Source organism: Enoplosus armatus, chromosome 12 (assembly GCF_043641665.1).
Source record: "Enoplosus armatus isolate fEnoArm2 chromosome 12, fEnoArm2.hap1, whole genome shotgun sequence".
NCBI lineage: Eukaryota > Metazoa > Chordata > Actinopteri > Centrarchiformes > Enoplosidae > Enoplosus > Enoplosus armatus.
The window spans coordinates 283108-338931 of record NC_092191.1 but is presented as its reverse complement, the minus strand read 5'-3'; the positions used below and the strand labels follow the sequence as shown (position 1 = coordinate 338931).

The 55824-nt window shown below is 43.1% G+C and overlaps 3 protein-coding genes across 3 annotated transcripts; 1 reads left to right on the top strand and 2 right to left on the bottom strand.

Annotated features, from left to right (window-relative positions):
* Positions 1–2403: 2403 nt before the first annotated feature.
* Positions 2404–8125, bottom strand: mea1 (male-enhanced antigen 1). The gene is made up of 4 exons (XM_070916340.1): positions 8067–8125; positions 6044–6384; positions 5108–5216; positions 2404–4551 (listed from the first exon to the last, which is right to left on the bottom strand). Exons 2-4 carry the CDS (start codon positions 6371–6373, stop codon positions 4370–4372), a joined length of 621 nt encoding a protein of 206 aa, XP_070772441.1. The 5' UTR covers positions 6374–6384; positions 8067–8125; the 3' UTR covers positions 2404–4369.
* Positions 8126–10890: 2765 nt separating this feature from the next.
* Positions 10891–17030, top strand: lrrc73 (leucine rich repeat containing 73). The gene is made up of 6 exons (XM_070916494.1): positions 10891–11162; positions 11307–11467; positions 13138–13260; positions 13785–13885; positions 14973–15219; positions 16730–17030. The coding sequence occupies exons 1-6, from the start codon at positions 10891–10893 to the stop codon at positions 16798–16800; spliced, it is 975 nt and encodes a 324-aa protein (XP_070772595.1). The 3' UTR covers positions 16801–17030.
* Positions 17031–22431: 5401 nt separating this feature from the next.
* dlk2 (delta-like 2 homolog (Drosophila)) lies at positions 22432–30605 on the bottom strand. Its single transcript, XM_070916608.1, has 5 exons — positions 30485–30605; positions 24410–24467; positions 23833–23963; positions 23381–23525; positions 22432–23164 (listed from the first exon to the last, which is right to left on the bottom strand). The coding sequence occupies exons 1-5, from the start codon at positions 30561–30563 to the stop codon at positions 22432–22434; spliced, it is 1146 nt and encodes a 381-aa protein (XP_070772709.1). The 5' UTR covers positions 30564–30605.
* Between the last annotated feature and the right edge of the window lie 25219 nt (positions 30606–55824).

Sequence of the window (55824 nt, the reverse complement as noted above, 5' to 3'; positions counted from 1 at the left end):
GGTCTCGACAGAAGAGAAGTTTGATTCATGATTTATTTCCTCTTTTGTTTGTTTTATTTTAACCTTTGTCCGTCATGACGTCATCAAGTTTAGACCAATGAGAGAAGTCGTTTGCATGAGGAACCGTTTCCTGTCTGAACGTCGTTTTTATTTTGTCGCTCGTCTGCTGAAGAAACACCTCCAGTCTGAATGTTTCTGTTTGTACGATGGTGCTGATGAAGCCGTTGGGTCAAAGGTCAAACATGACCACTTCAGGAGCAGTGGGAAATTACTCAACCTGTAGAAGAAGCTTCTGAACTGAATATTTCAGTGTGAATCCACAGAACAGATGGATCTAGTTTCTTTATTTTCAACCATCAGCTGAAAGCTCATTCGTTCACTTTCACTAATCAGAAGAGCTGCATCACTTCCTGCGTCTCTGAACGTGAAACCAGAGTCCATGTGGACTGAACAGCTGACGTCTGCTTAGTTTGTTAACTTCACTGATTTCATTCAGTCATCCAACTGTTCGGCTGCTGAACCAAATAAAATTTGATCTCAGTCCCTGAGTTTGTTACAGGACCGAATAACCCCAAACGTCATCAGACAGGATGTCGTAACTCGCCAAAATAAAAGCTGGGAATGTCAGATGTCAAAGACACATGATGAACGTGATTGTTTTTAAGATGGAGCTCAGTTTCCTGGCGTCCTCACGTCTCAGAGCTAAAGATCGAAGGAAAGATTCAATGGTTTTAAAAGCAGACAACACTTTTTAATAATGTTAAAGTTAAATCAGACGCTTTCATGTTACAGGTGAATGTAACTGAAAACTGAATGCTAATTCATTTCTTGACATTTTGTGAACAATTCATGTCACAATAGTTTCATTAATATAATAATATTTAATTAAAGAAATAACTGAAATATCACTGAAGTGCATTTTGTCTTAAAACTTAAATCAAAACACTCCATCGTCATCCTTAAAGTGCAATTATTCTGATGGAAAACACAAAAAATGTTGCTCAAGTGCATTTTGTGGATGACTGTGTTTGATAATTGCTAAATTGCATTTTTTTCTGAAAAAAAGAATCGCTGGATAACAAAAACACGTGATATTTCTGATAGTAATTGTTTAATAACAGATGCAGTGCACTTTTCCTGATTGTTAAAAATTCAGTAATGTTTAATGTCATGAAATCCGTTTCTGTGACATTCAATGTCGCGTGTATTCCAGGACACTGATGAACTGAATGTTTCTGTAACACAAAATGTTCACAAAGTGAAAAGAAAGGAACGTTTGATGACGTTTATTGCACCGATGTTTGTGACATGAAGAAATCACCAAATGTTACAAATGAATGTGGTAACGAGCTGATTAATTATGATTAATATTCCAAATTCATATTCCAATTCCATCTGAGCATTGATCTCCGTCTGTTTGTCTTTGTTTTGTCTGAAATAACGAAGCTTCTCATGAACTTTTTCATTTTCACATGACATTTAACCGTGTAACCTCGCTGCTTTACTAAACTTGTTAGCAATATTGTTTAAAAGCTGAGAACAGCTGCTGCACCGCGGTGCGGCGACGAGCGCAGAAACAATCGTCCTTACAGGAACAAAAAATATGAAAAGAGAAGTATTTCACTTTATTCTTCAGGCACCGCTGAGTGGAGAGATGGGTGTTCTGCCTGCAGTTATTGTTGTATAGTATATCATCATGTATATTGACTCGTGACCACGCCCCCTTCTCCAGACCACGCCCCTCCTTTTTTTTTATTTTTTATTCTTATGTTCTAGTCTGTTGGTTTTCGCTGCACGTGGTCTTCAACTCACCGTTGTGTGATTCGCTGTCAATCGATGACCATTCCAGTGGTGGCTTAGCCCCGCCCACCTCTCTCGCCGCTGGACAAAATGGCTGACACAGCTCTGAGCTAAAAGAGTTCATTATAGATGTTTTCAAGTGAATGTTGGTCGCACAGTTTTTGCTGTCACTTAAAACGGTTTTAATCTGACAGGAGTTGTAGTCACACAGCTGCCTGCGTACTTTATGTACGTGGAGGATCATCCACTAGGGGGCAGATCTGGACTGAATCGTCCCTGACAACATTATAAACAGAATTGAACACGGAGACATGAGGAGGAAACACAGCCGGACCTTTCAGTTTCTTCACAACTTAACTTCTTCTTGTGGTTTGAACAAGAAACTGACTGCTATTAGCTTCAGATCAGTCAGCTGATCAATAACCGTTAATGTCAGTAAGAGAAATGTTGACGTCATTTGGAAACATCTGCTCATCCGGAGAAATTAAAAGTCAGAGTTTATAAAAACGTAGCGTGGCCATGTTTAGTCAAGTTTAGAAACTCACAAGTTAGAAGATATTATTATCAAGATGATGTTTGAGAATCAAACAGAACACAAGTATGTGAACAGTCCTTCCCTCCAGACTCGTTTGTCTCTGGAGATTCTGCTTTTATTTTCATTTCTTCAGTGAGACATTCGAAGAAGACTGAGGCTGCAGATGATGACCTATGATGAAGGTCAGTTTCCTGCAGACCACCAGTCTTCAAACTGATACATCTGATCCCTGAAATCCAATCTGTAAGCAAACTGATCAGCTGAACCAAACTAAATGAAGATTTCTTAGAATTTTAGCATTCAAAGATACATTTCAGAAGATTTGAATAAACCTACTTTGAGGACGTTACAAGAAGCGGTGGTGAAAGGAAGAGGTTTGTCCAGCGGCGACACATCAACACAGGTGAAACGTTTAGTGAAAGAAAAGGAAACGTGGCGATCTGTCCACTCGAGTCCCGACACTAAAACCTGAACGCTGCTTCGCGTCATCATGTACATATGTTGTACTTTAATTAGTTAGAACATTACATAGTATGAAAGTCCAATTTTGTACAGATGTTCATGTATGTACAGAACAAAATAAAAAGAAATAAAAGTGGACATGTTTGACAATCAGTTTGTTTCATACCAACAGATTCACACACTGTACACACACAATCAAAACAAGATTTCATTAAAAGGCTTTAAGGTGGAATGTGACTTTAACCTAAACATTTCACACTGAAAAACGTCAACTTTAACAGTTCATTTCTACAGAAGAGCGTGAATGATTATTCTCAAAGATTTTCTTCATTAACTGATCAGTGATTTTAGTGAAAAATAACCAAAACAAAGACAGTTTCTGTCAGTCGACATTTAAATGATTCCTCAAACAGATCAGGAGGGAGTATGGGATCAAATGGGAACAAAAAGGGTTAGAGTTTGTAAAATAAGCCAGTTTATCTTTGTAAAGGAAATGTTTTATCAACATTGAAGAAACTCCCACACTGTTTGACACTGAAGTTACACAAGAACAGGTTTTTCTATCTTTATATATTTATATGTATTATCAGGCTAACACTTTACTTAAATTGTGTGCTTTGAATCTACAGTCACATGTTAGAACAGTAGTTTAGATATAATTTATAATAACAATCATGTTTACAAAGATTGATGGCTGAAATGTTTCACAAACTCTAAATCTTACCGACACTCAGATAAACAGTTTCTGCTGCTTTTGAGCTCAAATTTAGAATGAAAATGTTTCTGTTCTATTAAGAAAAACAATGTTAAAAACAAACTCTCTGGACTTCCATACACTTTGATTCAAACACATCTGGAAAAGCTTTTTTACACATTGGACGGGTTGAGGAGAATGATGACATTAGCAGGAAAAGGAGCATGCTATGCTAACATTAGTTAGCAACTCATTACAGCAGAAGATGATTCAGTTTGATTAAATATTCATGAGAAGCAGAGAAAAACTGAAGCTACAGTTGATAATGTTAACATCAGCTGTGAACAAATAAAGCTAGCATAGCCAGCTAGCATTTACTGTTCATAATTGTGCCAGTATGGACAGCAGGAGCAAGTTGTGGTAAAATTAAGTAACAAGCTACAACATGTTTAAATTGTATTGTGATGGTTCAAAGCTGCTTCAATGCAGTGTTTACTCTCTCGCGAGCTAACATAAGTTAGCTAACAAGCTAATGTTAGCCAAGTTATGTTTGTTGGCCTGCTAACCAACGAACTCTGAGCCGATAAAGTATCCTAAAATAACCTGCTGTCTGATCCTGACAGACAAAACTGAGGGATTCAATGACTCCACCACATTCAGTTTCAGCAGCTTCAGGTTGAATTTTAGCGTTTAATTTTTTAATGGAACTTAAACTGAAGTTCGCTGACATTCAAAGTCACCTTCATCCCGTTATCTCTACCCTCTGTCAGTGTCCCTGAAGTGGTTGTGGTGCGTTCAGGGTGTACAGAGGTTTTTGAAACTGTGGCCGTGGTGCGTTCAGGGTCAGTAGAGGTTGTTGAAGCTGTGGTCATGTGCGTTCAGGGACCGCTGATGTTACTCTTGCGGGTGAGGCGCAGGGCGCCGGCACTCTGCCGGCTCTGCAGTGTGTTCTGGACCATGTCCTTCCACTGGTCGTCTGAGATCTCTGTGGCCCACGAAGGGACTCCGAGAGACGGCAACGCCACAGCGGCCATCGTCCTCTTCACCAGCTCCACATGGTCTGCAGGGCGACAGAGAAAGTGATGTCAGTGGGTATCAATAAAAATTATTATTATTATTATTATTATGTTTCCTGTTTTGGGGGGAAACAGTATAAAAACTATTTTTTCTGATAATTTATCAAAACAAAGCGTCAATCAATAGAAACTATAAAAATATGAAAACAAAGATTTAAGAAAAGCTTTTCTTCTTTCCGTGTGATTTTAGCAAAAAATGTAGAGTTCAAAATGAACACCAACTCAAAGGTCCATGAGACCTGAAAGCTCAGAAAAAAACTAGTAAGTGGACCTTGAATTATTATTATTTGGCCACACACGTTTGTTTTTACATGATTTTTATAATCACCTGAATCTCTTCGTGAATAAATCGAGATGAAATGAAAAATTCCCTTTTAACCCTTTCATATCCTTGGCCATATTGTGCACGTATTCAACAACATATCACAGAGACATTACAAAAAGTCACCAACGATATTTAATTGAAGGGTTCCTTTAAAAACGTTCTGGTTTCTGGTTTGAAGTGAATCAGGAGAAGCTGAAACAGTACGGGACCCTGACCTGCGTCCATGGGGATGGAGGCTCGGCTCCTCTGGGCCGCCGCCCCCTCGGGGTCCTCCTCATCATCACTGTCTGGAGAAGGAGCTTCAGGGAGGTGGAGACCCATCACCTGCAGGAGAGGGACACAGGTGAGATAAGTGAACCAGGTGAGACAGGTGTTAAAGGTGTAATTAATGTGACTTAATATGTACATGACCTCAATATGAATATTTCACTATTAATGTTAAACATAGAAATGTCTTTAACTTTGTTGTAATTGTGTCTTAATTAATTCATTAATCAGAAAATAACAATAAACTAATGACAGAGGGCAAGTTCATCTTAAATATTATACTACAGAAATATTACTACTACTATTACTTTTTAAAACAAAAAGTACAACGCTGCTCAAGAGTGTATTTATACTGCTTGCCTTGTGATTCTGAGTTGAGTTGCTCTGTTTTTATTTATTTGTTCAACTTTTCTGTTTTTGTGCTGATGACACACCTGACGATCAATAAAGTTTCATCTCCTGACAACAACAGGCTGCAGGTTAGAGACATCCAGCTCCTCCACCTGCAACAACCTGTCTGTCTGACACACACCTGTACACGGCATGCACGCACACACACACCTGTATACACACACACACACTTGTACACGGCATGCACGCACACACACACCTGTATACACACACACACACACCTGTATACACACACACACACCAGTTGAAAGTTTGAGTCAGCTGACCTGTCGTGTCTCAGGTACGGCTTCTCTCATTGGTGGCTGTGTCAGAGCTGCTGTAGTGCTCATCGCGCCCCGTCACCATTTAAATAAATGTTTTGGCGGACTCAACGTGCCCCAGGTGCGCCTGTCTGTCTGCTCAGGTGCGCCTGTCAGTCTGCTCAGGTGCGCCTGTCTGTCTGCTCAGGTGTGAACCGCTGCGTCAGGACTCACCTCTATCCTGTGCTGCACCTGCTGCAGCTGCTCGGTGTGGGAGGCCTCCACCCCCCCCTCCCCTGGCTGCTCGTTGCTGTTCAGACTGTCGGGGTCCTGGTTCAGAGGTTGATAATAATATCCTCCATTGTTCACCTCCTCCTCCTCCTCCTCCTCCTCCTCCTCTCCATCCAGCTCCATCTCTCCCCCCTCCTCCACCTCCTCCCCTCCTTCCCCCCCGCTCCACACCGGCAACAGCGCTCCATCGGCCGGACGCTCGTCCTCCCCCAGCTCGTCCTCAGAGTTCGGTAAGACTCTCTCCGGTCCCATCGTTGAGCTCCACACTTCCATCCACAGACACACTGAGGGGAAGACAGGTGGGGGGAGAGAATTGATTAGTTCATCGTTAGCTGCAGTTCCAGTCTGCACAACAAATATAGAATAACAGAAGAATTCCAAAGCAGGATTGCTTCATATTATATGTTTTTATATATATATATATATATATCTTCATTAACATCAGAGTAGTGAAACATTTACACTCAACATATCCACTAAAGTCTCCCAACCAATCACGGCTTCTTACAACCACTGTGAGCACTGTTTTGCTACAGTTTCCAGGTTGAACGTCATGTTTCCTTGAAACAGTGTGCAGCTGGCTTTGAGGTACATCTTCTCTCATTGGTGGGTGTGTCAGAGGTGTTGACCAATCAGCAGCGACGTGCCATATTCTAAAAGAACGCAGAGAATGTCCTTCTCAGGTGCCGTAACTCAACGCATAACCGTTTCCATTTCAATAAGCGTTTTGCTCCGTTTTGTCGAGGCCGATGCTCTCTGGATTGGATGGCCCCCCTAGTAAAGCTCAGGTCCCCTTTGTAAAACGGGAACACACTTCCGTATGTGTGGACTGAGCTCACTGTTGCCCCTTGTGGCTGTTGAGGGAAAAACAGCAACTACACCTGCAGTTCTCACCGTCAGGTATCAGTGGGTGTGTTCTGCCCTCCGGCCTCAGGGGGCAGTAATGAGTCCACAATGAGCTTGGGGTTACAGGTGAGATTGAAGTTTTATCAGTTAGACAAGAGACTTCAGTGATGAAGAGTGTCCGTCTGGTTCCTCAGCAGCTCACAGCCGCTTCCCTGAGCTGTACAAGGGGGACCGTCCGGGACCATCTCCCTCCCACACTCAGACCTGGACCCCTCCTGGTCCTCTTCTGGTCCTCCATACAGACAACACACACAACAACATCTTGCTTCCTACAAAAGGATCTTAGCAGAGTATATTATAATCAGTTATGTTTCAAGCAAAACTGATCTGGTTTCAGTTTCATGTGAGGACCGTCTGTGTTTCCTGTCTCAGGAAAGTGAATCTCTCTGAGTTTTGGACAAAACCAGACAACAGAAGACGTCACCCTCTGAGAGCCTGACGGATATATCGACATCAGCATCACCGATAATGAAAACAATTATTAGTAGCAGAATGTATGAAAGGTTTTGAAATATTTAGTTCATCATGTTGGACGGTTCTTCTGTTACAGAGAAATAAATGATGATAAATCAACCAGAAACACATGAAAGAGTTCCTCCAACAACTGAAGAGGAAACGAGTTCCATGTGAAAAACAAAACGAACATTTAGAGACAAAAACAGGACGTTTCTAAAACAACCAGTTTGAGTTCTTCTCAGTTACTTTGAGCTACCGGCTAACAGCTACTTAAACTACAGTCTGACGGCTAAACGCACAGAGCTCCATTAGCTTCAGTGTTTCCGGGTGTTGGAGCCAGGCAGGCGGCAGGTTGTCGGTTCTATTCCTCTCTGACGAACCTGACTGTCGGCAGTAGAATGATGATAGAAAACACCTGGAGCGGCTAACAGCTAATGAAGCTAACAGCTGCACTCTGTGTCTCACAGACTCTCGTTTTTTATCCGGTTATTCAAGTCTCTCTTCTTCTCGTCCTTGTTGTTTCATCCCCAGAAGAAGAAGAAGAAGAAGAAGAAAAAGAAGAAGAAGAAGAAACCCTCTGCAGATGAAGTGTTTTCGTTCTTACCTGTCTGTCTGTCTGTTCGGAGCTGTTAGCCGCTGCTGGCTGCAGGTGCTTAGCAGACACTTCCGACTACGTCACGACGCTGCAAAACATATAAAACTGACGCCTGACGCAAAATAATAAAAATATTTTTTTTAAATAAAGAACTTTATTAGCAACAACAAGAACGAACAAAAGGAGTCAGATAGAATCATAACAACAATAAATCAATAAAGTAGAAACCCATAATTATTAAATTTATAAATTACACGTGTAAAAAATAAACCACATGTTACAAAGTTCTGTCTTTAATCAAAAATCTTTGTTAATATTTGATTTTGTCTGTTTTAGTTATTTAGTCTGTCTGTCTGAGTCTGTCTGTCTGTGAGTCTCTGTCTCTCTCAGTCAGTCAGTCTGTCTGTCTGTCTCTCTGTCAGTCTGCCTCTATGTCTGTCTGTGAGTCTGTCTCTCTGTCTGTCTGTCTCTCTCTCAGTCAGTCAGTCAGTCAGTCTGTCTGTCTCTGTCAGTCTGCCTGTCTGTCTCTATGTCTGTCTGACTTTCTCTCAGTCAGTCAGTCTGTCTGTAATGTTCTGCGTTATTCTTTACATATTTATAAATTCAATTAATTTGTTTTGTCAGTTAAATTAGGCTCTTATTTTGAAAACCAGGACCGGACGTTGTATCAGGTGACGGTGTCAGGTTTGTTTATGTTATCAGGATAGACGACAGCTGATCGATCAGCCGCAGCTTCTGATCATTTATCAGTAATAGGTGTCATTAATACACAATAATAATTGCACGTGACAGAAGAGGATCAAACGCGGCCCAGCGGGGTGTGACGTCACAACTGTAAAGATCGTCTACCAATGAGGAGGTGTCACTCTGACCAGGACATTTCTTTTCATTCTAATGAGTCTGATTCAAATATTTTTACATTACAGTACAGTATCACATTCATTTCATTTGAATCTGCTTTTCTTGATCTTTATTATCTCTGCAGAGAAACATTCACCTTTTAATATTTTATCAACATAAATATGTTTGATGTATTTTTTCCTCCTTTTAAATAAATATATTAGAATAACAGTAACTGAGCAAAAGTCCCTACAATCAAACGCGATTTTTGAAGTTTGATTATCTTAATTGCAATATTAAAATCAAACTTTTTTTTTTTCAAATGTATACGTAAAACAAAAAATTTATATGGTTTGACAAAATAATCTTATCTCAAGGTCCACTTACATTCATCCACATATTGCTTCATAATTACAACTTAATAATTCATCAAATATAATCGTTATTTTTAATATAATACAAATAAGATAAATAGCCTGTCAACATCTTGTTAAATAAATAATCAATTTAATCATTTTTTATATGTAACTTTTACTATTTTTTGTATCTATGTATTATTAGTTGATTGTTATATAATATATTTCAATATATAACCTTTTATATTATTATTATTGTTGTTGTTGTTGTTGTTAAATAAAACGTCTGCCCTCTCTGTGGTCCCAGGAAACCGGTCGGAGTGAGACCTCCTCCTCTCGCTGCTCTCTCCGGGTCTCATAGTAACGGTCACCTGCAGAAACACACCGGGACTCACGGAGCTCACACCGACCGACAGACCGACCCCTGCCCCGCTCCGGGACACCGACCCCGCGCTCCGCCGCCCGCCTCTCTGCGGCTGATCAAACCCGATCAATCGATACCGGGATCGATCGACTCTGATGTCCGCCGCGGTGGATCAGAACCGGCGCGTGGCCTGCGGCGGGATCAGAGGCACCGGAGCAGCTAATGATGACATCAGCGTGTGAAAGCCCTGATCCTCCGCGCGTGAGCTGATTGATCATTTATCAGGTTAATTAATCTCCTTATTGCTGCACCAACCAGAGCCTGAGTTCATGATTGATCAGTTGTCTGATCAGCTGATCGGTTCCAGACAGATCAACAGAGACCTGCTCATCAATACTTCCACTTCATTGATTATTGATCCGGTGTGTGTGTGTGTGTGTGTGTGGTTTTTTTTTTTCTTGAACGTATTAATGACTCATCTGAAACGGATCAGTCAGGTAACAATTGACAATTGATCAATAGCCGATCAGCTTCTTTTACACTCTGAACAATGACAACAGGAGCTATTGATCACAAAGAGAAACCTGATCAACAATTGATCTCCTCCAACTTCTTGAGAGTTGATTGATCAGATAAGGGTGTCAATGAGTAGAGAGACAGCAGATAAACAGTGAGAAACCTCTTAGCTTACTCTGTAGATGTTCAGCATGCTAATGTTAGCATGTCACCCCCCCCCCCCCCCCCCCCCTTCCTGGAGTACAGGATGTGGTTAGCTTAGCTTAGCATAAAAACCGGAGGCAGAGGGAAACTGCTAGCCTGGCTCTGGCCAAAGGGAATAAAGTCCACCTCTAAAGCTGATTAACATGTTGTATCTGGTTTCAGGAGGAGTTACTTCTTCATGTCACTGAGATGTTGCCAGGCAACCAGGTAGACTCTGCACAGAGGTGCTGGGCGGATGAATACATGTTTTACAATGTTTTAAACAATGTTTTACTAAAGAAATAGTTCCGGTGCATAATTTTCGTCTTTAAAGGAACGGTTGTTTACAGTAATTCTCAAATGAGAGATTGTGTTGAGACACAGAAGCTAGTGAAACAGAGGCTAAACAGGAAGCGATGTCAGGCTCTCTACACAATGATGTGACATCACCTGGCACAGTCAGTTCAGTACCTGTTTTTCACCAGTAGAGGTCAGACTTTTGGGTTTTGTTTAGATCTTACACAGTTTCCCTCCAGGTGTTCCAGTGCTCCCAGTGCTCCCAGTCCTGTCCATGATGCTGCCGGCCTCCATCCAGATCACTGGGGAGACGCTGTCGGCAGCCGAGGTTCAGGACATCTGTGAGAGTCTGAAGGAGGACAGCGTGCGGCTGCTGTCTGTCCGCGGCTGCCAGCTCTCCGACCGCGACTTTGGACGCATCTGCCGCAGCGTCGCAGAGTCGCGCTCGCTCGCTCAGCTCAACCTAAACCTGGGCGTCGTCTCTAGCATCAGCCGGACGCGGCACCTGGCCGACGCCCTGAAGACCAACCGGTCCCTGCAGACCCTGTTGTAAGTACAGAGAGGTGCTTCTAGCAGATACAAGTGCTGACAGACCAAATAACACACTGACGAATCCTAATGGTTCAGGTGACATCCCTGACCAAAAGGTCACAATGTGATTGGTTTGTAAGGCTCTGTCCCCGCCCCCTCCAGTCTCCATGGCAGCCCGCTGTTGGATGCCGGCCTGGTGACCTTGAACACGGCCCTGTCGACCCACCCGGCGCTGGTCTGTCTGGATCTGGGAGACTGCATGCTAGGAGACGAGGCTCTGGGTCTGATCTGTGGGATGCTGCCACCCGACGGAGCAAAGTCAGGTAACAAACACCTGAAGACTGCCGGGGGGACGACTCCTGGTTTAGATCTGACTGTCACGACATGTTTCTGCTTGATCTCTGCGGTCCACAGTATGTGGTAACAATCTACCAGAGGCCTCAAATGTACAAATGACAACCACATGGAGATCACTGAGTAACACTCGAGCAACCACCATGTAACCTCCATGCAACCACCATGCAACCACCATGCAACCACCCTGCAACCGCCTAGCAACATCCTAGCAACAACTCACCACAGCACAGCAGTCACCTGGTACCAACCACCTGCCCAGTCTACCTTGACAACAACATGAAACACATTAGCAACCCCCGTAAACATCCCAGTAACTCCCACAAACACTCTCACAACTACCCTGAACACTCAAACAACCCCCTGGTGTTGCCCTAGCAACACCAACTGGAACAGCTTGACCACCACATTAAAACCACATGGTAACACCATGGTGACCTGGAACACACTAGTAACCACTGTGGCAAACAAACACATGTAAACTACCTGGTAACATGAAGGTCACCTTCTGGAACACCCTAAACCATCCTAAGCATCCTAGCAACCAGCTAGCAACCAGCCAGACCAAATAAATAAAAACAATATGTAAATAAAAAGATATGCGCACACAGAACAACACAGCAACTACCTGGTGCCACGAACGCCATACTGAACCTCCCAGAGTAACGAGGACCAGACCAGCCTCCCGTCAGGCCTTGCAACACATTACACTACAGGTGTCACCTGGGACTGTTGTCTCTATTGACCAATCACAGGCTTCGACTGGGGAACAGCAGTGTCACTAATGTGTCATGTGATGTTTAGGGAACAGATTGAATGTTAAAACATAAAAACAAGTCCAAATTAGTTTCAGGTGTAACCTCCGAGACAGACTTAATGGACTTACGATCAATTTTGATCTTAAGTATGACGTAAGCAGAAAAACTTTGACGTGGAAATGGTCTCATCTCTAAGCAAAGTCTGGACTTAACGTAAGTGACTTTCCTGCTGGTGATGGAGGGGTACTGCAGTTTGGCTCTTAGATTTGATGCTCCTCATCTGACTCTCTGGTTTCATTTACTCCTCATTAAAAGTCTCTTCAGACGCTCATTGAATAAATGAGTTTATAAAAGAAACATCATATTTGATGAAATGAGAAACTGGAAACCGTGATGAGTCAGAATCAGACTGTAACTGAGCAGCAGGTCTGATGAAACGTCTGCAGTTTAAAGGAAGTTATTCAATGAAGCTCAGAGGACATTTTGTCTCCTGGGACTCGGTTATTTCAGGCTCAAATAACCTGAATTCATCAGCTCGGACGTCCAGCTCGCCTCACACTGAAGGATAAACTTCACTTTCAGAGCAACATAACGAGGAGAGTTTGTTCGTTATGGAAGCAAATAAAGATTTCAATCTTATAAGCAACTGAATGCCTGATTTAACTGAACTTATAACACTGACATATTTTACTATAAGGACCACAACAAGGATTTAACTGCTCATGTTGAAGGTCTCCATAAATGTGGAGAAATCAAACCTAATTTACAAACATATATTATTGTTCCTGAACAGAGAGGTTAGGATTTAATAACAAAAATTAGACATGAAGTGTGTGTGTGTGTGTGTGTGTGTGTGTGTGTGTGGTTGTGGTTGTCTGCAGGTCTGAGGGAGCTCACTCTGAGCGCTAACCCAGGAATCAGCTCCAAAGGCTGGGCTCGACTCGCCATCGCTGTGGCTCACAGCTCCCAGCTCCGAGTGCTGAACTTGGACTACAACCTGCTGGGTAACAGCAATATACAGTCTGCTCCACGAAACATCTAAAGACAGATGCAAGACACAGGAACATTAAAAACTCACATTAATAGCAAATGCATGACAAAAAGCAGCTGCACTCAAGACAAACGTTACATTTTAGACCTGGTTTATGGTGAAGGTTCGGTTCAGAGAGGGGTGGTGCCCGGGCACAAGTATCAATATATCCATATAAAACTGCACTAATGATAAAACATCTTCTTAAAAGAAAATAGAAATAACGTCTTTAAAGGGTGCCAGTAAGGCCCCAGGGGCCTAAAACTAACCTACATTTACAAACATTCATCTCTTAGCCTTTTTAGTTATGCTAGTTTGTGATGCTACATTAACTTCCTGTTTACATTAGTTGACTGCTCCTGATTGGACAGTGCTACAGATGTTTCCCAGCAACAGATTTACAGGTCACTGAAGTCTGTACCAGCTGAGACAGCTGTTAGTTTTAATGGTGCAAAGATCTGCGGGTCCTGGTTGTGAATGTCCTGGTTCTGTTTCTAGGTGATCAGATCGCCGGGATGCTGGCGGTTGCTGTGGCGTCCAGCAGAACCCTGGAGGTGCTGGACCTGGAAGGAACCGGATTGACCAATCAATCAGCACAGGTGGACCAATCACACGGCTCATTCCTCCTCCTCTTCTTCTTCTTCTTCTTCTTCTTGTGTTTGATCATCAGTGTTTCTCTGGTCTCAGTCTTCAGTCATTCAGCAGTTTGTCCAGCAGGGGGAGACATTGGTCTGAACACACACATGTTCCTGTTTCACTAACCAACCTTTACTAAACCTGGTTATTGATGGAAACTGCCGTCATGAAGCTGGTTATTAACTGGTTCTGTTAACTCTAGTTCACTGACGAGTTGTTAATTACAAACATGAATAATTCAGTGAAAGCAGAAAGTCAACGAGATGAACTATAAACAATAAAATCAATGAACTGGAATAGAAGAAGCTGCAGAAACACTAGAAATCATTTCAGAATATTGAACGTAAGGCGATAAATACGTGTGACTGGAGGGGCGGGGCCTCTCTGTCCTGTGGACGGAGTGTTTGTTGTCTTTTGTCTGATGAACAAACTGCAGATAAAAAGTTCAACTAATGTCCAGACCTGAAAGACATGAGTTGGTCCTCACAGAGACAGAAGAACACACAGCCTTTGATGTCTTTCTGATGCTGCCTGAGGCTGAGTGACCTGCAGACCTTCATCTCTCCTCCTCCTCTCCATCTCTGCGTCTCGAAAAGAGCTTTTTAGCCTCTTTTAGCTGCTAGTTTTGGTTTTGCGACAGACTTCCTGTCTGGTTCGGTCTCAGTGTTTCTCATGAAGCCGCTACACACTAAGACACAGTTAGAGAGCAGTGTTTCTGGGGCTGGGCCACACTGATTACTATACAAAAACATAACTTTATAACTTTATTCACTGATTTTGGTGAAACTGGATCATATTTTATGGAGAAAATGTTCTGTTTTCCCTCTAATGTTCTCCAGCTGCTCTGTTTTAAAGAGCAGCTGCTCCCAGTCGAATAATCCTGCTCCCTGTGCAGCTGTGATGTAGTTTTGCACTTCAGTACCATGTTACATCACAACTGGGTGTGGTCACAGGTAGAATGGACGTCCTTCCCACAACTTTAATGTTGGGTTATTTTGTGTAAATAAAATTTTGTCTGATGTTTTGAATGAAGGTGGTCTCTGTATCCAGGTGTTCTTGGACATGGTGGAGAACTACCCGACCAGTCTGCGGGTTCTGGTCCTGGTGGAGAACGACATCAGTCCGGAGCTGCAGCAGCAGATCTGTGACCTGCTGTCTGAAGGAGAGGATGACGACGACAGAGAGGCCCCACCCCTCCAGTCAGGCCCCCCCTCCAGCAGCGCCCTGCTGCCAATCAGAGACAAGTACCAGCCAATCAGAGACAAGTACCAGCCCCCCGCCTGGCTCCCCCACAGCAGTAAGGGCTGAACACTCCGTCCCCCTGTCCCCCCGTTCCATTCTCACCCCCAGACCGTTTACCCCCACTTTACCCTCCATACTGGTCCCCCAAAGACCTCAAGACTGGTTCAGACTGTGCAAAACCAGTACAGAACCAGTACAGAACTAGCAAACGTGGTCTAGTTTATCATACTGGTTGTACTGGAATAGGATATCATGATGGTTCTGCTGGTACAGTTTAGCCTGGTTCTGTTCCAGTTGAGCCAGTATGACCCGGTCTGTCCCAGCTGACCCAGTATTAGCCTGGTTCTGTGGTATTAGGTGTCCTCAGTGACAGTAGGAGGTTTTGTGTATAATATAGGTCTCAGTGTGAATCTGGTTCAACTGGTTTTTATCTAGTAAATAAAGAATATTCTGTATTCTCATTCCTAAAACTAAATATTCAAATTAATATATATACTTACCTATCAAAGATCTGCTCTTCTTCTGTGGTTCCTCTATGACTCCATGTAGCTGTGTGGTCTGACGTCCTGGTTCTGGTCCAGACTAGGTTCTCCTAAAAGGACCGGTCACACCAGCATTTAAAATGGCAACATTTTGTGTTGAGATCAGTTTACTTTAAAGAATCATTTGATGAGCTCAGTCCCCATGGTAGCTGCCTCCATTTTGTTTCACGTCGAACAAAATGGAGGAGGCTATTGTAGCTTGTTAGCTGTGTTTTATTGAAGCTCTCCTGTCAGAGTATAAACTGCTCCACCACAGAGACCTGGTTCACACATGGACGACATGACAGCCCCCCCAAAGTGAGGCCAGAACGTCTCCATGTTTCTGTTGTTCAGGTAGTTCTGATGTTTGTTCAAGTGTTCATGTTTCTGATCAGTTTGGTTTGAATTATTATTATTAGTTATTTGATGCTATAAAAAGGGGTGCGGCGTTATGATTGACAGCTGTGATTGACTGTGAATTAGTCTTTTTGAATGCGGATCATGTGACCGAGCCTTGGCGAGGACTCTTCTACCTGCAGAAAACAGAGGAAACACTGAAGCTTCTGGTTTTAAATGTTCAGCCAAAACCGTTTTAAGATTGATTTCCTTTAAAGGGTTAGTTCAACATTTAGTGAAACGTTAAATATGAAGCTACATCCAGCAGCTGGTTAGCTTAGCTTAGCATAAAGACTGGAAACAGGGGGAGACAGCTAGCCTGGTAACGAGATCCACCTACCAGCTCTTCTAATGCTGATTAACATGTTTTATCTGTTTCATCTGATGAAAACTTATTTTGACTTTTCAAACTATTCTTTTAAACTTGGATTATCTCTCCACTGGTTGATTTTTGCTGAAATGAACTGAGACCAGTGGCTGTCTGGTGGAAGGAAATCAATCTAAAAACGGATCAATTGTTTTGAAAGTGATCAACAGGATGTGAAGTCACAGAATTTATAGTTCATGGTCTTAAAACATGCAGACCTGTTGGTCTGGTCCTTTAAATCTGATGTGAAGCTCTAAATGTGTCGTTCTTTAACCCTACAGACTCCAGCCCCCAGATGGTCTTGCTGACATCAGGTCTAGGTGAGAGCTTATTGACTGAGACTGAGATGTGACCCCTCCCACAAACACACCCACTTCCTGTTAAACTATTTTCACTTTTTTCTTTTTTTGGTTTGAATGTTCCTGGTTTGTTTCTCTGCACTGCACTTCTCTGGGTTGTCAGATCACCTGATGGCTAGCAGCCAATCACATGCTCTGCATGGTTTGATGTAGCACCTGTACAGAGGCTAGAACAGAGAGAGGCAGCACAAAACCTCAACACACCAAGTGACTTACAGACAGGTGTCCAGTGTGTTTCTGATGAATGTACGTTCTGTTTGTTCTGCTGCTCTGATGTCACAATAATAAAAGTGTTTACAGCTTCGTAGAAGCAGCGACTCTGATTCGTCATTTGCTGTCAGTCAGCAAGCTAGCACTGCTAATGATGTTAGCTAAAGACAAAAAGCACCTTTCATATATATATTCACGATATTGTTTTCACGTCAATAATAACACAACGTTGTTTAACAGCCTACATGTGGGAATAAATGTATACATTTTATTTAAGAAAACAAAACGTTATTTTCATTATGGTTCATAGTTAGCAGGGATCTACTCTATCTATCTGTTAATATTTTTATTAGTTCAATCAATGTCATTAATTTACAATGTGACACATTTAATGTGATTGAGAGGCATCATGTTCATGTTCATTCCCGTAAAGTCAGCTACTGTTACTCAGCTAGGCTGGTTAGCCTTTAGCATGATTAGTGTAGCGGGCTACTAAAGTTTCAGCATCATCGGATGAAGCAACTGTCTTGTATACGTGGGTAACAAGTTATGTTATCAACATTCACGTTCATAATGTACTTAGATTTGTATTTAGCTAAGGCTAGCCGTGGCTTACGCAGCTAGCTTTAACTTAACATAACTCTCTACTACAAATGACTGCTTACACAAATATTATTTATTACATTTCTATCATAAATGTAAAATATAAAATAAAAATGTTAAAAGTCTAAACTCAGTGTTGACGATATGTAATATGTAGTTGCAGCATCTTGACTTGCTGCCACTGTGGGTGCTGCTGCAAGATTCAGTACATCAATATGTTCTTCTTCCATTTTTCTTTTTTTTCAGAAGAGTGATACCCAACATGGGGGTCGTGACCCGTGCAGGGACATAAAGGAAATTCAATAAAAATGAAATTCTGCTGCCAAATAATTAAGATTATCTGTGGACTTTCCTCTAATCTCTGTATTTTGCTTATGAAACATGATGATGATGATTTTACCTCCTCAGGATTCAAATGAAACCATCTTTGAAGGGAAAATGACTTTTTGGTTACAGGTAGACATGTAACCTGCGTCACCGGCAGACGTGGATTTGCCCGAAGGATCGCAAGAAGGAGCGGTCAGATAGCATGGCTTTAAAACACTGTCATGTTCTTCCTTTTTGTTTCTGTGCCTGGAGGTAAATCACCAGAGTAAAACAATGATCACATGACAGATAAGAACTGGTGAGCGTGTTGACGTGACACCTGCTGTGCAGAGGAATAATAGATGGATCATATTTTCCATCCATCTCCTCCTCCGTCCTGACGGCGCTACAGGAGCCTGACTGTGGTCTCAGGTTATTCTGGACTTCCTGTAGTGATCCGGTGTCGGGCAGCAGGTCGGGGTTTGGTTTGATGAGCCGACTGGCGACACCAAGGACGAGGACTGAAGCACCGGTTTAATTTCACATCATTTCAACTCCTTTTCTCTCACAATGAGAAGATAAGTACTTCGTACATTTACATTGAGGTACTTGTACTTTACTTGAGTAGTTCCATTTTCTGCTACTTCATTCTTCTACTGCACTACATTTATTTGACCACTTTACTTTTCAGATTCAGATTATTCATACATGTATTATTGTAGGTTAAGATAAAACTTTGTTGATCCCTGACATAAAGCGAGCAGCAGGAGAAGAGAAAGTCATTAACTCTTTGAACTCTGCCATAGAAACGGTCCTCCAGTGCCTACATTGGTATCTGTGCTTATTGTGACCTTCAAACGCTTCATATCCCTGAAATCTGTGCAACCTGAGCTAAAAGCTCGTGTAAGTCAATGGACCATAGTAATTGATAAAAGTATTGAAACTGAAAATACAAAAATCGGACATGTTTTTACTTCACATTGTGCGAAATAAACACAAAAAACATATTGATCCAAAAGATTTCTAAATGTAGAAACATGAACAAAATATATTGAAGTTATCTGAACTATCGACCTGCAGAGAAGCTGGCGCCGCACGTAACGTTGCGTAATGACGTCATCGCGAGCTTACGTGACGACGCTCAAGACAGAAGCGTCAGCTTTCTGCTGCAAAAAAGAATGAATGCTGGAGCTATTATGGTTTTTATTTTAGATCGATTTAAACAGGATCGTGTAAACAGTGAAAACCTGTGAAAAACGTTTTCAAAGTTAAAATGAGCTCCACCTTTAAGTAATGAACACATGAATGCATCAATCATTATAATCCAGTAACATAATGAGACAGCAAACTGTGTTATTCGTTCTTTCATTTACATGTTTTTTACATTTAAACGAAATAAAAACTCTTCTACGCTGGAAAAAACACTTTCCCCCTGCTTCCAGTCTCTGTGCTAAGCTAGGCTAAAGACATCCTGTTCCTAGATGACCAAGAATATTTGATGTTTGAATTTGTCTTCTTCATCATCATCATCAACATCATCCCCTCCTCCTCTTGACTATTTTAGCTCTGATTTTGTCTTGTTGTTGAAAAATCTGTCATTTGTTAATTTCATTGAATTGAATGTTGTTTTAACGTAAAAACAGTGACGTTTACAGATGTTGAGTCTGAGCTGTCCTTTATGTGTAAAATGTAAACTGGTTGATGTCAGTGTCTCTGAACGTGCTCCTCATGTCAGACATTTTATATCTCACGTCTGCTGTCTGCATAGAAAAACAGCAGCTTTCAGAGCTCATCATTCACAACTTTATTTCACTCGGTTTGTTATAAAAGCCTCACACACACACTCCGCTGATAATTTACACCAATAAATTAGGTTTTAAAGCTGCAGAGACACGTCAGATGACCTGAAGGGACAAACATATCTAGTTTGGACAAACAGCATTTGTTTCAGAGAGAAGACAGGAGGTCACAGCAAGAGTGCCATGTCACCTCGAGGATTCTTACTTTCACCTTTTTGTCTTTGTGTCTTTCTGGCAGAGGTCGTCTCAGTCACATGGATTTAAAACAAGTCCACAGCTGAAGTTTCTCAGTAAGAAGTCCTTTAATTGTTGGATTCATCCAGAAGACAAACGGCTGAGCGGTGAGCTATGTTTTTAAGGTGGAAAAAAAGCCTTAATTCACCCAGAATTCATTGCAAATCTGTCCAAAGCTAAACACCGTTGTTAAGGTTTCCACCTGTGATGTGCCCGAGTCATACCCTCCCCCGCCCCCTCACTTCCAAGAAACGGTTCACATTAAGTCCAAGTAACCTGACATGGAGATCTTGTCACTTAAGATGAACTTTAAGTGACCTGTTTCCCCAATACGGGCCAGAATTCACACCTTTAAAACTGCCAGGAAAACTGCCAGTGGACCAGACAGTTTGTGGTTCAACAATAAGCCCGTGGTGTCTGCACCTGACGGATACCCCATGCCTGCAGTGAAGGACGACATACGTCCTGTCGCTCCAGTTTGTTCCATTGTGCTCACAGATCATGTGGGTTAGCAGAAAGTTAAGTCTAACGACTGTGCTTTGTGACCGCACATATTGGCATCCAATAGCTAAGATGATGTTTAGAGGTTGACCTTTTGTGGCTCTTCGACACCCAGAGAGGAGGGGGGCGAGGGATATGAAGAGCCAAACAAGGCTCAAGGCTTTTTGGGCTTCTTTTGGTTTTTGGTTTTTGTTTACTTTATTTTGTATTTACTTCTTTTTATAAATTTTGTCACCATTTACTCTTTTTGGTAAAACTTAAATAAAACTGGGTTGTCTTTTGTACATTCCAACCAAAGTCCTGTGTTGCTCCTCTCTGAGATCATCTAGCAGCCTCCCTCAGGTAAGAAGACTACTCTCCTTGAGATGTGCCGACAGTAGATAATAATTTGGCTTTAATTGGTGAATGTTGATGAAGGCTGTTATGCTTATATTGCAGCGTACAACATGGAAGGACGTGTTGAATGGGTTCAGGTCAGTTGTCTGATGTTTTGCTGCTGTTGTTATGTTTGGAGCTAAGGTTAAAGTTTTCTGAATGCTTGGGGCACAGGGTGGGATTTCCCAAATTAATCTCTAAATTATAAATTAGGGATTAGGGCTTCGAGGCGGTCCAGTGTAAAACCAGGTGAGTGTCCTCAGACCGTCAGAGTGGACCTCCTCCAGTATTGATCTGTTCCTTTAGGATCTTGCTGGAGTACCACCAATCTCCAAACACCTACTGCACATAGATATTTGACATCCGGCTGTTGGCACAGAGTCAACTAGATAGGCCCTAAAGAAGAGATACTCCAGGAACGTAACTCGGCTTCCTAAGCAGACTAAGGTGGTCTTGCATGTAGATTTTGGAAGCCCGTTCTAAAAGTGTCGTAGAACAGCTGTTACTCAGTATAATATCTGCATTGGGTGGGGGTTATAACATCTAGGAACCACTTCAACGTGTGTCTGAAGTCTGACTGTTTGATCTAAGCCAGAGCCAAAGTCTGATTCCATGAACCGGCTCCTGGACTGTCCTCGCGTGAACTAACCACAGACCACAAGAGAGAAAGCTCCTTCTATCTTCACATCAACAACAGTCCGACAGCATCCACTAGAGAGAGAGAGAGAACCACCTGTTTGAACACAAACCGTTTTATCGTCTGAGAAGCTTTTCAAAAGGATCTTAAAGGAACAGTTCAACATGTCATGAAGTCTTCTCGTGTCCAGCCAGCAGCTGGTTAGCTTAGCTTAGCATAAAGACTGGAAACAGGGGGAAACAGCTAGCCTGGCTTTGTCCAAAGGTAACAACATCCACTAACAGCTCCTCTAAAGCTGATTAACATGTACCTGGTTTGTTTCATCTGAACAAAACCACATGAATGGGGGGTCATGAACTGGACTAAATTAAAAGTCACATGAACCCTGTTGATTTTCCACCTCAGCGTGTCTCCAGGTGTTGATTTAAAGTAGTATGAAGCCTTCAGTGTCTCAGAGGGAGCTGACGTCTGAAATCAGTCTGTTGGTGCGGAGTTAAAGCAGAGAGCTGACCAGAGATCTGCAGCTGCTGCTCATCTCTGCTGCAGGCTGGAGGCTCCAGGCTACATTAGCCGCTACTAGCATAACACACTTCAACCTCCCGCACAACTGTCAGAGGGAGAGGTGCATTGTGGGTAATGTAGGCTGCAGGTTTTGATATCTCTGGCCTTTTTGACAGAGTTACAGGAGTCACATGACACATCAGAGGACAACAAATAAGTATACAAGTTATGATGTCATGGGTAATTTGCATATTAACACCAGGTGCACACTGGGAGAATCAGACCACATCCTGTTGAGCTGGATCCCAGTTCAGACCTGAACATGAGGCAGGTGAAGATGTTCCTGTGGAGTCAAACTGTGACCTCTGACCTCTGACCTCTGACCCTGCAGTGCTGGATAAGAGAGCATGTCTCTCTCTCTCTCTCTGTTTGTTCCTGTGCTCGGACGCCCCCCCAGTCTATATGACCTCAGTGTTCAGTTTCTTCTTCTCTGGTTCTGTTATGTTCAGGAAGCTGATCTGACACTCCTGCTCGTCCTGTTGCGATTTCCGGCCACTCTTCTGTCCTTGCCGCTGTGATGATGATAACGATGATGTCAGCGGCCTGCAGGGGGCATGGCCCTGCAGTACGAGGGCGGCGGTCAGCACCACCACGCCCAGCGTGATCCCCGCCAGCACCAGCAGGATGATAAGCTGCACCTCCGACAGGCCGGCAGCGCCGCGCTCGCTCACCGTCACCTTAAACAGCCTGCTGCCATGATGACTGCTGTTACCGGTGATGCCACTCCGCTGGTTCTTGCCCCTGGTGGTCAGGTGAGGTCTGACCCCGCCGCCGCCGCCTCCCTCCCACCCCCTCAGCGCCGTCTCGCAGGTGGCTCCAGTGTAGCCGGGCCGACAGACGCAGTGGAAGCCTCCGGCGCGGTCCAGGCAGCGGCCAGCGTTGTGGCAGGGCCCGCTGGCGCAGTCGTCCAGGTTGACGGTGCAGAAGCGTCCGGTGAAGCCGGCGGGGCAGAGGCACGAGAAGCGGTTGACGCCATCCAGGCAGGTGGCACCGTTGGCACACGGTCTCATCAGGCAGTCGTCCACGTCGGTCTCACAGCGCGGCCCCGTGAAGCCGGCCAGGCAGCGACACGCCAGGTCTGCTGCGAAGCCATCAGCGTCCTCACACAGGCCGCCATTTTTACATGGAGACCTGTAGTCAAAACACACGAAGAAGAAGAGACCGTCACAGATGTTTGTGTTCTTTGTAAAACAGCTGGAGAAAATCTGTTTGGTTTAATTTATTTATTCATTATCAGCTGTAAAGTCTATACTACACGATCTGTCCTGTTTCTCCACCCGTCACCTGACGGTGTTATTGTGGATGGTTGACGGCCTGATGGTGAGCGTACGTGACACCTGGACAGACCTCCTCTGGTAACAGGGTCCGGTCTTCAGCTGACAGTTTCTGCCGTGGAACCCTTCAGGACACAGACAGGTGTATTCAGCGCTGGCCTCCATCACACAGGTAGCTCCGTTCTGACACGGCTGCTGCTCCGAGCACATGAACAGATCTGAAACATGAAGGATGGAGGTTTGAGCCGGCAGAGGACACAGCACTGTCTTTGATTTTAAGTCAAAGCATTTAAAGTCAAGTACTACGTGTACTTTCTAGCTTATGGGGTCCAGGTATTATTCTGATTGGACCAATCAGATTGAAGCTCAACTGGGATTTACGTGAGGTCATCATTGTAAAGTTGTAAATATATTCTTTATCTTGTTGCACATGATAATAACTCCACTATGTGCCGGACCTCAGTGAGTACGAGTTTTACTTAAATTAAGGATTTGAGTACATGAAACTTAAAGGACGTCTCTGACCTTTGTCACAGAAGCGCCCCCCCCAGCCCGGCTCACAGCTGCACTGCCACGGCTGCTGACAGGAGCCGCGCCGACAGCCGGGCATCGGCACGCAGCGCTCGCAGCGCTCGCCGTCCCAACCAGGGTCACACCTGGAGACACAGAGACCCGAGACCACGTCACAGAACTGGAGACGCTCATCAGGTGGACTAAGACCACTTCAGTTCAGTTCACTGCTCAGTTTGATTGGTTTTTCAACTGAAACACGCGGGTTAATAACCACCTGACCAGGACTTAATAAACACCTGACCAGAGGTTAATAACCACCTGACCAGGACTTAATAAACACCTGACCAGAGGTTAATAAACACCTGACCAGGACTTAATAAACACCTGACCAGAGGTTAATAACCACCTGACCAGGACTTAATAAACACCTGACCAGAGGTTAATAACCACCTGACCAGGACTTAATTAACACCTGACCAGAGGTTAATAAACACCTGACCATGGGATAATAAACACCTGAGCATGAGGGTCAGCGGATTATTGATTGATTGATAATTGATTGATTATTGATTATTGACGGACGTCTCACCTGCAGACTCCGGACTCATCACAGCGGCTGTTGGTGGCGTTACAGCTGCAGTCACTTCCTGCGGAGAAGAAGAAGAAGACAGACAGACAGACAGACAGACAGACAGACGGATGACATCACTGTGACAGGAAGCTTCTTGCTAAAATAAGAGCCTGTGGTGAAAAGAAAGGAATACATGCAACTAGTCCTGTTTGTTTGCCGACACAGTTCACTGACATGAAGGTTTGAACATCGGCACAGGAACAAGTTTTTGGTGTGGATCCAGATCCAGCAGGGCCGCCATGTGACCACTTTATGTTTCGGCTCACACCAAAACAACATTTATCTCTTGGATCAAGACTAAAGGACAAACACATCCTACTGTTGCAAGTTGTTCTAACATGAAAGACACCTTGTTATTCAATAAACTTTTCAGGTTATAACGTTTTTCTTCCGTACAGAAGAAACAAACTAATCTTAACTCAGTGTCCACTTACTAACTACTTTCCCTGATGAAGGTTGTGGGGAAATAATTGGAACGATTATTTTGTCAAACTTCTGTTTCCTTCGTTATGAATGAACTCAGCACGTCCCCGCAGTGATTGGTCGCCATATTTCTGTGGGTGTGGCCTGTGGCCTCCTGAATGAACACGCAGGTCGACTCTGTCTGCAGGTGGCGCTACAGCTACACTACAACACATGGACACTACAACATGATGGATGTGAAGTTTTCGAAGATTTCACACTGACTTCACAACAACGTTTTTCAACACTACCCACTGATCTAGGTTCAGATAAGAAACAGTTGAGCCTGCTGTGTTTGTGTGTTCGCAGTGTGTCTCAGCTGTCTCAGGTCTCTGGTGAGACATTAGCAGCAGACGGTTTGACCTCTGACCTCTGACGGTCGCTGAGCCACGTGTTCGGGGTTACAGTCTGTCTGTCAGAGAGGCAGCTGGACAAACAGCCAGAGGCCCCGACTGTCAGAGGCCCCCGACTGTCAGAGGCCGCCGACAGCCTGGCGTTTAGTCTGACGTCGCCTCTTCACATCAAAAATGAAACAAAGTGAAACAGCCGAGGCTCCAGCTTCACTTCAATGATGCGCTGCTACATCACAACACAGACGGGCGCCTTTATGTAGCATCATTAGCTTAGCTTGTAGAGAGTTAAAATGGTTTCATAAAACAACCTGAACATAACAAACAAAAGCTCACAGATTCAAACCACTAGCATGAGTGGAGAGTTGAACTCCACCTCAGCGTGTCTCCAGGTGACTCCAGGTATTTCCCAGGCATTTCCAGGTGTTGGGGAGTTCTACTGCATGTTTTAAAGTAGCATAAAGCCTTCAGTATCTCAGAGGGAGCCGTTGCGTTGTGTACTTACATTATCCCAAATGTTTCCAACAATGTTCAAACTGTATCTGTAATCTAAAGGTAACGTTTCATGTGGTCGCCTGTCGCCTCATCTAGCTGCTGTAACTTCAGAGGAAACACCAGATGATACGTCAGGAATACGCATTGGTATAGGTATATATAGAGATACACTCAGTAACAGTCAAACTCCATCTTTTCTTCTGCTTCTACTGCTGCCATTTTGAACACAGTAATCCAGCAGAGACCTAATTTATTGCTGAAATTTCAATATCGATCTAGCTTTCTACGATGTGCTGCTATGATCAGTGGCTCATGTTAGCCACCAAGCTAATGCGCATGCTAACATTATAACATTACAACGTTCAACTCGCTCAAGTTACTTTAGCTGGGCTACCCCACCGCTGACTTCACCACATAATGTTAGCTACAGTAGTCCACTCAGCTAATAGTAAGTTAACATGTTAGTGTTACGTTAGCTAAGGTTAACTTGCGTCTATTTCATTAGAATGAAATGACGTAACATGAATAAAACTGTGAACATGATTTCTGAGTCACGTCAGATGGTCGTTGTTTAACAATGAAGACAATAGTTTCCATGATCCCACGCTGTTTCACAACTTCATCAAACTATAACATGTAGTCGGTCCCTGAATGTTAGACTTTCCCAGCAGCACATGAACACATCAGATCCTCCAAACTTCTTCATCATCATGTTTTGTAGAAATAAACTCAGCCAGTGAAAACTTCACCTTTGTGGCTTCTTGTCTGCAGGTGTTTATTACATTTTATTTCCTCTCCGGAGGAAGAAACTCTGCCTGAACTCCAGCATCACAGACGACTTATCAGCAGGAATATTTGCTCTGTGTATAGACCGCCAGCCGTGACCTCTGACCTTTCAGCTCTGAGCGCAGGTGAAGTGAAGCTGACGTGGATCGGGTGTCGGCTGGAATTCGGGAGGATTGTTTTCAAAGGGGGTCCTGACAGAGACAACAGGCTCGTCCTCGGAGCTCCGTGCCGGAGCTGCCGGGAAACCCGGGAACGCCAACCGAGTCTCACATGACTCAACAACAGCTGGGAGGTGCTAAGTGTTATCTGAGAAGAGCCAGACAACAGCGAGCGGAGGGTTAATCTGACAGCTGGGGGAGCCCGGATTAACGGAGCACAATAAACTGCCGAGCGCCTCTGAGCGCGCTCAGTGAGGATCCACATCCATCCAGCTGAGACTCAACGAGAAAGATTTACCGCCTCCTGTTTATACAGTCACGACTGTTGATTGTTCTTTAGAGACACTTGAAATGAACAATACTGTGTGTGGTATATTTGGCAGAGCTGGTCTCAAGTACAACAAGGGCCTCTGGGCCAGCAGGGGCCAGCAGGGAACACAAGGGGTCACCAGGGGCCAGCAGGGAACACCAGGGGCCAGCAGGGAACACAAGGGAACACCAGGAGCCAGCAGGGAACACAGGGGAACACCAGGGGCCAGCAGGGAACACAGGGGAACACCAGGGGCCAGCAGGGAACACAAGGGGACACCAGGGGCCAGCAGGGGCCAGCAGGGAACACAACACACAGGGAACATTTGGTATGGTGTGGTATTAGTACTTTTACTTGAGTAAAGGACCTGAATACTCCACCACTGCTGATTTGTTTGTCAGAGAAAGACGTCCTCCTCTTCACTTTCACTTGTCAAGTTTTTAAGTCAGACTTCTTTCGTTCTTTCAGAACGTTTTGGAAAAAGTTTGTGAATCATTTTGATCAGAACTCCTTGAAAAGCTGCATTAAGGAGTGTGTGTGTGTGTGTGTGTGTGTGTGTGTGTGTGTGAGTGTGAGTGTGTGTGTGTGTGTGTGTGTGTGTGTGTGTGGGTGTGGGCGTGTGTGTGTGAGTGTGAGTGTGTGTGTGTGTGTGTGTGTGTGTGTGAGTGTGTGTGTGTGGGCGTGTGTGTGTGAGTGTGAGTGTGTGTGTGTGTGTGTGTGTGTGTGTGTGTGGGTGTGGGCGTGTGTGTGTGAGTGTGAGTGTGTGTGTGTGTGTGTGTGTGTGTGTGAGTGTGTGTGGGTGTGTGTGTGAGTGTGTGTGTGGGTGTGGGCGTGTGTGTGTGTGAGTGTGTGTGTGTGTGTGTGTGTGTGTGGGTGTGGGCGTGTGTGTGTGAGTGTGTGAGTGTGAGTGTGTGTGTGTGTGTGTGTGTGTGAGTGTGTGTGGGTGTGGGTGTGAGTGTGTGTGTGTGTGTGTGGGTGTGGGCGTGTGTGTGTGTGTGAGTGTGTGTGTGTGTGTGAGTGTGTGTGTGTGTGTGTGTGTGTGTGTGTGTGTGTGAGTGTGTGTGTGAGTGTGTGTGTGGGTGTGGGCGTGTGTGTGTGTGAGTGTGTGTGTGTGTGTGTGTGTGTGTGTGTGTGTGTGTGGGTGTGGGCGTGTGTGTGTGAGTGTGTGTGTGAGTGTGAGTGTGAGTGTGAGTGTGTGTGTGTGTGTGTGTGTGTGAGTGTGAGTGTGTGTGTGTGTGTGTGTGTGTGTGTGGGGGTGTGGGTGTGAGTGTGTGTGTGTGTGTGTTCTTGTATTTCGGAGGATAATTTTAGCTCGTGCTGCAGCTTTAAACATGATGGATGCTCCGCTGATTGAAGTCACCTCCCTGGCTGCTCTGCTGCTCTCTGATTGGCCAGGTGGGGGGCAGCACCTGTTCCCCTCATTAGCTGTCCAATCAGAACCACTTAAGGAAGCGAGCCTGTGGTTGTAATAAAGGTTATTGTTGTGGAGGCGGTCGGTGTGTTTCCATGATTACAGAGAGAAACAGGAGCTGGTGTGAAGGAACCTGATCCTGCTGCATGTGTAACAGTGTGAAGCTGCTCGACTGCCGGATCACCAACACATATAACAGTACAGTATATAACCTCAACTCATATATAAATATATAACTAATAAAACCTCATATAAATATATATATATTTAATATATAACTCTGTATATATATATATATATATATATATATATACACAATGGGCTCCAAAAGTCTGAGACCACATTAAAAATGTCAAATATTTTCCTATTTAAACCTGGAAATAATTAAAGTTTGAGGATTCAGAAACATTTAAAAACACAAGAAATTATGACATGTTAAGTGAAGAAGAAATATTTTGATTCTGCACTATTTTTAGGTCGGCAATCAAATTTAAGCAAATTTGTGGCATCGACAAACTGAACTCCTTCATCCAAAAGGTCAGATGTCTTTGAGTTGTGTCCTTCCATCGAAGCCTGCGTTCAGATGACAGGTGGATCTGATCTCCTCGTTCAATGAACTCAGCTTGCAGCCAGTGTTCACCTGTTCTAAATATGGCTGTGCCTCAAGTTTCCAGCAGGTCATTGCTCACTAAGCAGCATTGTGATAGTTGGAAACATGGCATCAGAACTAAGTGAAAGTGTCAGAAGTGTTATTCTGAGCAAAGATGGACAGACTAAAGGTTTCTAAGGGGGCAGTGCATGGAACTCTAAAACACTTTGCAGAAACGGGATCAGTTGTATCCAAAGCTCGATCATGCAGACCAACAGTGACCACACCATCAGAAGATCAATACATCAAGTTTAGTTCCCCGAGAGATAGAAAAGCACCTTCATCACAGATACACAATCTGCTAAATAAAGAACGCCACACTCCAATCAGCAAAAGTCCTGTCAAAAGAAGGCTGTCTTGTAGTGGTCTCAGAGGACCAGTAGCAGTTTCTAAACCACTTCTCAGAAGGGGAAACAAGGCCAAACTCTTGGGGTGGGCTAAGAAACAGCAGCATTTTACTGTGGATGAAGAAAAGTCCTATTTACTGATGAATCCAGGTTAGAGACTTCTGGCGGTAACAGAAGGGTGTATGTAAGGAGACGAGCAGGAGAGAGAATGATACCGCCGTGGATCAAACCAACAGGGAAACATGGTGGTGGGAATATTCAAGTCGAACTGGATCTCTCCTAAATTTTAACGATCAGTGAAGCTCTGAGATCAGCAGAAAAATATTTAGCCATGAGTCCCAGAGTAAGTCCACCCTCCTCACCCTCCTCACCCCCACCCTGAGACTCCCAGCGGTGGTCCTGCTGATCCTCGAGCCTCAGACTGACACCTGTCTGTCCTCTGAACTCCTCTCTGATTAATCACATTCTGCACACTGACAGGAAGCTCACAGCTGACTTCACTATGTTTACATTTATCTGACAGCTTTGGTTACTTTGCAGTTCCAGAGTCTCTGAGTTCATCAGTTCTCACATGGTTTCATAAATATCTGTTCAAATGAGCCGATATTTCACTAAAACATTTATGGGTCGTCCGGAGATGTTAAAGTTTGTTGTTTTTTTGGTCCACATCTCAGAAACGTCAGCCAATCAGAGAGAAATGGCCACTAAAAAGTTACAGTGTGGATAAAGGAAGTCTTTATTGATACATTTCTAATATTTCCTGGACAGAAACATGTAAATTATACAAATCTATAAATTCAAATGGAGACTTTGTTCAGATGGTAATCTGACAGTTAACTACAGTAATTCCAATTAAAGGTGAAAACAATTCAACATGTATAACGAATAAAGTTTCCAATAATAAATTAATAACGGATCAATGTTTACTTGAGTCTAAACTGAGCTTTTCTCTCAAGACTATTCCTCTTGGAATCAACACCTAACTGAACTCAGAAGTCTCACTGCAGAGAAACTTCAGGTGAAATCATTATAAAGTTACAGAGATATGAACTCTTCATCACTTACCTTGACCTCCGCAGGGCGGGACGACGAGGACGCAGCAGCTCAGCAGCAGCAGGGCGGCTGCAGCTCTGACTGAAGACATGTCGGTGACCTGGAGGACGACGAGGACCTGAAAATAGAAGAAAGAGACGGTGAGTGGAGTTGCCTCTGACCTGGAGTCAGTTTGTCAGCGTTGGGTAAACACGTGGAGGCTCCTGAAAGGTGAGACGGAGACGCCGGCTCGGTCAGCGTCGTCTTCGGCTGAGCGTCTCGAGCTGTCATCGTCCTGATCAAAGGTCTGAACCAGGTGTGAGAGACATAAATCAGAACTGCTGCTGCTCCAGGATCAGCTGTTAACACACAGGCTGAGTTCACACTGAGCGCTTTAATCAAACACTTCCTGAGTTTCAGTTCCTGGAGGTCCAGTTACAGTCGAAGATGTTTCATAACGTCAGCGTGTACGCAGGCTCAAACTCATCATCACATTCATATTTTACAGTGACTGGCGTCAGTTTTATGTTTTGATATCAAGTTTAAATACAGTTGACGATATTTCAGTCTTCAGTGCTTTATTTTATTTTGTTATTTGTGGTCAGAGATGTGAAGACAGCATCATCTCAGTTTATTAGTTCTAAACCAAATATAAAGTTTGTGCATTAATAAAACAGAAGTTTAAACCACATTTATAATTCTCTTGTTACGCTTCCAGTTGTTTTTATTTATTTATTGACCTCTGGAGATCAGCAGAGGATGTTCCTCTAAACCTTTTCACATCGAATGATGTTCTGTCAGCTGATCAGCTTTCCGATGTGTTTGATCTGCAGATGGACAAAGATCTGATCTGAGGTCTGTTTTCACATCCGACATCTGCAGCTCTTTGGTCTCCTCCATCTCCCGAGCGAAACATCTGTCTTTAGCTGCTAAATGCTCAACTATGTTCAGCAGCTGGTCTTGTAAACCAGGAGCTGAGAGTGAACAAGTCAGATAGACCAGGAGCCGAAAGTGAACCAGAACAGATAAACCAGGAGCCGAGAGTGAACAAGGACAGATAGACCAGGGGCCGAGAGTGAACAAGGACAGATAGACCAGGAGCCGAGAGTGAACCAGGACACACAAACCAGGAGCCGAGAGTGAACAAGGACAGATAGACCAGGAGCCGAGAGTGAACCAGGACACATAAACCAAGAGCCGAGAGTAAACAAGGACAGATAGACCAGGAGCCGAGAGTGAACAAGAACACATGAACCAGGAGCCGAGAGTGGACCAGGACACATGAACCAGGAGTCAAGAGTGAACAAGGACAGATAGACCAGGAGCTGAGGGTGAACAAGGACACATAAACCAGGAGTCAAGAGTGAACAAGGACACATGAACCAGGAGCCGAGAGTGAACAAGGACAGATAAACCAGGAGTCAAGAGTGAACAAGGACAGATAGAGCAGGAGCTGAGAGTGGACCAGGACACATAAACCAGGAGCCGAGAGTGGACCAGGACAGATAAACAAGGAGCCGAGAGTGAGAGTCACCATGAAGACTCAGAGACACCAACACACTGTCAGACCAGACTCTGGTTTTATAAAAATAGCTGCTTTCAGGTCAGTGAACGACAGAGGTTAAAAGTAACCAATATTGACTATTGGTAGGAAACAGGAAGTGGATGGTGGTCCTCCACCCCGTCGTCCTCCCTCTGTGGACTGTGTGTCTCTGTAACAACGGACCTGACCTGCAAGTCTTTGGACTGGGGAGGAAAACCTACAGACGTCACAACAACACACAAACTGCACACAGAGAAAACAGGACAGATTCAAACTGCTCTCAACTGAACAACGTGTCAGTCATACAGTTGGACTTCTCATGCAGCTAACAGTTTCCCCCTGCTTCTAGTCTTTGTGCTAAGCTAAGCTAAACACAGCCTGGACCTCTCTCTGTACTGGAGGATCAGATCTTCAAACTGCTCCCAGAACAGTGTCAGCACCTGGAGTTTGAATCATGTGATCTGTTGTGTTTCCAGCTTCCTGTTCCTACCTGCTGACGACCTGCAGCTGCTTCCTGTTTTTATTTCCTTCTTCTTCTTCTGCTGATTTGATCTATTCAGATCTCCTGCTGGTTCCTCCTGTCAGATCTCTTCATGTTGGGCGTTTTCCTCTTCATGTTCGTCTCTTCTTCTTCCTGCTCGGAGCTTCAGTCTGTTCAGCCTGTTGCTGTAGCGACGGACCTTCAGGTCGCTCTGCCCACACACTCGACTGGCAGGCGGCGGGAAGTAACGAGCAGGATCATTTTTCCAGAGATTACAGCGACGAACACAACCTTCGCAAAGACAGGAACTGACATGCCTGGATTACTGTGTGTGTGTGTGTGTCTGTTTGTTACTGTGTGTCTTCCTCATTCACATACCAGAGCACACACACTAACACACACACATACACAGATCTTTTCTTTCAGTGTGTTTGCTTGAGAAAGAAAAGAATGAGGGGAGTGTGTGTGTGTGTGTTTGAGAATGGATAGCAACAGGTGGTCAATTTAATGCTTCATGTACACACACACACACACACACACACACACACAAACACGTCTGTCTATGTGCATTCTCGAGAAAGCAGCAGATATAAATCCTCTAAAAGTCTCTGAGAACAAAAACTGAAATGAAAAACCAACTGAAATTTTTAATGTTTTTATCAGCAGTTTGAGAGGTGGAACGGAACTAAGTACAAGTACTATTGAAGTACTGTACTTCAGTACAAATTCAAGGCAACTTTACCTGAGTATTTCCATTTCATGTTACTTTCTACTTTTTACTGCACCACATCTGAACCTCGTATCTCCAGATGTCTGTGATGAACCTCGTATCTCCAGATGTCAGTGATGAACCTCGTATCTCCAGATGTTTGTGATGAACCTCGTATATCCAGATGTCAGTGATGAACCTCGTGTCTCCAGATGTTTGTGATGAACCTCGTATATCCAGATGTCTGTGATGAACCTCGTATATCCAGATGTCTGTGATGAACCTCGTATCTCCAGATGTCAGTGATGAACCTCGTATCTCCAGATGTCTGTGATGAACCTCGTATATCCAGATGTCTGTGATGAACCTCGTATCTCCAGATGTGTGTGATGAACCTCGTATATCCAGATGTCTGTGATGAACCTCGTATCTCCAGATGTGTGTGATGAACCACGTATCTCCAGATGTCTGTGATGAACCTCGTATATCCAGATGTCTGTGATGAACCTCGTATCTCCAGATGTGTGTGATGAACCACGTATCTCCAGATGTCTGTGATGAACCTCGTATCTCCAGATGTGTGTGATGAACCACGTATCTCCAGATGTCTGTGATGAACCTCGTATCTCCAGATGTCAGTGATGAACCTCGTATCTCCAGATGTCAGTGATGAACCTCGTATCTCCAGATGTCTGTGATGAACCTCGTATCTCCAGATGTCAGTGATGAACCTCGTATCTCCAGATGTCTGTGATGAACCTCGTATCTCCAGATGTCTGTGATGAACCTCGTATCTCCAGATGTCAGTGATGAACCTCGTATTTCCAGATGTCTGTGATGAACCTCGTATCTCCAGATGTCAGTGATGAACCTCGTATCTCCAGATGTTTGTGATGAAGTCTTACTGTCTATCTATATATATCGGTCTGTCTGTCTGACTGCCTGCCTGACTGTCTGTCTGTCTGCCTGACTGTCTATCTATATATATCTGTCTGTCTGCCTGCCTGTCTTTCTGTGTATTTGTCCGTCTGTCTGTCTGTCTGACTGTCTATCTATATATATCTGTCTGTCTGCCTGACTGTCTGCCTTACTGCCTGTCTGTCTGTCTGTCTGTCTGACTGCCTGCCTGCCTGTCTGTCTGTCTGTATGTATGTCTATCAATGTATCTGTCTGTCTGTCTGACTGCCTGCCTGCCTGTCTGACAGCCTGCCTGTCTGTCTGTCTGCCTGACTGTCTGCCTGCCAGTTTATACTGTTTGTCACTAGTAGTTTGTACTGTTTGTAGCTAGTAGTCTGTACTGTTTGTTGCTAGTAGTTTGTACAGCTAGTAGTTTATATTGTTTGTAGCTAGTAGTTCGTACTGTTTGTAGCTAGTAGTTTGTACTGTTTGTTGCTCGTAGTTTGTACTGCTAGTAGTTTAAATTGTTTGTAGCTAGTAGTTTATACTGTTTGTAGCTAGTAGTTTGTACTGTTTGTAGCTAGTAGTTTGTACTGTTTGTTGCTAGTAGTTTGTACTGCTAGTAGTTTATATTGTTTGTAGCTAGTAGTTCGTACTGTTTGTAGCTAGTAGTTTGTACTGTTTGTTGCTCGTAGTTTGTACTGCTAGTAGTTTAAATTGTTTGTAGCTAGTAGTTTATACTGTTTGTAGCTAGTAGTTTATACATTAACAATTACATGTACCTACAGTTGATCAGTACAAACCTGGTCGTCGTCGTCTTGTTCGGTCATATACGCACCATACCAGCACATTTTAATTTCGCTGTGTTCAGTTGATGAAGGTGATTTTCTGAGGAGTTCATCAGTTTCAACAGTTTTACTGCCAAACTTAAAGTTTCGGTCCAAAGTCTCATTTTCACAGTGTCTTCTGGGGTTGATTTTTCTACATTACGGCCCATTAACACAACACTGTTCAGTAGTACACTCATGTTATCATGCAACAATAAAGTAACGTTGACACAAATTGAAGGAGCCTAAACGCTGACTGTGATGGATTTTCTCTCTGCAGTAAGTTTTCAGTCTCTGCAAATTGATTTTCATAGAAATGAAGTGGAACCAACAGCTGCCTGGAAGGAAGGAGACCAACCTAAACACTGATGGAGGACTTGAAAGGGAATAATAGGATCTGTAGCTGATGGACTCAAACATGCACAAATGTTTAAGTTCCTGACCTGAAATGAAAGAATAACTACAAACTGTTGATGAACGTTTGTCCGAGCTGAAAGCTGCTGTCTCTGAACATTTGAAGGCAGATTGTTTGCTGGCTGGAAAAAAGAAGAAAACCTCTTCGAGTGTCTTTGTTGTTTGTGTCTCACGGCTCCAGCAGCGCTGAACACTGGCAGGTTGGACTTTAAAAACTCCAGGAGGAGAATAATCCACTTACAGGAACGCTGACTCTGCCCAGTGGGGGGTGGGGTAACTGCTGCCATAGCAACAGGAGGAGGCTGGTTGTTGTGGACGCGTGCAGGATGTGGATTCAGAGTCGCAGCTGTGTGATGTTTCTGAGAGTTTCATCAGCTGAAAACTGAAACGTCCGTCAGGCTCAAACACTCGACTCACATCAATGTTTCTTGTGTTTTGGAACTCCTCACATCATCAAACTGACTTCAACAGGGGTCAAAGGTCAAGACATCACCTATAGTCAGCTGATGGTCTCATCAGACACGCTAACAGTGTTTTCAGGGATCAGTTCCAGGTTTTAAACTGGGCTCAGCTGTGTGACTGGGCACACAGTCCATTACTGTGAAGCTCTTTTTACTGGATTAACTGGATCTTACTGGCTGAGAGTCGACTAATAGGGAGCTCCAATATCAACAGAGCTGGATGGTTCAACACATTCACTGCTCCAGTTAGTTTGATAGTAATTATTGTCAACATTTACTGTACTTGAGTAAAATGCTGAGTTACTTGTAGTTGTTACTTGAGTCTTTCTACTTCTACTGCACCACATTCGTCTGATAACCTCTTTACAAATCAACACACAAAACATATGAAGAACTAAACTTCCCAATCGTGTATAAAAATTGAGCTTAACAATTAGTCGATTAATCAATTGGTTGAGTTGTCAATAATCAAAAATGAATCAGCGGCTGTTTTAATAATCGATTCATTGATTGAGTCATTTTTCACGTAAAAATGCCTGAAACATTTCCTGGTTTCAGCTTCCTCGTCTTAACTGACAGTAAACTGAATCATTTTGAGGGTTGAACTGTTGGTTGGACAAATGAGAATCAATCGATCAATGGAGAAAACAATCAGCAGATTATCCATAATGAAAATAACACTGACTGACACTAACTGTAATAAGGTCAAAGGTCAACCTGACAGTAGACTGTGAAGACCTGAAACTCTCAAACTGTCTCTCGTCTGAGGTCGTCCATTCTGTCTGACAGTCCACACTGAGCTTTTATTTTGAAGTTCTGGTATTTCTGGAGTGAATTTTACAGGTTGCTGAAGCCGAGCGAGTGTGTTTGATCCTGGCAGAGCGAGTCAGAGTGAATCTGTGTCAGGATGAACCAGGTGCAGGATTTACAGGAAGTAATACCTGTCAGAGAAGACCGTCGCAGCTGTCTCCTCAAAGATAAATACATCTTTAAAAAACGAGCTCATTGATAATTATAATAATAATACATTTTATTGATCAAACCTTTAAAGAGGTCACTGTGTCTCTTCATGCAGTCATTGTTGAGACAGATTCACTCTGATCGGCAGAGTGACGTTTAGTCCGAAAATACTGGATCCTAACCCTAAGCCCTAACCCTAACCCTTTCCCATAATGCACTTGCCACATTATTCTATGGGTTTGCAACAATGTCATAAAAACTTCCAAAGAATTTATTTATATCCTCAAACCACCTTTGATAGAGGGTTAGGGTTTGATCAGTCAACTCTGGCTAACAGCTAACATGACACATATTCCAGTGAGACATAGCAGCTAGTAGCAATGCTAACGCTAACACAGGCTACACAAAGTTTGCTAGTTAGGTAGAGAGACATGAACTGTGAGTGTCCTGAAACATCAACCAGCAGCACGAGTTAAAAGCACAGACGCCTCCGTCATACAAGTAACATTAGCATTAAAAAATGTTAGCATGCTGTTTGCTGCACAAGTGAAGAGCGCTCATTATCTTTGTCAACATGTATGAACTTCGTGTTGCTTCCTCAGAATATACCAGATTCTCCAGATGTGCAAGATATGTTACATCAATGCAAACACTCATATTAGTCGACTGTAGTCAAACAGGCCAAACTTCACTTAGAAACTGCGACAATACAGGATTAAATCAGTATTAATGGTCAGCCACACAGGATCATGAAAAGAGACTGAACAAGCAGCTCTGTCAACTGCTACCACTGAAACTCTAAACACACGTCAAACTGATCACCAAAGTATTGATCACAGTCCGCAAACGTTTGCACACTTCATTAAACAGCCACAAACACACAATGTGAGCTATCTGACCTTAAAATTAGTATTTATTCCTGCAGTCCTGCAAAATCATCCTCCACCTTATTAGAATCCACATGGCTCTGTCCAGATCACTGGAGCTAACTCCTGCAGTTTAAGGCACAAAATCGAATTCAAATGTTTCCTCCTTATAAACTCTCAGTCATTCTGAGTTGTTTGAAACCCGTCTATTCATCTCAGATGGGAGTTACTGTCATTACCATCTTCTTGTACCAGTCAGAGAAAAAACATCAACAAACTTAATAAGTACTTATCAAATGTTATTTAGAGCCTCATGTAGAGAAACTCACTCATGTGACATACATATGGTTCAAAATAAAAAGAAAACAAAATAAAGTTGAAAAATGGAAAAATATACATATTAAAAGAACACCTTTTCAGGTCCAAATGTATCTGCAGTGGTTGTTTGTACATGTACAGTTAGCTAGTTGTAACTACTTTGTATACCGTTAACTAGTTTAACTACTTTATATACAGTTAGCTAGTTTAACTACTTTATATACATTTAGCTAGTTGTAACTACTTTATATACTGTTAAGTAGTTTAACTACTTTATATACAGTTAGCTAGTTTGAACTCCTTTATATACCGTTAGCTAGTTTAACTACTTTATATACCGTTAACTAGTTTGAACTCCTTTATATACAGTTAGCTAGTTGAACTACTTTATATACCGTTAACTAGTTTAACTACTTTATATACAGTTAGCTAGTTTCACTACTTTATATACCGTTAACTAGTTTCACTACTTTAAATACAGTTAACTAGTTTAACTACTTTAAATGCAGTTAGCTAGTTTGAACTGCTTTATATACCGTTAACTAGTTTGAACTACTTTATATACCGTTAGCTAGTTTGAACTGCTTTATATACCGTTAACTAGTTTGAACTACTTTATATACCGTTAACTAGTTTAACTACTTTATATACCGTTAGCTAGTTTGAACTGCTTTATATACCGTTAACTAGTTTGAACTACTTTATATACCGTTAGCTAGTTTGAACTGCTTTATATACCGTTAACTAGTTTGAACTACTTTATATACCGTTAACTAGTTTAACTACTTTAAATGCAGTTAGCTAGTTTAACTACTTTATATACCGTTAGCTAGTTTGAACTGCTTTATATACCGTTAACTAGTTTGAACTACTTTATATACCGTTAGCTAGTTTGAACTGCTTTATATACCGTTAACTAGTTTGAACTACTTTATATACCGTTAACTAGTTTAACTACTTTATATACCGTTAGCTAGTTTGAACTGCTTTATATACCGTTAACTAGTTTGAACTACTTTATATACCGTTAGCTAGTTTGAACTGCTTTATATACCGTTAACTAGTTTGAACTACTTTATATACCGTTAACTAGTTTAACTACTTTAAATGCAGTTAGCTAGTTTAACTACTTTATATACCGTTAGCTAGTTTGAACTGCTTTATATACCGTTAACTAGTTTGAACTACTTTATATACCGTTAGCTAGTTTGAACTGCTTTATATACCGTTAACTAGTTTGAACTAATTTATATACAGTTAGCTCTTTAAGTACTTTATATACAGTTAGCTAGTTTAACTATTTTATATACAGTTAGCTAGTTTAACTACTTCATATACAGTTAGCTACTTTGAACTAATTTATATACAGTTAGTTACTTTGAACTACTTTTTAAGATAAGATAATTTGCAGTTATAGCAGCATACACAATAGTGCAATAGAAGAGATATAAGTAAGAAAAATCAAGATATTACAAATAAAAACAATAAAGACCTTTATAAAAAACTACTAAACTAAAAAACAACTATAATTTACAAATTTACAAATTCACAGAACGAAAAAAAGGTACTGTATTGCACATAGAGAGATGTAGATATTGCACCATTTGTTGTACATTCAGAAATATTGTATTGTAATATTATATACAGTTAGCTAGTTTTAACTACTTTATATACCGTTACCAGGGTGTTAGTTTTATACAGTTAGCAGTACATTTAAGGAGTATAATAACATACTGCTTTTATAAGACTGTATAAATGTTGTATTCTGGCCACTTCCTGTTCAGAATTTAATTCAACAGTTAAAAATAATTAAAATACTGAGTAATCTTTGTAAGTCACCTGCAGTAGAAGGAAGATCCCTGGTTTCAAACAGTTTGGGACCTGCTGCTTTAACTTAAATGAATGCAACATTACATTTTTCTGAGGAGTCTGAAACAAGTTCTTACCTTCATCTGACAGCGTCCTCCACTGCTGCTTTAATATCACAAACCTCCTTAATATTCAGTTCAACTCCAGTTAGTGTGTTGGCTCTCTGCTGCCCTTCAACACACACTCCTACACACACATATAAACACTCACATGAACACACACTCTGTTCCTCTGCAGGTTATTTTAAAGAGTGAGTTTGTGTTTGAATCTGCAGACGGGCGACAAGGAGACTCGTCCTCCACCCGTCCTCCCTCTCTGCAGGGTCTGACCCTGTGTGTGTGTGTGTGTGTGTGTGTGGAGGAGGGGCTGGTTGGTCTCCTGCTGTTTGTCAGATAACTGTGGTGTTAAATTGAATCTGATCACACTCACACATTGACACTGTGTGCATTCAGTGGACAGCTACACAGTCAGGTGTTAATAAGTGTTGATTGGATTCATAAACGCTGTCAGCATCAGCTTTAACACTTTCACAGTTAAAGTAAAAGCTGCGTGATCAGGGCTGCAGTTGAGTTTCTGACAGAAGTCCAAGTCTGAAACCAAATATGACCGGATGAACAAAACAGTGCCAATTCAGTACTCTCTGTCTTGTTGTCTTACTGGTGTTAACTGTGAAAAGATTGTACTCTTATCTAATAAAGTATTGTGTCTGCTCAGCAGATATGGTTAGTGTCACAAATTCCTTCCCATTTTATACATACATCTTTTTGCTGAAATCATTAGAACTCTAAAGAGGAACAAATATTATTTTATTACAAACAAAATATAATATTGTTGCACAATGTTACAATCTAACTATGAAAGTCTTATATCTTTACATGAGAGGAGTCCAAGTCAAACCATCCATTAGACCAAGACGAGTCCGAGTCAAACCATCTATCAGACCAAGATGAGTCCAAGTCAAACCATCCATCAGACCAAGACGAGTCCGAGTCAAACCATCCATCAGACCAAGACAAGTCTGAGTCAAAGATCCCAGAGACAGAGACGAGTCCAAGTCAAAACACCTAGAAGACTCTTAGAACAGATGAATCATCAGTATGTTGTCTGTTGATATTGTGGCTGTGATGAACCCTGCAGCCTCTAAGGGACGCTAGTAGCGCTTTAGACTGTTTCCTTGTGGTGTTTGTCATTGTTTGATTAGTTTATATGTCATGTTTGCTGTGTAACTCAGTTGTTATTGAGGCTCTGTATACAAAACGTATTATTTCTGTCAGTCTGATTCTCACTGAAATATTTTTGCCTGCAGGAAGTTTTTCTGTCATGAGGATAGTCTTTCTCGCTCTCTCTGCCTCCTATTTGTTACCAACCTCTCGCGTCCTTTCCCACAAAGCTCTGCTATTTGTTCAGGACTCTCCTCATATCTGATAATCCACAAAGATCTGTTATGTCTGAAAACCGTCTGTGTATACCAGCTCTCAGCAGGCCGAGTGTGTCGGCATCAGACGCCCTCCCGTCTGCTCGTGTTTTTGCACGTCTGTTTGTTAAAAAGCTTCAGAAAGTGAATCAGATCTGACTTCAGATCAGCAGACGCCTCTCGGCCCAGCAGGCTGAGACTTGTCTTCACCTGGAACGAGGTGCAGCTTTTTAAATGTTTTCAGGTGAGTGAAAAGGAGCTCCAGAGACAGTCGATCCTGACAGACGGTGCACTGCGAAACAAGACTAACTCTCTGCAGAGAACCATTTCAGATTCTGTGAAAATGTCCTGATAGTTCTGTCTGCACACTTCATTGATTGAGTTGTGGCCTGACGACAGCAATACCAGATCATGAACATCCACAGCACGTTTAATCAGAATATCAGATTTTAAACATCTGACTGTGAACCAAAGTGTTGGACCGACTGACTTAAGACATCAATTCTTCAAAAGAATATTCCTTCGTTTGGTGTTTTGATGACGGTGGTGGAGAGATGGAGTCTGACACGTTGCTCCGAGATGTCCAAAATGTGTTAAACCACCAGAAGAATCTCCTAAAGAACTACTAGAACCACCTAAAGGACACCTAGAACCTCCTCAGTGACCACTAGAACCTCCTTGATGACCATTGACCATGAACCTACTAATGAACCTGTAGAACCTCTTTGGTGAACACTTTAACTTTCTTAACTACCCCAGAACCTCTTTAAACCTCTAGGACCCCTAGAACAACCTACAGAACCCCTAGAACCCACTCAGTGACCACAAGGACCCTCAATGACCACTACCTACCTACAGGACCCCCTAGACCATCCTTACATTCTTAATGACAAATTGAACCTCCTAAAGGACCACTAGAAGTTCCTCAATGACCACTAGAAGGTCCTTAGATAACAATGAGAAAGTCTTAAAGGACCTTTAAATAAAATAAAATCTTCTTAAATGACCACTAGAACCACCTACAAGACCGCTAGACCCCTTGTAGAACCCCACCTAAAGGACAACTAATCCTCCTGAAGGGCCACTCAAATGTCCTTAAGGTCCACTGCAACCTCTTCAGTGACACCTAGAACCTCCTAATACCTCCAGAATCTGGTCCATGTCCACGGTTTTCCCTCCATGTAATCATCTGTCTCTGAGAATATTGATGATATATTGATGTGAATATTTGATGATTCATCGCTGTGAATGCAGCTGTTCCATGTGTGGAGTTAATGTCTTTGATCCACAGCCATTAACTCCACCACCACCAAACACCCTCCACCTCCACCTACTCTCCACTGAAAACACTAAACCGTCAGGTGTTTCATAATAAAGAAAGATTCACCAATCAATAATCTGTTCTTTCAGTTGAGATTATTTTACCTGATTACTGTGTTTTCCAGTTGCTGGTTTGAGGAACTACTGGTTTAGTTTTCTGGTTGGTGGATCTTCAGCTGTAACTGGATCTTTCTGTGACGGTGTTTGGAAGCTAAATCTGACCGACTGGGGGGTGTTGAGGGGTTGATGAGGGTCTAACCTGCTGAATGAACTGCAGCAGAAGCAGCTGGGAGATTCTTCTCTGCTCTAAACTGTGAGTGTATGTGTCAAACCACCTGCCTCACAATGCCGCTCTGTTTATCCAGGGAGAAGAATGGAGGGGGGAGTAGGGGGAGGCAGCCTTGACCCCTCCCTCACCACAGCAGCTGAGGACCCCCTCCAACTCCACCTCCACCCACCATCCCCGATTTAACATTCAGATGGAGTTAAATGGAAGATTCAGGAGTCACATATTTCCTTCATGTCCTTCCCTAGCTCCCTGTTTCCTTTTCTACCTCCTTCTTTTCTTCTTTTGTTCACTTCCCTCCTCTCCCATTGCTTCCTTTTCTTTCAGTCACTTCCCCTCATTTTTTTTTTCATTTCATCTTTCCTTCACTGTCACACACACACACTTAGTGCCAAACAAGGAGCCAACAGTCTGATTGATGAACTCTGAGTGTGACCTGGACATGCAGCCAAACCAACACATGAGGACAGGAGATGAGGAAAGAGGAGAAAAGGAGATGAGGAGTACGTACAACAGTAAGTGAATGCATCTTTGGACAGGTTTGGACAGGTTTGGTAACAGCAGGTAACAGCAGGTAACAGGCAGTAAACCGGTAACAGCAGGTAACAGGTAACAGCATTATAAACATACAAACATACAACATTATAAAGAGTCGGTCTAGACCTGCTCTATTTTGTAAAGTGGCAGGTAACAGCAGGTAACAGGTAACAACTGGTAACAGGTAACAGCAGATAAGAGGCAGGTAACAGCAGGTAAGAGGCAGGTAACAGGTAACAGCCGGTAACAGGCGTTTCCAAATCTCCTCCTCTCACCGTTCATTTTCCTCGACCTTGATGGAAGATTGAAGGAACCGACTGAGCTCACTAGACTACGTGATCATGAAACAGTGGTTGTTATTGATGTGGGTCTGCCGTGGTCCCTTTAAATGTTGCTGCTGCAAGGAATTGTGGGACGGCATTATCTCATTTCCTTTGGTAAAGGATGGTCCAGTGTAGCCTCTGCTAAAGGAGATAAGACAGGAGGCCCTCACCTGGCTGCCACTGAGATACTTCAGGGTCATTTCACCCAGTCAGGAACCTTCATAAGACAAAAAGACTATTTGACAGCAGCCAGACACCCTCATGGTCTGATGCTGCGTTCAGGCCATCAACACGGCGGTTTGATTACAGAGTTAGTCGTGTGGATTAAAACACTGAACATTCACAATAAAACACTGCATCCATTAAACGTGGGTTTGATTACATCGATTGATGATCTTTGGCTGATGTGAGGTGTTCAGGCTTGTTTGGTTTTGATGACAAGTTGGGTGATAAACACATCTGAAATCCTGCTGTTCAGTTAATCTGTAAAAGTGTTTAAAAACAGAAAACAATCAGTCATCAATATCCGATCATTTTTAGATCAGATTATGTTATTGATCAGTATTGATTGGCTCTAAGATGCCTGACTGAAGGTTACAGGTTTTTGATTCTGGTTTTGTCAGAGAGACACCAGCAGCTGCTGGAACTCAAACCAGTGACATGTTCTCCATACCTCCCATCACTCCCATTACTCCCATAGCTCTCATATCAGAGGACAGTGGGGGGATCTGCATTGTTGTGGAGCAGCTGGACATTGTCTTCGTCTCTCTGCTCTGCAGGGAAACGATAATCTGCTCAACAGCTGCTCTGTGAGTGTGTGTGTGTGTGTGTGTGTGTGTGTGTGTGTGTGTGTTTCTATCCTCGTGAGACCCGTCTGAGCTTCAGTGTGAAGACAATCTGATTGGTGGAATAGAGACAGAGAGGACAGACAGGTCATTATTTCTCAGGTGGTCCCCCACACAGATCTCCCAGCATGCACCAACATAAACAAACACACATCCTTCACTGTGACCTCCTACTTGAATGTGAAACTACAGCAGCTTTCTGTGGAATTATTTGCCTTTTTTTAAATTATTTATTTTATTTTTTTAGATAGCAACAGTGGAGAGATGAGAGGAACCGAGGGGGAGTAGGTCTCAATCTGGACTGTGGTTGCCATCCTGACCCCCAAAGCACAGGGTCACCCTGGAAACCTTTAATAGTTGTTCACGTCCACAATGAACACAGTCAGTTCTTCCTGCAGAATATATATTTATATATGTATAAGACATTTTACACAGAAACAACACACAAAAAATTACATTAATTAAACTTTTTGCTAAAAATATTATTCATTATTCCATATTATTTCATTGGACAGAGTGCAGTAAAGAGGTGACAGGAAATGAAAGGAAAATGAAAGGCAGATTTCTTTATTTTATTTCATTTCATTTTTATAATTTCTTTCCAATATTTAATTTTGTGTCATTTATTTTATTTTTTAATTTTTTAGTTTGTCTCTCAGTGCAGGTTCCGTCACTTCCTCTGTCCTCAGTCAGTCAGTTCTGGTGTGTTGACATATAAAACCTCAGTGTATCTACTGGAGTGTTTTGGTGTAAACAGACACGTTCACACTGAAACAATCTGACACAAGAAACCACCTGCAGACACTACTGAGGGACACTGACAAAAGAACCCACCTGCAGGCATAACATGACAGAACACACACACACACACACACACACACACACACACTCTCTCTCTCTCTCCAGTCTTGACCCTACCATCCTACTGCCATCTACTGACCATTGTCCCTCTCCCTGTCTTTTACCCTGCCCCCCCACCTCTCCCCTTGTCTCTTACCTGTCTCACCTGAGTACCTGAGCTGAGTCCTTGAGTGAGACACTAAACTTCACAGTACGTTCATTTTTTAATATTTTAAAGACATTTTGCTGATAGTACTTTTACTGAAGAAAGACTTGAATGCAGGACTTGGAGTATCTTTAAATGGTGGTACTGATACTTTTACTGAAGTAAGTACCAGAAGACCTCCGCAGACATCTGAAACAGAACAAGAAGCCACAACTCCTGCTTTTACATCTTTAATCATGTTTCATTTAAAACCAGAGAAAATCTTACATCAAGAGGAAAACATGGAAACACCTGTACATCTGCAGATTAAGGTGTGTGACGTCAGCACGCAGGACGTATGAAGGAAGGGGGGTGTTAAAGAGGGATCGGGATTCCTGAGGATTACCCGTCATGCCCCGCGGGTAAAGATGGCGACAGCTGAGCAGGGCAGCAGATCAACTTTATCCGAGCGGCTCTGAGTGGATTTTCTCCCGTCGGACGGAGCCTCTCAGCCAGCCACTTCTCCTCCCGCCGCCCGGTGCTGCTGCTTCCCCGCTCGGATCTCCTCCTCAGCCGGACCTCAGCGCTCCTCCCCGGCCTCGGATCGGTTCGGAGCCCCCCCCCTCCCTCTTCGCCCCGCCGGAGGAGCAGACCGGAGCTCCGGCTAAAGTTTCCTCTCCTCTCCGCTCTCTGGGATTTGTTTGTGGAGATAACCCGGGCCGAGCCGCGCTACCCGGCCTCACAGGTAAGCGCTGACCCGGGTTAGCTGTAGTTATGGAGGAGTGTGTGGAGGTGAGCCGCTCAGATGAGTCGGTTTATTCGGTGACGGTCGGTGTGTGACAGTTGGGTGCAGCTTGTTGTGCGGTGAACTGGGCCACAGCGGGTCTAAGCGGGTTTATGTTTTTTTTATTTTAATTTAACCTTTATTTAACCAGACAAGTCATTAACAACAGATTCTTGTTGACAATGGCGGCCTGGCAAAAGGCAAAGCCTCTTGAGGTAGGAAGTAGGGGGTAATGGACCGTTGGAGGGTGGTGTCGGCGTGTTCAGGGACGGTTCGGACCAGTGTCGGGCGGTGAGAGCCTCGCGGTGTCTGTCCCTGTCAGCCTACCAGACAGAACTGAGGGCTTCAATAAAATCTGTTTCAGGTTCTGAGACTGAACATCACTGAATCATTCAGAGTGTGTGTGTGTGTGTGTGTGTGTGTGTGTGTGTGTGTGTGTGTGTGTGTGTTCGCGCCTGCCTGCCTCCTACATGACACACCTTGTCCACTTCATCACATCCACCTGCACTTCTAAACAGCCAATCACAAGGCTGGACTACCAACTGGGCAAACTTCCTGGGGCCCAGACCCTCAGGGGTCTTCTTCTTTGGTTCAATAATAACTTTTATTTATTATTATTATTCATTAAAAAAAATCTCATTACAAATGATATCAGCTTAACAATTTGAGTGAAAAGTTGAATCTTTGAAAGATGTTCAGGGATTTCAGAGAATCTTAGTCTTTGGTATGTCCCCCTTTTGCTTTAATGAAAGCATGCAGTCCAGCTGGCATGGACTCCACAGGTTCGAGCCAAACCTGATGACCCATGTTATCCCAGCATGACCTGACAATGTTCCAAAGGGCTTCTTGGGATGTCACAGAAGGCTTGGCTTTCTGAGTCTTCAAGTGCCCCCATAAATAGGTCAATGGGGTTGAGGTCAGGTGACTGTGGAGGAAAGTCCATGACAGTCAGGACTCCTTGGTCTTCTTTGGTCTTCAAGTAGTTCTTGCAAAGCTTTGAGGTGTGTTTGGGGTCCTTCTCCTGCTGCAGTATGAATCCCTCGCCACAAAGATGCAGACCAGAGGGTACAGCATGTCTCTGAAGAATGGAGTGGTGCTTCTCCTTGGTCAGGGTGTAGTCGATTCACTGCAGGGTTAGGGTTAGGTAGGCAAAACACCCCCAGACTTGAATATTCCCACCACCATGTTTCAGTGTTGGTTAGAAACTGCTACTGGTCCTCAGAGACCACTACAAGACAGCCTTCTTTTGACAGGCCTTTTGCTGATTGGAGTCTGGCGTTCTTTATTTAGCAGATTGTGTATCTGTGATGAAGGTGCTTTTCTATCTCTCGGGGAACTAAACTTGATGTATTGATCTTCTGATGGTGTGGTCACTGTTGGTCTGCCTGATCGAGCTTTGGATACAACTGGTCCTGTTTCTGCAAAGTGTTTTAGAGTTCCATGCACTGCCCCCTTAGAAACCTTTAGCCTGGCCATGATTTGACACTGAGAAAGCCCCTCTTTGCTCAGAATACCAGTTTGACTTCTGACACTTTCACTCAGTTCTGATGCCGTGTTTCCCACTATCACAATGCTACTTAGTGAGCACTGACCTGCTGGAAACCTGTCTCTGTCTCTCTCTCTGTCTCTATCTGTGTCTCTGTCTCTCTCTCTGTCACTATCTCTGTCTCTCTCTCTGTCTCTATCTGTGTCTCTGTCTCTCTCTCTGTCTCTATCTCTGTCTCTCTCTCTGTCTCTATCTGTGTCTCTGTCTCTCTCTCTGTCTCTATCTGTGTCTCTGTCTCTGTCTCTATCTGTGTCTCTGTCTCTGTCTTTGTCTCTGTCTCTGTGTCTGTTTCTGTCTCTGTGTCTGTCTCTCTCTCCTTCTGTCTCTGTTTCTGTGTGCACTGCACTGTCCTTCATCATCCTCATCAGTGGTGTTAATGTTGTTGATGCTGTTGTTGCCGTGGAAACAGGTCCAGCGAATATCCGGTTGTGTGAAAAATCAGCTTTGCAAATGTTTCATGAAGAAGGAAACACAGACGCCATGTTTGTTAGAGCTCAGTGATCCACACCATGTGAGCAGAGATCTGCATGGTTGACTAAACGTCCCCAAAGACCTGCTGCGTTCAACAGTGTCACATCTTGAAACTGGATCTCTATCATGTTGTTAGTTTTCAGAGCTCACCTGTCCTACAGGTAACTGTCGCTGTGTGAACTGGATACTGCGTTCACAGATGGCCGACCATTCAATCCTGTGAAAGTTGTTACTGGACTTCCACACATCCGCTGTTTAATTTCAATTCAATGTTATTGACATAGCTAAAGTCGTCTAATGACACTTAACAGATAGAGCAGGTCCACACTCTTTATAATGTTATTACAGAGACCAACAGGTCCCACCATGGAGACAGACAGACGGAGACAGACGGAGACAGACACACGAAACAGAGAGAGGGAGACAGACAGTGACAGACAGACAGAGAGAGATGGACGGAAAGACAGACAGAAACAGACAGAAAGAGAGAGATAGAAACAGACAGAGAGAGACAGACACTTAACAGATTGAGCAGGTCCACACTCTTTATAATGTTATTACAGAGACCAACAGGTCCCACCATGGAGACAGACAGACGGAGACAGACGGAGACAGACACACGAAACAGAGAGAGAGAGAGACAGACAGTGACAGACAGAGAGAGAGACACACAAAACAGACTGACAGAAACAGAGAGAGAGAGACAGAAACAGACAGAGACACAGTCAGACAGACAGAGAGAGACAGACACTTAACAGATTGAGCAGGTCCACACTCTTTATAATGTTATTACAGAGACCAACAGGTCCCACCATGGAGACGGACGGACAGACAGAGGGACGGACGGACAGACAGAGGGACGGACAGACAGAGAGACGGAGACGGAGACAGACACACAAAACAGACAGAGAGAGAGAGAGAGAGAGACAGACAGTGACAGACAGAGAGAGAGACACACACAAAACAGACTGACAGAAACAGAGAGAGAGACAGAAACAGACAGAGACACAGTCAGACAGAGAGAGACAGACAGACAGAGAGAAACACAGACAGACAGACAGACAGACAGATGTATGGCAGCAATAGCCATAGCAGCTATAATTATAATAATAATGGAAATATGACTGATAATAGTAGTTACATCTGTAATAATAACTGAGATATGATTAATAATAGCAATAACAGCTTTAATAGTAACAGAACTACGACTAATGATAATAACTGTAGTGATGAGAGTCAGGCAGGCCCATGGCAGCAGCAGCCAGGCGTACCAGGACCACGATCCACAGGAACCTGCGAGACGACAAAGCACAAAGAAACTCCGGGGAAGATATAAAGTTAGTAACATACATTGGAGGGACATGAATGTGTAAAGATGGAGAGGGGAGGAAAGCTCAGTGCATCATGGGAAGTCCCCCAGCAGTGTAGGCCTATAGCAGCATGACTAGGGGCTGGTCCAGGCAGGCCTGAGCCAGCCCTAACTGTAAGCGTTATCAAAAAGCAAAGTTTTAAGCCTCCTCTTAAAAGTAGAGAGTGTGTCTGCCTCCCGAACCCAAACTGGGAGCCGATTCCACAGGAGAGGAGCTTGATAGCTGAAGGCTCTGGCTCCTGTTCTGCTTTTGGAGACTCTAGGAACCACAAGCAACCCTGCATTCTGGGAGCGCAGCGCTCTAGTGGGGTAATAGGGTACTATGAGCTCTTTAAGATATGATGGTGCCTGACCAGTGATAGATGTGCCCATGGACCATGCTCAGTAGAGACTTCCTGTGGCTGAGCCGGGTGACTTTGCTCACATGATCAGGGTGAAATAATTAAATCAGACTTTCCAAACGTTGCTGAACCGAATGGATCAAAAAGTGTTTGATGCTGTCTTACAGCCGCTCCTTCCAAAGATGGTGTGACGAGGAACAATACTTTTTAGCCACGTGATGAAGCAGGACGTTACAGTACAGAGTGTGACCACTACACCAAAATCCCCCCGCAGCTCAGACCTGATCCCTGTGGGTCGGTTTAGAGCAGCAGATTTAGTTGAATAAATAAAACCTGCAGTCAGAAGTTGTTCATAGTGATGCAGGATCAGCTGAACTGTGTATGTGCTCTATGTATAAATGTGCAGAAGGCGATCCTGATTTTCAGATTCATCAGCATGAATTAGAGCCAATCAGTCTGACAGAACATTTCTTATAGACTCCTGTTCATGTCTGTCTCCAGGCCGGTCCAGGTCCAGGTCAGTCCAGCCCTTCTTCACATGAGATCCTTTTTTAAAATGTATTTATTTGTTGAAGTTAAAATCAAATAAATGAAATGAAACTGTCTCTCGTTTAGAAAAACACTTGAAGTCATTTTAACCAAACGTCTCAGACGAACTTTAGTGTCAGTGAACGCAGCCTCGTGTTGATGTTCATCTGCCCTCAGGTCAGAGGTCAGCTTCCTCTGGATGTTTGGAGCTGCACAACAACAAATCACTTTAAATGTCAGACCTGCTGTGTGTGTGTGTGTGTGTTCAGGTGTGAGTCTGTCGGCTGGTGTTTGCTGTTTCTTTACAGTGAAACATGACAATATTTTTACAGTGTAGAACATCCTGGTCACACTCACTGTCTTGTTCGCAGTTCTTTTGAGAACAAGTAAACATCCTGCTCGCATATTAAAACCCCAAACATTAAAAGTATAATCTAAGCTAACAGCGACTCAGACAGCAGCTACGTTCATGTTGGTTCCAGGTGGAGCTGCTCGAGTGACCGTGACAGCATTTGATTTGATCCACGGGCTTAAGTGCGTGAAGATTTATTTTTTGTATCCACGAGGACGTACGTCCTGCGTTCTTCCTCTTAACAGCAGTTTCTCTTTCACGTTCACTCGCCATCATTCGTAAATATTTTACCGCCATCAGCCTCAAGAGACGCATTGCATCTTGGGGCAGTTGAGTATGTCTGTATATTGAATCTGTATATTTTCCTGTGTTTTTTGTCCTTCGCCAATCGCATGACTAAATAGTGCATCTGTTGGGGCCTATTTTCAACGGCGGATGAATCCACATGTGGTGCTCTAGTGAGTATTGGGGCAGCAGGACGGTGTGTGTAGACTGAGTCAAGATAAACTACAGTGTGTGTGTTCTGGTGATGAAGGAAACAACAGCCTGACTCATTGATGTGTTTTAATAATAATGATGATGATGATGATAATAATAATATCACAGACAGTATTTGTTAGTAGATACATTCACTGCTCATTTGAGACTGAACGTGAGGAGAAATGTATTTCATCACCAGAGTTATAAGATGCGTACTAAATAGAAAGACGCTTGTGTTTCTGTGAAACATCTGGATCTGAAGCCTCATTAACGTTGATGTACAAACAGCAGAATTATTTGTCTATGAAAAGGTCAAAGCCTCAGCAAGTGCTGAAATTAGTTTGGTATTGATTTCATTCATACCTCCAGCCCTCACTCTGATCCTGTAGAGCTATACTGCCCCGTTGCCTGGCAACAGTCTGAGTCTCTTTATGATGTCAGCAAACACTGACAGGAAGTGATGTCGGAGTCTCCGTGAGGTGATCCTGAGGGAACAGGATCTGATTCTGTCTCTTCCTGATGGTGCTGCATCAGTGGTTTGATGTGGACTGGTCTGGACTCTGCTGGTCTGGTTTAGGAGCTAATGAAAGAGACAGACGTGTGTTGAACTGAGGGTTAATGAAGAGGAGACGCCATCTGTCTCTGTGTTTTCCAGCGAGGGAGTCGGAGCTGCGTGTCCTGCTGTGTTCACCTGCTCAGGTGTCAGTTTCAGTCTCAGATGAAGTGCATTCGGTTTCTATTTCAGTGTGTTTGGTTTCATGTTCCAGTGAGTCACTTCTTTGTCATACGAGCTTCGTTTATCAAGAAACTGTGAAAGACATGAGGCGGAGTGACGTCGTGAGGCAGAGCAATGGCCACATGAGGCGGAGTGACGGGATGCACTGAGTGCAGACTGATTCACCTCCTCAGGTTCAGACCAGGTACACGAGTCAGGTAGTTCGGTAGGTAAACTGTTGGATTAAAGCTGTGAAGAGGAAGTGAAGAAAACAAAGAAAGACATGAAGGAAAGGAGGAATAGAAAAGAGAGACGCAGTGATGAGAAGAAATCGAAATTAAGTGAAGGAAACAATGCGACAGGATAATGTAAAGAAGGAAAGAAGGAGATGACGGACAAAAAAAGGAAATGAGCAGGAAGTAACAAAGGAGACAGTGAAGGAAAGAAGGAGGTAGTGTGCAGGATATGAAAGGATGTAGGAGGAAGAGAAGGAAACAGGGAAATGAAGCACACAAAGGCAAAGAGGTGGAAGTGAAGGAAACATGAGGCAGGGATGGATAAAGAAGAAAAAGGTCAGTAGTAGATAGAGGAGGAGAAATGAAATGAAGAATAAGGAGGCAGTGAAAGAAGGAAGGAAGGATGAGATGACAGAATGAAGCAGTGATGAAAGTCAAGGAAACGGGAGGTAGTGAAGGACAGGAAGATGATTTCAAGAGAGAAGGAAGTAGTGAACAAAAGAGGAAATGAGGTGCAGTATTTTCTGACGGTCTGAAGGTGAACATGGAGGTCACTCCTGCGTCTGATTTGATGTGTTGTTTTTCTGGGATGACACTGTTTGTCATTGGTTGACTTTATTTCAGACCAAATGTTGTTCATGTTTAATTCATGAGCCGGACAGAAGTGATGTCAGTGTGTCCTTGACCGCTGTCCCTGTTTCTGTCTTTGTAACTTCCTGTTGTCTCACTGTGTCTCTGATACTATTCTTTTATTATCACTTCATTGATAAATCATTTGATAGACAGCAGCACCTGTCAATCACAATGTTTATTAATTGATCAGCTGATCTGATGGACAGTAAACACATCAGTTCCTCCCCCCTGCTTTTATATTGTGCGTTCATGTTTTAAAGGATTACAAGCTGAAAACAATTAATAATGACTTATTGTCTGTCGATCAACTCGTTGATTTATTGACTGTGTGTATGTGATTACATGGCACAGGGGTTTATCTCTGCTCAGAGAGGATTATGGGTAGGATGACCTGGGGGGGTGAGGAGGTGGAGTCCTGTGACTTTCCTCTTCTCTGATTGGTTCCTTCCTTTTGCTGTGTGGAAAGACAAACTAATAAAAGCTGAACTGGAGTCAGTTTATGACTCATTTGATACAGACAGAACAACTAATACTACTGATAATATTGTGTACTTTAGTATACTGTTAATACTAATACTACTGATGCCACTACTAAAACTAATACTATAGTGGTGATAGGACTGCAGTAACAGTACTCCTCTTTACTTATGTTTTATGATCATAGTTGTATATACTTGTACTATGACTTCCTGTTGTGAGTCTTTTCTGTCCACATGACCCCTACTTCCTGTCTGTCTGTTGCTCTTCTTGAGCTTTCTAACATTTTTCCCTGTTAAAGGGGTTTTTGTTTATCCTGATCTGGCTCGAGGGTCTGAGGACTGTGAAGCTTCCTGAGGCAGATATTGATTTGTGATACTGGGTTATATAAAGAAAAAGGACTTGACATGTCTGTATAATAACAGGTGTTAAATGTGACTGCGTGCAGCATGTTCCACAGTGGCTGATAGTTGAAAGGCATTCTGGGAAATGTAGGAGCGGCTGTAGAGGAAGCTGAAGGGAGGAAACATGTTCACAGTTTTGTCTGAATGACGGCTGGAGTTTGGAAACTGACAGTGTCTGTAATCTTTGGTGTAACAGGAAGTGAATGTTGTTACTTCCTGATCAAAAGTTAAAGGTGAAAACCTGCTGACTCCTCTTTGTTGATGGTGGTTTTACATACTAATTGAATTATTTATCCTTTAATTACATCCCCGTACACACAGTGAAGCTCTCTTCAGATGTCTGAACCTCTTAATGTTCTGGCTTTTGTAATAATCATTGTAACTCCCCTCCGGTTAAATCACGAACACAAGGTGTTCTTTTGGATACAGGCATTTATTTTGCACATCTGTGCTGTCAAGCATGCCGTGAGAACTAGACAATAAATTACACAAAATATAAAATGAGTTCGGTATAATACAGGGCATTCTCATAGAGAATAAACATTAAATGAATATCTCACAAACAAAATATAACTTATTTAACACATTAACCTTGAAGGCTATAAACCGTTAAACTTGCATAGTTAATTTGCTGAACATACAACTTACAGAGACACAGGTATGCCATCACATGAACTTCACTAGCATATCAGTGCAGCAGGTCAATTAACATATCAATAAACATAATTCAGAAACATACACGAACGTTCCATACCTCATTGGCCGCATTAACTCAAGGGGAGTAAAGGAAACTTCACGTTGAGTCTTCACTTCATAAAATATCCGTGAGAATTACTGCAGCGTAAACATCTTCCTCTCGGCTGGCGTTCTGCCTCTCATGGCGATATGAAGAGCGCCACCAATCACCAACCGGACCTCACTGCAACAACAACATTGGTTCTGCAGTGTAAACATTAGGCTGGTCCTTTAAGACATGTATTCTTCTCTGTATTTATGTTAATGAACAAAAATATTCTTTGATTAAAATGTAAATTATTCTTATATTTAACTCAAAATCATTAAATTAACTTAAACTGACTCTTATGGCAGCTACAATCATTGGATCTTCTGACCAGTGACACATTGACACACCTGCTGTCACTAGTTACTGTTGCTGAGTTGTGATTGGACAATCATTGTCCGGGGGAGGGGCTTGGTGAATGGTTTAATTTATAAACATTAATTCATTTCTGCCAACTATGTGATAGAATAAATGTTTTATTGATAATAAATGTTGGAGTAATCAGCTTGATACACAATAAACATTTTACTGTCAGTCTGAAACTTTATTAAAGACTTTATTTTACCATCTTGTTTAATTTGCATTTTGGATGATTTCTATGAAAAACCACTTTGAATTTCCTGTCAGCAAAGCGCCAGTCGATCAGCTAGTCGTATCAGACAGGCAGGTCTCTGTGTGTTCTTGGTGCAGTCAGTGGATTTCCCAGCATGCCATCTGCTGCAGTTTGACCTTCAGTGTGAGCGTGTTGTTCAGGCGTCGCTGATGTCAGCGGCAGGTTGTCAGCTGGACGCTTTGCTTCCTTTCGGACGCTTCATCGAGTCCTTCCTCCTGACAAACAGACGGCTGTGACTCAGCGCGTGTGTGTGCGTGTGCACAGCCGGTCAGTTTCCGCTCAGATTGAAATTGAAGCAGCTCTGTTGAGATTCTCCTGTTGTTGTTGTTGTTGTTGTTGTTGTTGTTTTTACAGCTCAGACTCCCTTTAAGTCCCTTTAACTACTAATAAACACCTGGAAACACCTGTAGACATTCCTGCTGATAATTTTCCAAATCATCCTTCACTACATTGATCTGCCTCCTTTTTTCCAGGAAGCCATTGATTTTACTTCATCATTTGTGTCGCCACGACAACAAACCCAACATATCTGTACATAGATGCAGGAATTCAGCTGAAATACTTTATCCTTTTAACTTATGCGTTTAA

Bases quoted from the DNA above. Each gene is read 5' to 3' on its own strand.
- mea1 (XM_070916340.1), bottom strand. From the start codon at position 6,373: ATGGAAGTGTGGAGCTCAACGATGGGACCGGAGAGAGTCTTACCGAAC. The intron at 5,217-6,043 runs GTGAGTCCTGAC...CCTCTCCTGCAG, and splicing joins AGGTGCAGCACAGGATAGAG to GTGATGGGTCTCCACCTCCC. The intron at 4,552-5,107 runs GTCAGGGTCCCG...GTCGCCCTGCAG, and splicing joins CTCCATCCCCATGGACGCAG to ACCATGTGGAGCTGGTGAAG.
- lrrc73 (XM_070916494.1), top strand. From the start codon at position 10,891: ATGCTGCCGGCCTCCATCCAGATCACTGGGGAGACGCTGTCGGCAGCC. The intron at 11,163-11,306 runs GTAAGTACAGAG...CGCCCCCTCCAG, and splicing joins CGGTCCCTGCAGACCCTGTT to TCTCCATGGCAGCCCGCTGT. The intron at 15,220-16,729 runs GTAAGGGCTGAA...TTAACCCTACAG, and splicing joins CGCCTGGCTCCCCCACAGCA to ACTCCAGCCCCCAGATGGTC.
- dlk2 (XM_070916608.1), bottom strand. From the start codon at position 30,563: ATGTCTTCAGTCAGAGCTGCAGCCGCCCTGCTGCTGCTGAGCTGCTGC. The intron at 24,468-30,484 runs GTAAGTGATGAA...TCTTCTCCGCAG, and splicing joins CCCGCCCTGCGGAGGTCAAG to GAAGTGACTGCAGCTGTAAC. The intron at 23,964-24,409 runs GTGAGACGTCCG...CTGTGTCTCCAG, and splicing joins GATGAGTCCGGAGTCTGCAG to GTGTGACCCTGGTTGGGACG.